The sequence below is a fragment of the Carex rostrata genome, chromosome 1, assembly GCF_964058835.1.
Source record: "Carex rostrata chromosome 1, lpCarRost1.2, whole genome shotgun sequence".
NCBI classification, from domain to species: Eukaryota; Viridiplantae; Streptophyta; class Magnoliopsida; order Poales; family Cyperaceae; genus Carex; species Carex rostrata.
In genome coordinates, this window is record NC_135918.1 from 8,975,564 (window position 1) to 9,038,400 (window position 62,837).

At 36.3% G+C, this 62,837-nt stretch overlaps 2 protein-coding genes and 2 long non-coding RNA genes across 6 annotated transcripts; 3 read left to right on the top strand and 1 right to left on the bottom strand.

Annotated features, from left to right (window-relative positions):
• The first annotated feature begins 34,364 nt into the window (after positions 1 to 34,364).
• LOC144556564 (uncharacterized) lies at positions 34,365 to 35,054 on the top strand. The gene is made up of 2 exons (XR_013512478.1): positions 34,365 to 34,706; positions 34,875 to 35,054. It is a non-coding gene; the product is annotated as an uncharacterized LOC144556564 (long non-coding RNA).
• A 95-nt stretch (positions 35,055 to 35,149) lies between these two features.
• Positions 35,150 to 40,820, bottom strand: SMU1 (transducin family protein / WD-40 repeat family protein). Its single transcript, XM_078304945.1, has 16 exons — positions 40,635 to 40,820; positions 40,140 to 40,350; positions 39,556 to 39,708; positions 39,191 to 39,239; positions 39,012 to 39,095; positions 38,810 to 38,913; positions 38,404 to 38,490; positions 38,232 to 38,285; positions 38,055 to 38,150; positions 37,415 to 37,542; positions 36,918 to 37,044; positions 36,718 to 36,777; positions 36,511 to 36,618; positions 36,332 to 36,432; positions 35,994 to 36,045; positions 35,150 to 35,439 (listed from the first exon to the last, which is right to left on the bottom strand). The coding sequence occupies exons 1-16, from the start codon at positions 40,661 to 40,663 to the stop codon at positions 35,341 to 35,343; spliced, it is 1,542 nt and encodes a 513-aa protein (XP_078161071.1). The 5' UTR covers positions 40,664 to 40,820; the 3' UTR covers positions 35,150 to 35,340.
• Positions 40,821 to 43,991: 3,171 nt separating this feature from the next.
• On the top strand, positions 43,992 to 44,393 carry LOC144547106 (uncharacterized). The gene is made up of 2 exons (XR_013509016.1): positions 43,992 to 44,047; positions 44,159 to 44,393. It is a non-coding gene; the product is annotated as an uncharacterized LOC144547106 (long non-coding RNA).
• Positions 44,394 to 46,805: 2,412 nt separating this feature from the next.
• Positions 46,806 to 60,525, top strand: LOC144565831 (uncharacterized). Of its 3 annotated transcripts, none has more exons than XM_078315680.1 (9): positions 46,806 to 46,964; positions 58,826 to 58,930; positions 59,304 to 59,402; positions 59,477 to 59,566; positions 59,659 to 59,760; positions 59,869 to 59,907; positions 60,005 to 60,049; positions 60,130 to 60,231; positions 60,343 to 60,525. In XM_078315680.1, the coding sequence occupies exons 1-9, from the start codon at positions 46,830 to 46,832 to the stop codon at positions 60,412 to 60,414; spliced, it is 789 nt and encodes a 262-aa protein (XP_078171806.1). In that variant the 5' UTR covers positions 46,806 to 46,829; the 3' UTR covers positions 60,415 to 60,525. The 3 variants fall into 3 exon arrangements, with proteins under 3 accessions (XP_078171806.1, XP_078171813.1, XP_078171820.1); XM_078315687.1 differs by having other exon boundaries at positions 60,340 to 60,490; XM_078315694.1 differs by lacking the exon at positions 60,130 to 60,231.
• The last annotated feature ends 2,312 nt before the right edge of the window (positions 60,526 to 62,837 follow it).

Here is a 62,837-nt window from a genome sequence, read left to right on the forward strand (position 1 = left end):
GGAGATTCGTGTATGAAGTAGAAGAGCCAGAACAATACTATAGATTCAACTAAGTAAAAGGAAGAGTCAGAAAAATATTGGAGATCTAAAGTAGTATGAAGTTGATTCATTGAGGAAGAAGGAGAGCCAGAACAAACAATGGACATCGAAAATAGTAAGAAGGAGAATAGTGAATGAAGAAGGAGAGCCAAAACAACACTAGAGATCCAATAGAGTAAAATGGAGAGTTAGAACAACATTGGAGATCCAATGGAATATGAGGGAGAGCCAGAACAACATTGGAGATCCAATGGAGTAAGAAGGAGATTCGTGGATAAAGAAGGAGAGCTAGAACAACACTAGAGTTCCATCAAAGTTAGAAGGAGATTCGTGGATTTATAAGGAGTGTTAGAACAACACTGTAGATCAAACGGAGTAAAAAAGAATTTGTGGATGGAGAATGAGAGCCACAACAACATATGTGATCCAATGTAGTAAGAAGGAATGTCAGAACAACACTGAAGATTCAACAGAGTAAGAAGGAAATTTGTGGATGAAGAAGGAGAGCCAGAACAACACTAAAGATACAATAAAGTAAGAGGAGATTCGTGGATGAAGAAGGACAGCCAAAACACAATGGAGATTAAACAGAGTAAAAAGGTGTTTCATGGATACAGAATGAGAGCCACAACAACATTGTAGTTTCAATGGAGTATGAGGGAAAGCCAAAACAACATTGGAGATCCAATGGATTATGAGGGAGAGCCAAAACAACACTAGAGATCCAATAGAGTAAACAAGAGATTTGTGGATGAAAAATAAGAGCCAAAACAACAATGGAGATCGAACGGAATAAGAAGGAGATACGTGGATGTAGAATGAGAGTGACGACAATAATGAAGATCCAACAGAGTAAGATGAAGATTTGTGCATGAAGAAGGAGAGCTAGAACAACACTGGAAATCCAACAGAGTTAGAAGGATAATTGTGGATAAAGAAGAAAAGCCAAAGCCACACTGAAGATCCAACGGAGTAAGAAAAAGATTCGTGGATGGAGAATGAGATCCACAACAACATTGGAGATCCAATAGAGTAAGAAAAAGGTTCATTGATAAAGAACAAGAGTTATAACAACATTAGAGATCGAACGGAGTGAAAATGACATCCGTGGATGGAGAATAAGAGCCACAACAACGTTGGAGATCCAATGGAGTATGAGGGAGAACCAGAACAATATTAGAGATCCAATGGAGTAAGAAGGAGATTCAGAACAATATTGTTGAACCAATAGAGTAAGAAGGAGATTCGTGTATAAAGTAGAAGAGCCAGAACAATACTATCGGTCCAACAAAGTAAAAGGAAGAGTTAGAAAAACATTGAATATCCAAAGCAGTAAGAAGTTGATTCATGGATGAAGAAGGGGAGTCATAACAACAATAGATATCCAAAAGAGTAAGAAAGAAATTGGTGGATGAAGTAGGAGAGCCAGAACAACAATAAAGTTCCAATAAATTAAAAGGGAGAGCCATGACAACATTGGAGATCCAATAAAGTTAGAAGGAGATTCATTGATGAATAAGGAGTGTTAGAACAACACTGTAGATCAAACATAATAAAAAAGAATACGTGAATGGAGAATAAGAGCCACAACAACATTTAAGATCCAATGTAGTAAGAGGGAGTGTCAGAACAACATTAGTGGTCCAATGGAGTAAGAGGGAGTGTCAGAACAACATTAGTGGTCCAATGGAGTAAAAAGGAGAGCCGGAACAACAATGTAGATCCAACAGAGTAAGAAGAATATTCATGAATGAAGAAGGAGAGCCAGAACAACACTTGAGATCCAACGGAGTAAGAGGGAGAGCCAAAACAACATTAGAGGTCTAATGAAATATGAAGGAGACTTGTGTATGAACAGGAAGAGATATAACATCACTTGAGATCCAATGGACGAAGAAGAAGATTCGTGTATGAAGAATGAGAGATAGAACAACACTGAAGATCCAATAGAGTAAGGAGATTCGTGGATGAAGAGGGAGAGCCAAAACTACATTGGAGATCGAACGGAGTAAGAAAGAATACATGGACAGAGAATGAGAGATAAGACAATAATGGAGGTCCAACAGAGCAAGAAGAAGATTTGTGTATGAAGAATGACAGCCATAACAACACTAAAGATCTAAAAGAGTAAGAAGTAGATTCGTGGATGAAGAATGAGAGCTAAAATAACAATGGAGATCCAACAAAGTAAGAAAAAGATTCGTGGATTAAGAACGAGAGTTAGAACAACATTAGATATCGAACATAGTCAATTCATGGATGGAGAATGAAAGCCACAACAAAATTGGAGATCCAATGGAGTATGAGGAAGAACCAAAACAACATTAGAGCTCTAATGGAGTAAGAAGGAGATTCATAGATGAAGAAAGTGAGCCAGAATAAAACTGTTGATCCAATAAAGTAAGAAGGAGATTCGTGTATGAAGTAGAAGAGCTAAAACAATACTATAGATCCAACTAAGTAAATGTGAGAGTCAGGAAAATATTGGAGATCCAAAGCAGTAAGAAGTTGATTCATGGACGAAGAAGGAGGTCCAGAACAACAGTTATCCTAAAGAGTGTAGGTATATTGGTGGATGAAGAAGGAGAACCAGAACAATACTAAAGATCCTATAGAGTAAAATGTTGGTTCCAAAGGCACCTTGAGGGGGGGGGGGGGTGAATAGGTCTTTTTATATTTTTGTCTAAGTAATAATATTCTAGCGTGTCTATAAGTTATTTTTGGTGGAAACTAGAATAAATTTGTCCTAAACTAAATGTAAAGTAAATAGTAGAGTTTAGAGACACTTGACATTGGAGTTGTTTACGGAGTTCGGCACTAATGCCTATGTCTCCGGGGCTCGCAACCTTCTAGATGGCGTGTCTTTCTTTACCTAATGAGAAAGGATTACAAGGTGGAACCGGTGAGCCCTTACAATCTTCTGGGAAGTCACACGACCCTAACAAGACAATCTAATTCGCGATGACTCAAGGATTGCTAAGTGAGCACAAGGCTTGAAGTAGTAAATGATTCGATCACGCAGAATCACTCTAGGAGTTGGTTGATTGATTGAATAAGCTTGAGATTGATTGTGTATATTGAAGTTTGAGTGCACAAGCAACAATGACTTTCTCTAAATCTGTAAATACAAAATATTAAAGTTGGAGGCGGCTAGAGTTGTTCTCCAAACCTTGGTATAGCTTTTATTTATAGAGAGCTGATAAAAAAGAAGTAAGTTGTGAGTATAATGATGGTTACTATTGATAACGGTCAATGACCGTGACAACGGTTCCCACAACAAAAATCCTCTGACTGGTTTAGCGTTACATGACCCTAAACCCTATTTTATGTGTTATGAGTTTTGCAGAGGATTTATTTATTCCGTTGTAACGGTCACTGGACCGTTACAGTAGTATGCCTCACTTAGGTCAATCTCAAGTTTATTTTACTAATCTTACATATACGTTATCCTTAATCTTGAGTTAATATTTTTATTATCCAGTGTCTTGTGCTTCATGACTACATCCTTGATATTGTATTGCAGTTCATTAATTCATCATTGATGTATAATTACTGATCCTTCACTTGTCATGAACCTACACAAATACTCAAGAAGGAAAACTGTAAAATGCAATTATATATGTTTTGCAAATCCAGTCAAACAGATAAGTCGAGGCTCCTAAGACCAACATAAAAGAGAGAGTTAGAACAACAATGGAGATTAAATAGAGTATGACGGAGAGCCATAACAACATTGAAGATCGAACAGAGTAAGAAATAGATACGTGGACGGAGAATGAGAGCCACAACAATATTAGAGATCCAACATAGTAAGAAGAAGGATAGCCAGAACAGCATTAGAGATCGAACATAGTAAGAAAGTGATACGTGGATGGAGAATGAGAGTCACAACAGCATTAGAGATCCAACATAATAAGAAGAAGATTTGTGCTTGAAGAATGAGAGCCACGACAGCAATGGAATCCAACATAGTAAGAAGAAGATTTGTGTATGAAGAATGAGAGCAATGACAATAATGGAGATCCAATGGAGTAAAAAAAAGAGTTGTGTATGAAGAATGAGAGCTAGAACAATACTGGAGATGCAACAGAGTAAGAAGGAGATTCGTAGAAAGGAGAGTCACAACAACACTGGAGATCCAATGGAGTATGAGGAAGAGCCAAAAGAACACTGGAGATCCAATGGAGTATGAGGGAGGGCCAAAACAACATTGGAGATCTAATGGAGTAGAAAGGAGATTCATGGATGAAGAATGAGAGCTAGAGCAACACTGGAGATCAAACAGAGTAAGAAGAAGATTCATGGATAAAGAAGGAGAGCCGGAATAAAACTTGAGATCCAACAGAGTAAGAGAGAGAGTTATAATAAAATTGGAGATCGAACGAAGTAAGAAAGAGAGACGGAATAACACTAAAGATACAACAGAGTAGGAAGGAGATTTGGGAATGAAGAATGACAGCCACAACAACTTTGGAGATCCAACAGAGTAAGAGGAAGATTTGTGGATGAAAAAGGACAGTAATAACAACACTAGAGGTCCAATGGAGTTAGAAGGAGATTCATGGATAAATAAGACGAGCCAAAACAACACTGTAGATCCAACATAGGAAGAAGGAGAGCCAAAACAACATTCGATATCAAACAGAGTAAGAAAGAGATACGTAGATGGAGAATGAGAGCCACAAAAATATTAGAGATCCAACAGTGTAAGAAGAAAATTCGTGGATGAAGAATGAGAGCAACGACAACAATGAAGATCCAATAGAGTAAGAAAAAGATTCATGTATGAAAAAGGAGAGACTGAACAACACTAGAGATACAACATAGTAAAAAAGAGATTTGTGGATGAAGAAGGAGAGCCAAAACAATAATGGGCATCGAACGAAGTGAGAAGGAGATTCGTGGATGCAGAATAAGATCCACAACAACATTGGAGATCCAATGGAGTATGAGGGAGAGCCAAAACAACATTGGAGATCCAATAGAGTATGAGGGAGAGCCATAACAACTTTGAAGATCCAATATATAAGGGGGCCCTATTACCACTGAAGATCCAATGAGTAAGAAGGAGATTCATAGATGAAGAATGAGAGCCAGAACAACACTGGTGATCCAACAAAGTAGGAATGAGATTTTGGAATGAAGAATGAGAGACACAAAAACTTTGGAGATCAACAGAGTAAGAGGACGATTCGTGGATGAAGAAGGACAGTCAAAACCACACTATAAATCCAACAGAGTAAAGGGAGAGCCACAGCAACAATAGAGATCCAAGAGAGTAAGAAGAAAATTCGTGGATGAAGAAGGAGAGTCGAAACAACACAGGACATCCAACAGAGTAAGAAAGACATTCATGGATTAAGAAGAAAAGCTAAAACAACTCTGGAGACCCAACGAAATTAGAAAGAGATTTGTGGATGGAGAATGAGAGCAACAACAATACTGTAGATCCAACATAGTAAGAAGAAGATTTGTGGATGAAGGAGAAGATCCAGAACAACACTTAAGATCCAACAGAGTAAGAGGGAAAGCCAGAACAACATTGGAGATCCAACGGAGTAAGAAGGAGATTCATGAATGAACAAGGAGAAACATAAAAACACATGAGATCAAACGAAGAAAGAAAGATATTCGTGGATGAAGAATGAGATCCACAACAACAATAGAGATCCAACAGAGTAAGAAGAAGATTCATGGTGTAAGAGTGGTGCCAGAACAACATTGGAGGTCTAATGGAGTAAGAAGGAGAGCTATAACAACATTGTAGTTCCAACAAAGTGAGAAGAATTTTCTTGGATGAAGAAGAAGAGTCAGGACAACACTTGAGATCCAACATGATAAGAGGAGCCAGAACAATATTGGGGATATAAATGAGTAAGAAAGAGACTTATGAATGAGGAAGGAGAGACATAAAAACACTGGAGATCTAACAAATGAAAAATAAGAGCCACGACAACAATGGAGATCCATCAAAGTAAGAAAGACATTTGTGGATTAAGAAGAAAAACTAAAACAATACTGGAGAGCCAACGGAGTAAGAAAAAGATTTGTAGATGGAGAATAAGAGTCACAACAACATTAGAGATCTAATAGTGTAAGAAGAACATTCGTGGATGAAGAAAGTGACCAAGATTAACATTGGAGATCGAACAGAGTAAGAAGGAGATTCATGGACGGAGAATGAGATCCACAACAACATTGGCATTTATTAAATAATTTATATCTATATTTTTATTATTAAAAAGTTAATATATTTTATAACAATATTGTTATAAAATTAGCAGTTTTAATTAGCCATTATCTTTATAGATATTAAAAAAAAATTTGAATTATAATATCTAAAACCTGTAAAATAAAACAAACTAAATCAACAACATCCTTTGGAGATATTTAATTAGTTGAAGAAAAGACACAATGTATATATATAATTAATATACACAATAGATTACATTTTTTTCGACAGTTCAGTAAATATTTATTAACAATAAGGAATATATTATTTTCGACGAAAATTTTAGGTTCATAAAGAAAAGGTGCAGTATACATTGTGGCTAATATTAAATATTCGACCAAATAGTTTAATATAATAATATCCGAGTTCACATAAAGAAAAGGTGCAGTATACAATGTTGCTAGGGGTGTTCATTGGTTTCGATTCGCAAATCAAAATTTAATTTGATTTCAAAAATAGAATCGAACTGAACTGATTTAGTATTGCAACTGAATCAAATTGAACCAAAATTTTATTTCGGTTTATCCGATTTATTCGGTTAAAGCAATTGATTTATAATAAACTGAAGTGTATTAAGAAATAAACCGTGATATTAAGAAATAAATTGAGATATTAAGAAATAAACCAAATATTTAAAGCAATTGATTAAGAAATAAACCAGGATAGTCCAGATCAAATCCATAATATTAAAAAGTTCAATCAGTTCGGTTATTTCAGTTTAAAAAAATTTCAGACCAAACCAAACCATTAAACTGAAAAAACTAAACCGTTCAATCCAAACTAATTCAATTCAGTTCAAAACCGATTAAACCTAACCCAATAAACATCTGTGCACTATGTTACCCAGATATCTCTGGGAGGGCTCTGTACCCGTATCTGACACGTATCCAACACCGACACGAATACGATACGTATCAGATACGCCACCGATACCTTACGCCAATACGGTTGGACGCGGTTGGACGCGGTTCGACGCGGTTGGACACGGCCCGGACACTTCTAATTTTTTTTTGTCTCCGCAGAATTTGCTGCTGGTCCAAGCTTTAGAATATTTAAGCTCCCGGACCTGGTCCAATACACCCTGTCCAAACATTCCTTGCAATAAATAGATTGTTTTTGCTCCCTGCGTGGTTCGAATCAAACCAAGACATCTTGGTAAGAGCCAGAACACTTACCCTCGTTTTTTTTTAAAATACCCACTAAAAAAAATATTTTATTAAAAATAACCAGGTTTCAGCAAAATTTTTAAAAATACCCAAACCGCGGATTTTTTCCGCGCTCCGGAATTTTTATTCCGGGCCGCGGAAAAAATTCACGCCCGGAAAAAAAAAATTAATTAATTTTTTTTTCCGAGTGCGGATATTTTCCGCGGCCCGGATTTTTTTTTTTTTTTTTTTTTAGAGTTTGGAGTTAGGAAAATAATGTTTTTTTGGGAATTTTTTGTCCAACTTTGCACCCCTGATTAACATATCAAAACGCCTTCAAAAAGCATGAAAATTTACCGACATGCATTCTTGACTTCATAGAATAAGACTGTGAAGTTTCATACAAAATATCAAAACAAATCGTGAGATATCAGCTCTCAAAAATTGCCCGAACTGCTGAAGGAGTGCTTCTGAGCCCAACTTTGCACCTCTGGTTAACATATCAAAGCACCTTCAAAATATATGAAAATTTACTGACTTGCATTTTTGACTTTATAGAACAAGACTGTGAAGTTTCATACAAAATATCAAAACAGATCGTGAGATATCGGCTCTCAAAAATTGCCCGAACTGCTGAAGGGGTGCTTCTGAGCCCAACTTTGCACCTCTGGTTAACATATCAAAACACCTTCAAAAATCATGAAAATTTACCGACATGTATTCTTGATTTCATAGAACAAGACTGTGAAGTTTCATACAAAATCTCAAAATAGACCATGAGATAATGAAATATATCAAAACTGAAAACTGAAACATAATAAAACATATACTAAGAAGATAATAAAACTGAACATAACAAATCAAAACTCAAACATAACAAAACTGAACTCTCTCTGAAGGAGTGCTTCTGAACCCAAATTTGCATCTCTGATTAACATATCAAAACACCTTCACTCATGAAGCACTCCTTCAACAATTCGGGCAATTTTTGAGAGCCGATATCTCACGGTCTGTTTTGAGATTTTGTATCAAACTTCACAATATTGTTCTATGAAATCAAGAATACATGTCGGTAAATTTTCATAATTTTTGAAGGTGTTTTGATATGTTAACCAGAGGTGCAAAGTTGGGCTCAGAAGCACTCCTTCAGCAGTTCGGGCAATTTTTGAGAGCCGATATGTCACGATCTGTTTTGATATTTTGTATGAAACTTCACAGTCTTGTTCTATGAAGTCAAAAATGCAAGTCAGTAAATTTTCATATATTTTGAAGGTGCTTTGATATGTTAACCAGAGGTGCAAAGTTGGGCTCAGAAGCACTCCTTTAGCAGTTCGGACAATTTTTGAGAGCCGATATCTCACGATCTGTTTTGAGATTTTGTATGAAACTTCACAGTCTTATTCTATGAAGTCAAAAATGCATGTCGGTAAATTTTCATGTTTTATTAAGGTGTTTTGATATGTTAATCAGGGGTGAAAAGTTGGACAAAAAATTCCCAAAAAAACATTATTTTCCTAACTCCAAACTCTCAAAAAAAAAAAAAATCCGGGCCGCGGAAAATATCCGCGCTCGGAAAAAAAAATTAAATTTTTTTTTTTTGGGGCGCGAATTTTTTCTGTGGCCCGGAATAAAAATTCCGGAGCGCGGAAAAAATCCGCGGTTTGGGTATTTTTAAAAATTTTGCTGAAACCTGATTATTTTTAATAAAATATTTTTTTTAGTGGGTATTTTTAAAAAAATCGGCAGTTACCCACTCGATAGACTATATTATATGATATATATTTATTTAATTTATATTTGAGTTAAGTCTTTGTACCAGTTTGATTTAAATTTAATATTAATCTAAATATCATAATTAAAATAGAAAAATAATATATATAATGGACGTATCGTATTCTAAATTTTTGAAAATCGCCGTATCACTGTATCCGTATTGTATCCGACACGATACCCGTACCCGTATCCATCCAACATAGCCCGTGCATGTTGCTTAGGGCAGCAACTCAACCAAAGACTTCTTTGGTCGGAGCAGCAGTACCAAATGTACCATGACAAACCAACGCCTAACCAATTAAAATAGTTAGTACTTAGTACAATGAATCTAAGCAGTAGTACTGTGCCACTAAGGTGCGTACTACCCAATTCAGGTTTTAAAACATCTTCAATTCGTTCCGGAATGGAGACCATTGTATTTTTTTCTTTAATTTTTTCGAAATGGACATGGGCACTTTTGAGCAGTAAAGGTAGGGAGCTGTCCAGTATTATACAACTGGAGCAAAATGAAGAAATGGATTACCCAGTCACCTAGGTCGTCAAGTCAAAAGAACTATTGTACTCCCTGGCTGTACTGACCTTAACGAAACAGAAAAGCAAGTAACAGAGGAGGCATGAAGTAGTACATAATCAAAAGAAATTATATGATTATAAAAGCGATTGCGATCGCAGTTCTCCTTCATCACAGGTCACAACACAAATGGTATGGAATTTACATCTGCTGAAATTCCAAATTTCAAGGACCCTGCAATCCCCAGTTGATGAGAGAGAAAGAAGAGAGAGGAGAGAGATAGGCAGAGAAGTGGATTGCAGGGTCGCAGCGGATCCGGACGCAATGGTATGAGTGTTTTAGAGAGAGAGAGAGAGAAGGGAGATAAGACAAGGCAGGGATGAGGTCGAGCATGGGATGTGACTATCAACAATTACATCCACGTGGCGGAGTACTATTGGCTGGGAGATGAGATGGTGGAAAATGCAAGGCGTACGTGTTGGTGCCCCGTTCCTTGCACTGCCTCTTCCCTGGCTTAATTTCCCTTTCGCTCTTGCTCTCTCTCCCTCTCTATCTCTCTCTCCGTGCGCGCGTAGAGAATATAACAAAAACATAAACAAAAACAAAAACAATTATATATATTCTTTTAATTCAAGGTTAACTACTATCTTCTTTCTTTTTTGTTTAATCTTCATTAATTCTATGTGCCTCAAGCTACATTTTGTTTTGTAGGCTCCAGGTTTAAGATGGAAACAGTATCGCATTACCAGTAATGGTAGGATTTAATCTCAATTTAAAAGTTGCTCTGCTGTTATTCCAAAAGAATAACACAACCTGTTATTCCGATCTCAATCGTTGATCTTCATTGATATTCGCGCAAGAAAAATTTGAACGGTTGAGAGGTATGAACCACGAGGCACAAGGATTCAGCAGCTGGCCGTATTCATTGTTTTTGAAGCGGGTAGCGGGTATCGGGTTCACCAGCAAAATAGAAAGCGACCCGAAGGAACGGAAACAGACATGTTATTGGGCTTTTTTTAAGTTTCATTTTTATTTTCTATGTTGGGTCAGTTTTGTTTGGGCCCAATTGATATGTAAGATCTAAGAGAGAAATATCCTATCCATGGATAAGTGATAACAATTTAACAACATTATTTGACAATATTTTCAATTATTTTTTAATCAATTCAAAGGGCTTTTATAATAGAAAATTTCTGTTGTGCTCTTATATGTTAAATTTGAAGCAAGGGGTTAAATTTAATTTATTGAAAAGTTCAAATCATGCAATTGATAAAGCACACAGCAAATTTCATCATTTTTTTTACTGATTTTTCTTGATAACAATTTAAATCTAAGCAATACATAAAAGAAATTTGACTTCACATATGCCGCCTCTTTTTTAGTGACAAAGTTGATCGAACTAATATTCTTGTCAGATTTGAATTAATAATCATGTTTTGCCACTTATGGTTTTAATGTAAAAAGGAGAAAAGATAATAATGATTTATTTTGTTTTGGCACAGCATTGAACCTAGAGGTGCAAACGGATCAGATATTATCCGCGTATTCGGATCCGTATCCAAAAATTAGATACGAATATCTGATATCCAAATATCCGTACGGATTCAGATATGGCTTTAAATTTTAATTATATGTATCCTAATACCATATATAGTTTAATATATATTATTAAAAAATATTGTTATTCACTGTTATAAAAAACGGATATCCGATCCGTATTTATATCCGAAAAATAAAAACAGATACCGATATAATTTTTACCATTATCCGATCCGTATTTGATCCGTAAATTGAACCGCAAGCAAACAAGATCTTCTTCTCTACGAAATAATAATAAAATTATTTGATAGCTGTGGTCTCCATGACTCCATGCAGCCTTCAAGTTGTCACTGTTGTACACTTGTACTGTACCTTTCCTTTAAGATTTAACACTATCAACAGTAGTCAAAACCTTATTAATCAGGCTTAGTTTGGAGACATTAAAATTTAAGCATGTCACCAAAATTAATTGCCTAATTGGTATTATGAATATATAATACACAAATAGTTGAATTATTTAATATCCTTGTTTGGTTATGCCTACTCTCTAGGGGTGAAAACGGAGCCGGATTATCCGGCGGATATCCGCTCCGTATCCGGATATAATCCGAATCCGGATAATCCGGATTCGGATAATTCCCGGATACGGATTCGGATAATTTTCGGAAATCCATAAAAGATCCGAATACGGATACTGATACAGATTCGGAGTCCTAAACGGAGCGGATATCCGGATTATCCGGATTCGGATAATTTGGCCAAACTCATATAAAAGAGGAATAAATATTTGCTATAGGTGGGATTTGAACCCATGTCCTCCCATCTCAATGCCTTAAGACCAAGCTTCAAACCACTATACCACAACATCTTTTGTTACCATACACTTATTTGATATATATATATTATATGAATAGATTATCTTTCATCTCTTATAAGTTCATTAATATTTATATTTAATGTTTTAATTAATATTTGTATTTTAGAAGTTCATATATCTTAATTATCCGACCATTATTCGTTTTATATCCGTATTCGAATCCGTATCCGTGGACTATCCGTTCCGTATCCGTATCCGTTTAAGGCGGATTTGGTTTTGAATTTTGATATCCGTTTACTATCCGTATCCGTATCCGTATCCGCTCATTATCCGACAGATGCGGATATGGTATTAGCATTATCCGCTCCGTATCCGCTCCGTTTTCACCCCTACTACTCTCTCAGTAGGATAATATATGATATTGAAGTAAAGTTGAAGCAACAGAGATTCTCACGTCATGGGGCGGCCATTTTTTTTTTTTTTTTCTCAATCTCTTTGAGTATGACAAAATATCTCATTCTGAACTTTTGACTTTAGTTAGATTTTTATTAGCACATCAACTTTCTTTTTTTAGTTATTAATCACTTCAAAAAAATAGCTTTGATTCAACAACAAAACTTGCCACCGGAACAATACATTTCAAAATTCTTAATTTTATGAACCTTAAAAATTATAATAACAAGTCTCTTAATGACTATTTCTTAATTACTCAAATTTCCTAATTTGTTGCTGTCATTCTCAAAAAAAATCAAAAAATGACCATAAATAAGAAATAACTTTTTTGCTTATCTTCTTAGCATCATCAATTACTCATATAATAATTCTCTGAGAAAAAATTGCTAAAATAGTCAACTATTTGATAAAATTTCTCTAAAAGTAAATTTTGAATTAATTCTCGTGGTATGTGCCCTTATAATTACAAGAGTGAATCTTCAATGCAATTTGCTTTCACGGAAATTACATCGATGAGAAACAATTTTTGCAATACCAACGTTTTTAGTTTAAAAGGAATAGAAGTGTTGTAAAAATAAAAATAAAAACACTCAAATTAGGAGCAAATCTGTTCAAAATATTTAAGAAATGTTGTGTTGGTAACAAAATTATGGTGTCAATATCACCACCTTACTTTGGATCGCAGAAATTACAAATCGTTTTATTTAAGGAAGAGATTAATTATAAGATAGTATTATATTTAAATTACCACTACAAAAAGATAGATTTCAAAATGTTATAATTGAATGAATATTAAATAACTAAACCATGCGTAACACTTGAAAATTCCTTGTTACCAACTTTTTATTTAACAAATAAATTAATAAATAAAATGTCTCCAAAACCTTTGAAAAAGAATAAGCAGTATTCTATTCTCTCCACGTCAGTGCAGGTGATTCTTTTACTTTATCATCTGTCATGGATTCTTAGTCTTGACTTCCTTTAAACAACATCTACTTGTTGGCTTGTTGCTCTCTTTTCTTTAATTCTTTTTCATCAATAGCCATACTTTTTCCTTCTTGTTTTTTTTTTTCCATGTAAGAGATCTATATCTCTGGTAATATGAAAGTTTATAATCTAATGTGATAATTTCTAATTCAGTTTTATAAATTATGCATGAAAGTTTATTATTAAAAAATTGTTTATAAACTCCATGCTGGTCAAATAATTGGTTCAAATTATTTCTCATTTTTAATTTATTACTGACGTGACTTAATAGAAACTCTAAAATTAATTTCAGAGATATAAGAGTTATAAACTTTAGAGACCTTAATTTTTAATAAATAGTTACCAGTTATTTAGAAATTCATTTGACTTGCTGGGATGTTGATGCTCTAAGTATCTTCAACTCATTAACTATAAGAAAGAACAACAATAAGTTTTTAACAAATAAAATAAATAATCTATACATGTTTTCTCAACAATGAATTGATGCAATTATAGGGGTGCATTAGCAATTATACTGTTACAACGTGACAACGGTTCCCACAACAAAAATCCTCTGACTGGTTTAGCGTTACATGACGCTAAACCCTATTTTATGCGTTATGAGTTTTGCAGAGGATTTATTTATTCCGTTGTAACAGTCACTGGACCGTTACAACAGTAGGCCTCACTTAGGTCAATCTCAAGTTTATTTTACTAATCTTACATATATGTTATCCTTAATCTTGAGTTAATATTTTTGTTATCCAGTGTCTTGTGCTTCATGACTACATCCTTGATATTGTATTGCAGTTCATTAATTCATCATTGATGTATAATTACTGATCCTTCACTTGTCATGAACCTACACAAATACTCAAGAAGGAAAACTGTAAAATGCAATTATGTATGTTTTGCAAATCCAGTCAAACAGATAAGTCGAGGCTCCTAAGGCCAACATAAAATAGAGATTTAGAACAACAATGGAGATTAAATAGAGTATGACGGAGAGCCATAACAATATTGAAGATCCAACAGAGTAAGAAATAGATACGTGGACGGAGAATGAGAGCCACAACAATATTAGAGATCCAACATAGTAAGAAGAAGGATAGCCAGAACAACATTAGAGATCGAACATAGTAAGAAAGTGATACGTGGATGGAGAATGAGAGTCACAATAGCATTAGAGATCCAACATAATAAGAAGAAGATTTGTGCTTCAAGAATGAGAGCCACGACAGCAATGGAATCCAACATAGTAAGAAGAAGATTTGTGTATGAAGAATGAGAGCAATGACAATAATGGAGATCCAATGGAGTAAAAAGAAGAGTTGTGTATGAAGAATGAGACCTAGAACAATACTAGAGATACAACAGAGTAAGAAGGAGATTCGTAGAAAGGAGAGCTGTTCGCACAGAATATATGCTACAAAGTTTCAGTATAGCAAGCTATACCTTTTAAACCTTTGTTATACTCTGTCAAATCAGATAGCAAGTGCACTATCCTATCGATGAGTATGCTCAGGTATCGATCCACAGGGACGGAAGAAAATGACCGGACTTATCCTAAAATTACTTGAGATTCTAGAAGTAGAGAAATTGATTTGGTTTAGTTCTAACAATTCTAATGATTTATGACAAGTTTAAAAAGCAATAAAAAGAATTAAAGTTGTTTTCAATTAATAAAAAGGCGTTTCCAGGGTTCAGATTTCATTTCTGTTCAGCCCCGAGGCATACGGCCCGTATGGCTTCCCATACGGCCCGTAGGGGACCCCGAGTTAATGCTGCAGCTACTGTTTTCTGTGTTGATACTAATGTTTAGGGTTTCTATCGACCAGATCTAGATACCTAACCTCAACTTTCGCATTTTGGCCTAATACCCGATTACCGGACTCAAATACTTCCCTCTTAGATGCGTTAAACCTCAACTTTCGCATTTTGGCCTAATTTATCTAAGTTACTTGTTGGTTTACTAAAAGTATCCAAGGACTTTCGCCTCAAGGAAAGTTTCACCTTTCGGGTACTCCTTGGTTTAACCCTACTTCATATACTTTATTCGGTTGGATTAAATGTCATAGACTTGGCTCCTAACACTTAGATGTGCGCATTCATCTAACGGGATGACTAATCAATTCAAGCAAGCACAAATAAAGCAATCAAAATACTACTCAACAAAGTAAAAACAAAGCATTCAACACAAAATCCAAGTAGCATGCAAACAAAACCAAACTAGAAACTACATCTTAGCCCTAGAAACAAAGTAAATTAGCTACTCATGTTCATAAGATAACACAAATAACAGAAAATAAAAGAGTTCATGACAAAACAGTGGAGAAATCCGAAGATCCGTTGCAAACTCGCGTTTTCCCCTTCTCTTCTTCTTCTCCTCCTCTTGTCTTTTGCTCCAAGAAAGGTTGTCCAAGTTCCAGTTGTCAATTCCCCTTTTTTTGGTGAGGAAATATCTCATTTAATGCCCTGGATCGCGTGTGCAGAGGCTTCCTTTTCGGCCTCCTTGATTTCAGCTGATTTCAGATCCTGCTGGATTTTTCCGATTTTGCACCCTACGGCCCGTAGGGGACCCCATACGGCCCGTAGGGCTGTGTTTTGTCTTGGAGACTATGTGCCTCTGTTGTGGAATCTTCTGTGTGGTTGGGCAGATCCTGTACGGCCCGTAGGGTATGTCATACAGGCCGTATGAAAAATTGTCAGATCCAGTTTTTCGCCCTTTTTCCTGCAAAATACCAAACAAAACATAGCAGTACCACATTTCTTCGAAATATAAGTAAAAAGTCCACATTTATAGGCTTTAAAACACAGGTTTAAGTATAAATTAGGGCTATAAATTAGACATAATATGGAGATATCAAATTCCCCCAAGCTTGAACTTTGCTTGTCCTCAAGCAAAAATTCTAACTTAGGTGTGATTCTGGTTGTTGGACTTACCTAAATGCAAGTTAATCTACTAAGAGGAAAATTTGCATGGTCTTGCGTTCGTTAGAAACCTATTAGAGTCATTTTGGATAGTGATTTGGTTTCCTTTGGTCCATTTTGATTCACCCCACAATTCAATCAATCAAAACCCCATATTCAAGAATGTATTGCTATTTGTAAGCACCAAGTAATCAAACGCATCAATAGTTCATTTTCTACCAAGTTTATGCCCTCATTTGTAGTGATTTGTTTTTCTTTGATACCCCCCCCAAGCTTGGAACAAGCTTAGGTCAGAAAGTCGCGGACTACATGTGTTGACATGTGCAAAGATTTTTTTATTTTATTTTTATTTTTGGGAGACGAGCTCAAAGGCGCCCTTAATGGACTTATTGCCAGTACTCTTATTTTCTCCATCTTTTTCTCTTTTTTTTTTATATATATATTTTAATTTGTTTGCACATATCATGAATACACATATCCAATGGTATTCTCTCATACCAATGGATATCCCAACCTTTCTATTGTTTTCAAATCTCATTTCTCTATTTTTACAAGGCACAGTTCGGTTTTAAATGCTTTCTTGGTACAATTCAATTCTCAGCTCTACAAAGTCCCAAAACAAACTATCATATACAGTTCTTTCAACCAAATGTGTGGTTACTTCCAATTTCACAAATTCAACCATCTCTCAATCAAAATTTCTCAATTTGGTCCCTAATTCACGCAATTCACACAAATTAATCCTCGAAACATGCAAACACAAAAACAAAAAGAACAAAACTACATGCAACTAAACAAATCAACTAATCACCCCCCCAAGCTTAGTCTGAGCATTGTCCTCAATGCTTCAAGACATGCAAGCAAGTAAACTAAGATAAAAAGATAAAAGCTGGGGTAGTGAAAACAAACCTGATCAGTAGTCATAGGAGGGGTCGAAGCGCCAGTCACGAAACTGGTCCTCAATGTCACCAAGGCGCTGAGCATAATCAAACATGTGGCCACTGATCTCATCCAAGCGCTCGCCGTGAATGTCTGTCTGCTGCTGGATAGCTGTGATGTGACGGCCCTGCTCCAGCTGAGTATCCCTGATGTCCCTCATGATGGAGTAGATATCCCTAAGAGTAGGGTCAGCCAGGTGTGGGGGTGCAGACTGTGATGGTGGTGGCTGGGTAGAAGAGCTGGGTGCATCAGAGGGCGGTGGTGGAGGAGCTGTGATCAACCAGGTGGATGGGTCATGTGGTGAGATGGAGGGGCCAAATGGTAACCTGCGTGAGGCACCATTCTCAAAGCGCCAATCATAGAGGTCCTGGTGACCCGCTGGGCCACGGGAGATAGAGAGGAATAGGCCCTGGCGGTAGCTGTCAGCATCCATAATGGTGGGACCGGTGCATGGCTCTCTACTCGGTATTGCTCCCAATCCAAGCTTTCGCTTGATGAGTTCTACATAGGCCCCCATCTTAATCTTGCCACCGCTCTTCTTGTTGTCTCGCTGCTGGATCCAGTGCTGGACCATGAAAAGGGCCAAGTCCGGATACTCGGGGTCTGGACGGAGCATAGTGTCCATAAGCATGAGATCACATGTGTTGGCGCGGTTCAGAGTCTCTCCTCGCGCAAAGATGGTAGAAGCGAGGGCGCGCTGGATGATACGGAGAACGGGGTGGGGGATGAAGCGGGCTCGGTATTCTGAACTGGCTGATCTAGGGCAGCCGGTGATCATGCCCCAGAAGGTATCCCTATCCCACCCCTCACGGAAACTGAGAATGTCAGTAGTGGGCTCTCTAACGAAACTGAACCACTCGCGAAGAGTAGGAAAATAGACTCGGTGAGTTCTATTGCACGGCCGGAATTTGATGAAGGGGACATCTTGATTGTCCCTCTTAAGCTCGAGAGAAGAGAGAAATTCCTTTGTGTCCATTGCGTAGGCTGGGAGGCGGAGGTTCCAAAAATCCATGCCAAATCCAATCCCAGCAGTTAGGAGGACGAAATCATCCTCCACTCCAAAACTGTGGAGTGTGTCCAGGTTTACCATTGCTGTGTTCTCAAACTTCTTCTTTTGGAGATTGATGAAGTTTTCGTACATCCAACGAGTGGGCATCTCAAAATACCGTTCCGCGAAGCGGTTGGATCGGTCGGTGTATTCCCCAGAGTATGTTTGATCAGAGCCAGAGTCATATGGCTCAGGGACTGGATGGGGTGGTGGTGGTGGTGTGCGGTCTTGGCGGCTCTTTCTGCGGTGTTCGCTAGACATAGCTGTCAGGTACCTCTGGTACGGCCTGTAAGGTTGTGGGTACGGCCTGTAAGGTTATGGTAGACTTGGTTGGTCTCGGCAGGGATTGTCTACGGGCTGTAAGGGTTGGTGTACAGGCCGTAGGGTCTTGGTGGTTTTTGTTGGGGTTTGGGTTTCGACTGGTGGATTGACAGTGGTGGCCGAGAGATCGGAGGAGAAGGTGGAAAAACAAAGAAAAATGGTAGAAAATGAGTAAAAATAGAAAAGGAGAAAGGTAAGGGTGCTTACCTTGGAGAAGAAGGAGGGGAGGCGGCCGGCGGGTGAGTGTGGTGGAAAAAATGGCGAGAGAGAGACGGCGGCGGTCGGGTCAGCGTGGAGAACGGTGCGGGTCCTTTCTGCAGTGGCGAGATCGGGCGGCTAGTGGCGGAGGCGAGCGGAGGAGAAGGTGGCGGCGGCTAGGGTTTAGGGGTACGGCTTCTCGTGCGGCCCGTAGGAGGAAGACGACAAGGTGGGGTTTGGTGGGTCAGGGTTTGTCGGGTACTGTCAGGAGGGGGGGTATAAAAAGGTAGACGGGTGAGTTGAAGGGACGCGAAGAGAGAGAGTCGCGACTCTTGGGTGTCCGCGCCGAATGGATGCCCTACAGCCTGTAAGGAAACTGGTACGGGCCGTATGAACGCCCAGAATTGTATTTTTCTCCTATCTGATCTGGTTTGAAAGATAACTAAAAATCGAAGAATCAGAATTAAACTAATACGAAATTAAACATGCAAAAACTGAAACTAAAATAAAGAAATGACTAAACAAAATAAAAATAAATTAAAAAGTGCTTGGGTTGCCTCCCAAGAAGCACTTGTTTTAGGTCCTTAGCTAGACCACCTTGCAAATTAAGTTTCAATCGGAGCGGGGTCAGAAAGAAACTGAACGCTCCGCTCATTCATCAGGTGGTCAGCAACGTAATGCTTGAGGCGCTGACCATTCACCTTGAAGGTACCACTTTCCGTGCTCCAGATATCGACTGCTCCAAAAGGATACACTTTCTTCACTTGAAATGGGCCGGACCACCTTTACTTGAGTTTACCTGGAAAAATTCTCAATCTAGAATTAAACAAAAGTACAAGATCTCCCTCTTTGAATTGGCGAGGCAAAATGCGTTGGTCATGCAATCACTTCGTCTTTTCCTTGTAAAACCTAGCATTCTCATACGCATGCAGCCTCATTTCCTCCAACTCATGTAAGTCGAGGACACGTTTTTCTCCAGCTGCAAGTAGGTCCATGTTGATTGCTCTTGTGGCCCAGAATGCCTTGTGCTCAATTTCAACAGGGAGGTGGCACGACTTTCCATACACCAGCTTGTAAGGACTCATGCCAATTGGTGTCTTGAATGCAGTGCGGTAGGCCCAAAGTGCATCATGCAGCTTGAAAGCCCAATCCTTCCTTGTCCTTGCCACCGTTTTCTCTAAAATCGACTTGATTTCCCTGTTAGAAATCTCAGCTTGGCCATTAGTTTGAGGATGGTAAGAAGTGGATACCTTATGAGTCACCCCATGTCGGCTCAAGAGATTGTTGAATTGTCGATTGACGAAGTGCTTGCCTCCGTCACTGATAACAGCTCGAGGTACCCCGAAACGAGGGAAAATGATCTCATTGAAAAGCCTTTTCACAGAATTCGAGTCAGCCTTGCGGCATGCCATTGCCTCTACCCACTTCGACACATAGTCTACTGCCACCAAAATATACTCATTCCCTCGAGAGGAAGGGAATGGACCCATGAAATCAATGCCCCAAACATCAAAAATCTCTACCTCTAGGATAAAGTTGAGAGGCATTTCACTTCGTCTCGTTATGTTTCCGGTTCTTTGGCACCTGTCACAAGCTAGAACAAAAGATCTTGCATCTTTGAAAAGAGAGGGCCAAAAGAAACCAGATTGTAATACCTTGGCAGTAGTCTTGGAGTATGAAGAGTGTCCTCCATAAGCGGATGAGTGGCAATGTGCAAGAATAGAACTTGTTTCCTCGTGTGGAACACAGCGTCGGTATATGCCATCAATTCCAATCTTGAAGAGGTAGGGCTCATCCCAAAAGTAGTACTTGGCATCAGACTTGAGTTTCTTCTTCTGCTGGTGGGACATTGTGCCAGGCAAATCTCCAGAGACCAGGTAATTCGCGATGTCGGCATACCAGGGAGCTTGCTGTTTGCTCTGGTTGGTCTGCGTACGGCCTGTAAGGAAGTGCGTACGGGCCGTATGCTGAATCATACAGACCGTATGAACTTCTGTACGGCCTGTATGGATGTCCTCCAGGTCAGAACTGAATGCGAGGAGCTGTTCATCGGGAAATGAGTCATTGATCGGGAGTTCGATTGTGGTGTCCTCTTCCCAACGAAGCCGGGACAGATGATCCGCCACAGAGTTCTCGACTCCTTTCTTATCTCTTACCTCAAGATCAAACTCCTGCAAAAGAAGAATCCATCTTATTAGCCTTGGTTTTGCATCTTTTTTAGTCAAAAGGTACCTTAGTGCAGCATGATCGGTGTAGACCACTATCTTCGAGCCCACCAAATATGATCTGAATTTGTCAAGGGCGAAAACAATGGCGAGAAGCTCCTTCTCGGTTGTGGTGTAGTTCATTTGGGCCGGATCTAACACCTTGCTAGCATAATAGATAGCACAGGGCTTCTTGTCCTTCCGCTGCCCCAGAACTGCCCCAAATGCATAGTCACTTGCATCGCACATCAATTCAAACGGTAGTGACCAATCGGGTGGCTGTAAGATAGGTGCAGAAATAAGGGCTTCCTTTAAACTGCAAAAAGACTTGACACAATCATTAGTAAAAACAAAATCAGAATCTTTAATAAGTAGATTGGTCAATGGTTTCACAATTTTTGAGAAATCCTTTATGAAACGGCGATAAAAACCTGCATGTCCGAGAAAACTTCGAACCCCCTTGACATTTGTTGGGATTTCGAGTTTCTCAATTACCTCAATTTTTGCTTTGTCAACCTCAATCCCCCTTGAGGTGACAACATGTCCCAAGACTACTCCTTCTTGGACCATGAAATGGCATTTTTCCCAGTTGAGGATTAAATTCACTTCTTCACATCTCTGCAAAATCTTACACAAATTAGCCAAACAAGAATCAAAACAAGTACCATATACAGAAAAATCATCCATAAAAATTTCAACATCTTTTTCAATAAAATTAGAAAAAATAGCCATCATGGCTCTCTGAAAAGTCGCAGGTGCATTGCAAAGACCAAAGGGCATTCTACGGTATGCATAGGTACCGTATGGGCATGTGAATGTGGTCTTCTCTTGGTCCTGCGGATGAATGGGAATCTGAAAGAAACCTGAATAACCATCAAGATAACAGAAATATGAGTGATTAGCAAGCCTTTCTAGGAGTTGATCAACAAATGGCAAGGGAAAGTGATCCTTGCGTGTAGCCGCGTTGAGCTTCCGGTAGTCAATGCACATCCTCCAACCGGTTGCAACGCGTGTTTGGATCATCTCATCTTTTTCATTCTTCACCACTGTTGCTCCTCCTTTCTTGGGAACCACATGGACGGGGCTCACCCATTTGCTGTCAGAAATCGGGTAGATAATACCTGCTTCATAAAGTTTTAAAATCTCTTTCTTTACTACCTCTTTCAGATTTGGGTTGAGCCGTCTTTGTTGTTCGACTGAAGGCTTGTGGTCATCCTCTAGCAAGATCCTGTGTGTGCAAATGGTTGGATCGATCCCTTTCAAGTCCTTGATAGAATATCCAATCGCGCCTTTGTGGGTTCTCAACTTCTCCGTGAGCTTGGCGGTTTGGTCAGGGGTCAATCCTGCATTTACAATAACAGGACATTTCTTTTCTGAATCAAGGAATTCATACCTGAGAGAGGCTGGGAGGGGTTTTAATTCGGGAGTGATCTGCTCTGTCTGGCTGGTCGTACGGTCCGTATGATCTGGGTACGGGCCGTATGCTTCAGCTTCAGGCTGAGCCTTCGTTTCCTTCTCAATCTCCAGCTTCTCTGTTTGAAATTCCTCTGGTCTACGGCCCGTATGATCTGGGTACGGCCCGTATGGATATCCTTCCAGACAGACAGGTGCTGCGTCTGCCGTGTAAATCGTCTCAAACTCGCTTGTTTTATCCTGCAAATCAGATAAAAAATTGAAATGATACCTTAGCGAGTTGTCGACTTGCTCCAGAAAATTCTCTTCAACCAATTCATCAACCACATCGATCATATAACACGATTCGGGTTGAGCGGGGTACTTCATTGCTCGGTCGATTTGAAAGTGAACTTTCTCATCTCCGATGTTCAAGGTTAAAGTCCCATTTTTCACATCAATTAGCGCTCCCGCGGTCCTCAAAAATGGTCGTCCCAAAATGATAGGGACCTCCTTGTCTTCCTCCATTTCCATCACAACAAAATCACCGGGCACATAGAACTTACCGACTTGCACCGGTACGTCTTCCACTATGCCAAGTGGTAGTCTAACCGAAGAATCCGCAAGTTGTAAGGTCATTCGTGTGGGTCTAAGCTCGCCCACACCCAGTCGTTCGAAGATAGTTCGCGGCATGAGACTCACACTAGCCCCCAAATCACACAAAGCTCGTCGGATGGTGGCCTTGCCAATCGTGCATGAAATAGAGAACTTACCCGGATCTTCCAATTTCGGTGGAAGTTCACTCCTCAGTATAGCACTGCACTATTCAGTCAATTTCACCGTCTCACGCCCCCCCAAGCTTCGTTTATTGGATAGGATGTCCTTGAGAAACTTAGCGTAGGTGGGCATTTGGGTCAATGCCTCGGTGAATGGAATTGTAATGTGCAATTGCTTCATAACTTCAATAAACTTGAAGAACTGTTCATTGAGTCGGGTTTCTGCTAATCTCTGTGGGAATGGAACTGGTGGCCGGTAGGGCGGTGGCTTCTCGGTCACCTTCTTTTTCTGCTTGTCAGCTTCATCTGGTACGGGCCGTACGGGTCTGGTACGGGCCGTATGGTCTGTCTCTTCATTCACAATTTCAATCGGATCAGATACTGGCTGCTCAGAAATCTCAGGGGTTGTCTCTACGGGCCGTACTGGATTCATACGGGTCGTAGGTTCGGCTTCTGGCTCGACAGGCATGGTTGGTCCTTGGTACTGTGTCCCACTTCGCAATGTCACTGCCTTAGCCTCTTCCCTGGGGTTAATCTCTGGTTGGCCTGGTAGCATTCCAGGTTGTGGTGGTGCGGTTTGGCTCCCATTTTGAGGTTTGTTTTGGGCGGCCAAACTAGCCAACTGAGCGTTGATTGCTTGCATCTGTTCGAAAAGCATTTAATTCATCTTCCCTTGCTCATGCATAAAGTTCTCCACAGCAGGGGTAACATAGGGTTTAGATGGTCCTGAGTATGGTGCACGGTTGTTCGAGTTATTGAATGCAGCATTGTTGTAGAAGTTGCGGTTGTTATTGTTGCTGCCAGAAGGGTTGTTATTGAAGTGTGGGGGGTTGTTTTGCTTCCACCTCCAGTTCTGTTGTTCAATCGGGTCCTTGGAATAGGTTCGGGTGAAAGGAGGTTTTGGGAAGTAAGATGGCTCATTGTTGAGAGAATTCACTTGCTCGGGTTCTTCATCTCTTTGCGCAAGCGGACAATTCTCATACTCGTGTCTATCATCCCCACACATAACACAAGGTTGTGGTTGCTGATTACCAAGCGCTTTGACACTCATCTTGTCAAAAGCCTTCTGCATGGCATCCATCTTGGCGGTGAGAGCGGTGATCTGATCGACCTCAATTCGGCCTCCTCCAGTTCCTCGAGTGCTCCCTCGACCGGACCATTGTTGGTTAGTTGCCATATTGTCAATTAAATTCATTGCCTCGGTAGCCTCTCGATCCATGAGAGCTCCACCTGCAACTGCATCAACAGAAGTACGAGTGGTATCAGTTAAACCAGAATAAAAAGACTGAACAAGTAACCATTCGGGAATACCGTGATGTGGACAAGAGTATTGTAATTCCCTAAACCTTTCCCAGGCCTCATTCAGTGGTTCATCAAACCTTTGTCTGAAACTGGTCAGTTGGGTCCTAATCTCGGCAGTTCTTTTATGGGGGAAAAATCTGGTCAAAAACAGTTTGGACAGTTCCCTCCAAGTTGTAATTAAATCCCTTGGTAGTGACCCTAACCATTTCTTGGCTTTATCCCTAAGAGTGAAAGGAAATAAAGCAAGCCTAATGTAATCAGCTGTTGCGCCATTAATTTTAATGGTGGCACAACACTCAAGAAAAGTTTGAACATGGGCATGTGGATCCTCATGATCCATGCCATGGAATGTGTTTTGCTGGACGATGTTGACAACGCCCGGATTGAAGTTGGGCTGGTTGCCAGCAATCCTTGGCAATCGGATTGCTCCTCTAACATCTTCAGCTCTCGGGACATTAAACTCTCGCAATGTCCTGGGCGCATAGTCTGCTCCTTCATCATCAGAGAATTGGTCCTGGACGGGAGGGTCCTGGATGGGTGGATCCTGAACGGGTGGATCAGTGATGGGTGGATTAACTCCGCCGTTATTCATTGTGTCCTGTTCTAGGTCTGTCTGGCCTCTGTTGTCGGCTGGTACGGGCCGTATGAATCTCCTACGGGCCGTACGGAGAGGTGACAGATGTGGTGGTGCTGGAACGAATGAGTTGGAAGTCTGCCCTTTGCTTCTGAGTTGATAGTGGTTCTTGGGCAGTGACCCTTCCAGTATGTTCCTGCAAAGATAGAAAAAAGAAAAATTAAAATTAAAATCTAGAATCAAGCAAAAATAAGAAAAAGTCTAGAATTTTCTTTGCCGTTCCCCGGCAACGGCGCCAAAAACTTGTTCGCACAGAATATATGCTACAAAGTTTCAGTATAGCAAGCTATACCTTTTAAACCTTTGTTATACTCTGTCAAATCAGATAGCAAGTGCACTATCATATCGATGAGTATGCTCAGGTATCGATCCACAGGGACGGAAGAAAATGACCGGACTTATCCTAAAATTACTTGAGATTCTAGAAGTAGAGAAATTGATTTGGTTTAGTTCTAACAATTCTAATGATTTATGACAAGTTTAAAAAGCAATAAAAAGAATTAAAGTTGTTTTCAATTAATAAAAAGGCGTTTCCAGGGTTCAGATTTCATTTCTGTTCAGCCCCGAGGCATACGGCTCGTATGGCTTCCCATACGGCCCGTAGGGGACCCCGAGTTAATGCTGCAGCTACTGTTTTCTGTGTTGATACTAATGTTTAGGGTTTCTATCGACCAGATCTAGATACCTAACCTCAACTTTCGCATTTTGGCCTAATACCCGATTACCGGACTCAAATACTTCCCTCTTAGATGCGTTAAACCTCAACTTTCGCATTTTGGCCTAATTTATCTAAGTTACTTGTTGGTTTACTAAAAGTATCCAAGGACTTTCGCCTCAAGGAAAGTTTCACCTTTCGGGTACTCCTTGGTTTAACCCTACTTCATATACTTTATTCGGTTGGATTAAATGTCATAGACTTGGCTCCTAACACTTAGATGTGCGCATTCATCTAACGGGATGACTAATCAATTCAAGCAAGCACAAATAAAGCAATCAAAATACTACTCAACAAAGTAAAAACAAAGCATTCAACACAAAATCCAAGTAGCATGCAAACAAAACCAAACTAGAAACTACATCTTAGCCCTAGAAACAAAGTAAATTAGCTACTCATGTTCATAAGATAACACAAATAACAGAAAATAAAAGAGTTCATGACAAAACAGTGGAGAAATCCGAAGATCCGTTGCAAACTCGCGTTTTCCCCTTCTCTTCTTCTTCTCCTCCTCTTGTCTTTTGCTCCAAGAAAGGTTGTCCAAGTTCCAGTTGTCAATTCCCCTTTTTTTGGTGAGGAAATATCTCATTTAATGCCCTGGATCGCGTGTGCAGAGGCTTCCTTTTCGGCCTCCTTGATTTCAGCTGATTTCAGATCCTGCTGGATTTTTCTGATTTAGCACCCTACGGCCCGTAGGGGACCCCATACGGCCCGTAGGGCTGTGTTTTGTCTTGGAGACTATGTGCCTCTGTTGTGGAATCTTCTGTGTGGTTGGGCAGATCCTGTACGGCCCGTAGGGTATGTCATACAGGCCGTATGAAAAATTGTCAGATCCAGTTTTTCGCCCTTTTTCCTGCAAAATACCAAACAAAACATAGCAGTACCACATTTCTTCGAAATATAAGTAAAAAGTCCACATTTATAGGCTTTAAAACACAGGTTTAAGTATAAATTAGGGCTATAAATTAGACATAATATGGAGATATCAAGAGCCACAACAACATTGGAGATCCAATGGAGTATGAGGAAGAGCCAAAAGAACACTGGAGATCCAATGGAGTATGAGGGAGGGCCAGAATAACATTGGAGAGCTAATGGAGTAGAAAGGAGATTCATGGATGAAGAATGAGAGCTAGAGCAACACTAGAGATCAAACAGAGTAAGAAGAAGATTCATGGATGAAGAAGGAGAGTCGGAATAAAACTTGAGATCCAACAGAGTAAGAGAGAGAGCTATAATAAAATTGGAGATCGAACGAAGTAAGAAAGAGAGATGGAATAACACTAAAGATACAACATAGTAGGAAGGAGATTTGGGAATGAAGAATGACAGCCACAACAACTTTGGAGATCCAACAGAGTAAGAGGAAGATTTGTGGATGAAAAAGGACAGTAATAACAACACTGGAAGTCCAATGGAGTTAGAAGGAGATTCATGGATAAATAAGACAAGCCAAAACAACACTGTAGATCCAACATAGGAAGAAGGAGAGCCAAAACAACATTCGATATCAAACAGAGTAAGAAAGAGATACGTACATGGAGAATGAGAGCCATAAAAATATTAGAGATCCAACAGTGTAAGAAGAAGATTCGTGGATGAAGAATGAGAGCCATGACAACAATGAAGATCCAATAGAGTAAGAAAAAGATTCATGTATGAAGAATGAGAGCCTGAACAACACTAGAGATACAACATAGTAAGAAGGAGATTTGTGGATGAAGAAGGAGAGCCAAAACAACAATGGGCATCGAACGAAGTGAGAAGGAGATTCGTGGATACAGAATAAGATCCACAACAACATTGGAGATCCAATGGAGTATGAGGGAGAGCCAAAACAACATTGGAGATCCAATGGAGTATGAGGGAGAGTCATAACAACGTTGAAGATCCAATGTATGAGGGGGCCAGATTACTATTGAAGATCCAATGAGTAAGAAGGAGATTCATAGATGAAGAAGAAGAGCCAGAACAACACTGGTGATCCAACAAAGTAGGAAGGAGATTTTGGAATGAAGAATAAGAGACACAAAAACTTTGGAGATCCAACAGAGTAAGAGGACGATTCGTGGATGAAGAAGGACAGTCAAAACCACACTATAAATCCAACAGAGTAAAAGGGAGTGCCACGACAACAATAGAGATCCAACAGAGTAAGAAGAATATTCGTGGATGAAGAAGGAGAGTCGAAACAACACAAGAGATCCAACAGAGTAAGAAAGACATTCATGGATTAAGAAGAAAAGCCAAAATAACTCTGGAGACCCAACGAAATTAGAAAGAGATTTGTGGATAGAGAATGAGAGCCACAACAACACTGTAGATCCAACATAGTAAGAAGAAGATTTGTGGATGAAGAAGAAGATCCAGAACAACACTTAAGATCTAACAGAGTAAGAAGGAGAGCCAGAACAACATTGGAGATCCAACGGAGTAAAAAGGAGATTCATAAATGAACAAGGAGAAACATAAAAACACATGAGATCAAATGAAGGAAGAAAGAAGATTTGTAGATGGAGAATAAGAGTCACAACAACATTAGAGATCTAATAGTGTAAGAAGAAGATTCGTGGATGAAGAAAGTGACCAAGATCAACATTGGAGATCGAACGGAGTAAGAAGGAGATTCATGGACGGAGAATGAGATCCACAACAACATTAGCATTTATTAAATAATTTATATCTATATTTTTATTATTAAAAAGTTAATATATTTTATAACAATATTGTTAAAAAATTAGCAGTCTTAATTAGCCATTATCTTTATAGATATTAAAAAATATATATAATTATAATATCTAAAACCTGTAAAATAAAACAAACTAAATCAACAACATCCTCTGGAGATATTTAATTAGTTGAAGAAAAGACACAATGTATATATATAATTAATATACACAATAGATTACATTTTTTTCGACAGTTCAGTAAATATTTATTAACAATAAGGAATATATTATTTTCGACGAAAATTTTAAGTTCATAAAGAAAAGGTGCAATATACATTGTGGCTAATATTAAATATTCGGCCAAATAGTTTAATATAATAATATCCGAGTTCATAAAGAAAAGGTACTGCAGTATACAATGTTGCTAGGGTTGTTCATCGGTTCGGTTCGCAAATCAAAATTTAATTTGATTTCAAAAATAGAATCGAATTGAACCAAAATTTTATTTCGGTTTGTCTGATTTGTTCGATTATAGCTATTGATTTATAATAAACCGAAGTGTATTAAGAAATAAACCGTGATATTAAGAAATAAATTGAGATATTAAGAAATAAACCAAATATTTAAAGCAATTGATCAATTAAGAAATAAACCAGGATGGTCCGGATCAAATCCATAATATTAAAAAGTTCAGCTAGTTCGGTTATTTCAGTTTTAAAAAATTTCAGACCAAACCAAACCATTAAACTGAAAAAACTAAACCGTTTAATCCAAACTAATTCAATTCAGTTCAAAACCGACTAAACCTAACCCAACAAACATCTGTGCACTATGTTACCCTGATACCTCTGGGAGGGCTTTGTACCTGTATCTGATACGTACGCCACCGATACCTTGCGCCGATACGGTTGGACGCGGCCGGGACACTTCTAATTTTTTTTTTGTCTCCTCAGAATTTGCTGCTGGTCCAAGCTTTCAGAATATTTAAGCTCCTGGACCTGGTCCAATACACCCTGTCCAAACATTCCTTGCAATAAATAGACTGTTTTTGCTCCTTGCGTGGTTCGAAACAAACCAAGCCATCTTGGTAAGAGCCAGAACACTTACCCACTGTGATAGACTATATTATATGATATATATATTTATTTATTTAATTTATATTTGAGTTAAGTCTTTGTACCAGTTTGATTTAAATTTAATATTAATCTAAATATCATAATTAAAATAGAAAAATAATATATATAATGGACGTATCGTATTCTAAATTTTTGAAAATCGCCGTATCACTGTATCCGTATTGTATCCGACACGATACCTGTATCCGTATCCATCCAACATAGCCCGTGCATGTTGCTTAGGGCAGCAACTCAACCAAAGACTTCTTTGGTCGGAGCAGCAGTACCAAATGTACCATGACAAACCAACGCCAAACCAATTAAAATAGTTAGTACTTAGTACAATGAATCTAAGCAGTAGTACTGTGCTACTAAGGTGCGTACTACCCAATTCAGGTTTTAAAACATCTTCAATTCGTTCCGAAATGGAGACCATTGTATTTTTTTTCTTTTATTTTTTCGAAATGGACATGGGCACTTTTGTTTCTTGTCCTGATCTTACACATTGAGTTTAATGATTTAATCCAATTATGCACATACAATGATATGAATCAGGATCATAAATAGATTAAAAAAAAACAAGATCTTATTTTATTGAGCACAGTAAGGGTAGGGAGCTGTCCAGTATAATACAACTGGAGCGAAATGAAGAAATGGATTACCCAGTCACCTAGGTCGTCAAGTCAAAAGAACTATTGTACTCCCTAGGCTGTACTGACCTTAACGAAACAGAAAAACAAGTAACAGAGGAGGCATGAAGTAGTACATAATCAAAAGAAATTATATGATTATAAAAGCGATTGCGATCGCAGTTCTCCTTCATCACAGGTCACAACACAAATGGTATGGAATTCACATCTGCTGAAATTCCAAATTTCAAGGACCCTGCAATCCCCAGTTGATAAGAGAGAAAGAAGAGAGAGGAGAGAGATAGACAGAGAAGGGGATTGCAGGGTCGCAGCGGATCCGGACGCAATGGTATGAGCGTTTTAGAGAGAGAGAGAGAAGGGAGATAAGACAAGGCAGGGATGAGGTCGAGCATGGGATGTGACTATCAACAATTACATCCACGTGGCGGAGTACTATTGGCTGGGAGATGAGATGGTGGAAAATGCAAGGCGTACGTGTTGGTGCCCCGTTCCATGCACTGCCTCTTCCCTGGCTTAATTTCCCTTTCGCTCTTGCTCTCTCTCCCTCTCTATCTCTCTCCGTGCGCGCGTAGCCAGAGAATATAACAAAAACATAAACAAAAACAAAAACAAAAACAATTATATATATTCTTTTAATTCAAGGCTAACTACTATCTTCTTTCTTTTTTGTTTAATCTTCATTAATTCTATGTGCCTCAAGCTACATTTTGTTTTGTAGGCTCCAGGTTTAAGATGGAAACAGTATCGCATTACCAGTAATGGTAGGATTTAATCTCAATTTAAAAGTTGCTCTGCTGTTATTCCAAAAGAATAACACAACCTGTTATTCCGATCTCAATCGTTGATCTTCATTGATATTCGCGCAAGAAAAATTTGAACGGTTGAGAGGTATGAACCACGAGGCACAAGGATTCAGCAGCTGGCCGTATTCATTGTTTTTGAAGCGGGTAGCGGGTATCGGGTTCACCAGCAAAATAGAAAGCGACCCGAAGGAACGGAAACAGACATGTTATTGGGCTTTTTTTAAGTTTCATTTTTATTTTCTATGTTGGGTCAGTTTTGTTTGGGCCCAATTGATATGTAAGATCTAAGAGAGAAATATCCTATCCATGGATAAGTGATAACAATTTAACAACATTATTTGACAATATTTTCAATTATTTTTTAATCAATTCAAAGGGCTTTTATAATAGAAAATTTCTGTTGTGCTCTTATATGTTAAATTTGAAGCAAGGGGTTAAATTTAATTTATTGAAAAGTTCAAATCATGCAATTGATAAAGCACACAGCAAATTTCATCATTTTTTTTACTGATTTTTCTTGATAACAATTTAAATCTAAGCAATACATAAAAGAAATTTGACTTCACATATGCCGCCTCTTTTTTAGTGACAAAGTTGATCGAACTAATATTCTTGTCAGATTTGAATTAATAATCATGTTTTGCCACTTATGGTTTTAATGTAAAAAGGGAGAAAAGATAATAATGATTTATTTTGTTTTGGCACAGCATTGAACCTAGAGGTGCAAACGGATCGGATATTATCCAACGTATTCGGATCCGTATCCAAAAATTAGATACGGATATATGATATCCGAATATCCATACGGATACAGATATGGTTTTAAATTTTAATTATATGTATCCTAATAGCAGATATAGTTTAATATATATTATTAAAAAATATTGTTATTCACTGTTATAAAAAACGGATATCCGATCCGTATCCGTTTAATATCCAATCCGTATTTATATCCGAAAAATAAAAACAGATACCGATATAGTTTTTACCATTATCCGATCCATATTTGATCCGTAAATTAAACCGCAAGCAAACAAGATCTTCTTCTCTACGAAATAATAATAAAATTATTTGATAGCTGTGGTCTCCATGACTCCATGCAGCCTTCAAGTTGTCACTGTTGTACACTTGTACTGTACCTTTCCTTTAAGATTTAACACTATCAACAGTAGTCAAAACCTTATTAATCAGGCTTAGTTTGGAGACATTAAAATTTAAGCATGTCACCAAAATTAATTGCCTATATAATTGGTATTATGAATATATAATACACAAATAGTTGAATTATTTAATATCCTTGTTTGGTTATGCCTACTCTCTCAGTAGGATAATATATGATATTGAAGTAAAGTTGAAGCAACAGAGATTCTCACGTCATGGGGCGGCCATTTTTTATTTTTTTTTCTCAATCTCTTTTGAGTATGACAAAATATCTCATTCTGAACTTTTGACTTTAGTTAGATTTTTATTAGCACATCAACTTTCTTTTTTTAGTTATTAATCACTTCAAAAAAATAGCTTTGATTCAACAACAAAACTTGTTACCGGAACAATACATTTCAAAATTCTTAATTTTATGAACCTTAAAAATTATAATAACAAGTCTCTTAATGACTATTTCTTAATTACTCATTCCTAATTTGTTGCTGTCATTCTCAAAAAAAAAAAAATTTGACCATAAATAACAAATAACATTTTTTTGCTTATCTTCTTAGCATCATCAATTACTCATATAATAATTCTCTGAGAAAAAATTGCTAAAATAGTCAACTATTTGATAAAATTTCTCTAAAAGTAAATTTTGAATTAATTCTTCAATGCAATTTGCTTTCACGGAAATTACATCGATGAGAAACAATTTTTGCAATACAAACGTTTTTAGTTTAAAAGGAATAGAAGTGTTGTAAAAAAAAAAAACACTCAAATTAGGAGCAAATCTGTTCAAAATATTTAAGAAATGTTGTGTTGGTAACAAAATTATGGTGTCAATATCACCACCTTACTTTGGATCGCAGAAATTACAAATCGTTTTATTTAAGGAAGAGATTAATTATAAGATAGTATTATATTTAAATTATCACTACAAAAAGATAGATTTCAAAATGTTATAATTGAATGAATATTAAATAACTAAACCATGCGTAACACTTGAAAATTCCTTGTTACCAACTTTTTATTTAACAAATAAATTAATAAATAAAATGTCTCCAAAACCTTTGGAAAAGAATAAGCAGTATTCTATTCTCTCCACGTCAGTGCAGGTGATTCTTTTACTTTATCATCTGTCAAGATTGGATTCTTAGTCTTGACTTCCTTTAAACAACATCTACTTGTTGGCTTGTTGCTCTCTTTTCTTTAATTCTTTTTCATCAATAGCCATACTTTTTCCTTCTTGTTTTTTTTTTTCATGTAAGAGATCTACATCTCTGATATTATGAAAGTTTATAATCTGATGTGATGATTTCTAATTCAGTTTTAGAAACAATGCATGAAAGTTTACTATTAAAAAACTGTTTATAAACTCCATGCTGGTCAAATAATTGGTTCAAATTATTTCTCTTTTTTTAATTTATTGCTGACGTAACTTAATAGAAACTCTAAAATTAATTTCAGAGATATAAGAGTTATAAACTTTAGAGACCTTAATTTTTAATAAATAGATACCAGTTATTTAGAAATTCATTTGACTTGCTGAGATGTTGATGCTCTAAGTATCTTCAACTCATTAACTATAAGAAAGAACAACAATAAGTTTTTAACAAATAAAATAAATAATCTATACATGTTTTCTCAACAATGAATTGATGCAATTATAGGGGTGCATTAGCAAAACACTTGAGAAATATTGTATCTTTACTACTTAAAAAATAATATCCTTCTATCTCAAATAGATATGATTGTTTAATATGGGATGATGTACTGAGTAGTTGCAATTGCAAGCAATATCCTGAATTCCTGATGTTTGTCCTTTTATTTCTTATACATACCTATCAGCTTATCTGTATCCACATCTGTCCCCTTTGATCTTTCCTCTTTTGATCAAACACCTTCACATTATTACATATATATGACACAAGAATGTATATATATATATTGGTGATATGTGGTGTAATAGAAAATAATAACATAATCAATAAAAGAGTCTCTCGTACTCTCCAAGTATAAGTACTTAGGTGTCCCTCTAGAAGCATTCTCAAAACACTACCTCCTAAAAAGGGACAAAAGAAAAAAAAAACAGAGATAGGGAATGAGGGATTGTGAGAAAGATTGTTCAAATTATAACTCAAAATGGAGCCAAGAAGAGAACAAATTATTTGAAGTTGCTTTGGCAATCATAGATGAAAAATGCCCCAAGAGATGGGAATGGGTTGCTTTCATGATTGGAAATAAGAAGACTGCAGAAGAGGTGGAAAAACACTTTGAAATTCTATTAGAAGATTTGAATTTCATTGAATCTTGTTCCTTATTTGATCACAAGCTTGGTCTGGAGATTTCAGATGCAAGTTCCTGTCATCGGCAGGATCAAGAGCAGAGGTATATTTTACACACTACTTTTCTTTAAGTTCGTCTTAATTATTAAATTCTGACCATGTTATTTTAAAAAATTACAAAAAGGTTGCAATCAGTTGCAAAAATCCAATTCAGTGCTATCAAAAGAGCATACATCAATTTTTATTTATTTGTTTATTCATTCATTTATAGTAGGATGCTTGGAGAAATAAGCTTATCTTGATGCTGGTAGATGACAGGAGTTGCTGATATTCTCAGATATCATGTATAAGAGAAGCTAATGAATGCTATCTGTAGATGTATCATATGTGAAAATGTAACTTGTTTCTTAATGCTTAGATTTTGAGATGAATTTCATGGTTACTTCTTTATTATTGTAACTGAATTGATGTTGTAGGATCGCTAATTGATATAACATAGATTTAAAATTGCACAGAGCGGATTAGCTCTGTCACTTAGCACATGAATTTTACGATAATGAACAAGGATAAACATATTCTTTCCTAGAAAAATAGTTTTAAGTAACATTTTCTGTCAATACTACAAATCCTTTTTCGCTTTTCATACATAGCTAGCTAATATGCAAAAGGAAATTACATCATCAGCAAAAGAGAAGAACATTGCAAGAAAAATAGTTTTAGTACATAAAAGAATTATTCTAAGGCTTCCAAATCTTCATAATGCAATCCTCGCCATAGGTTACCACCAGATTCCTATGTGGGTGGTGAGTTAACCCAATTGCATCTTTCTCGTGCACCTAAAAATTTGATTATGCCAAAAAAAGACTAAGCCGACATAAAATAACAAATTAAAGAAATATTTGTCGGTGTCCCTGCAGAACCTCAAATTAATGGACATCTGCAACATAACATCTCAAAGCCCCTAGAGAAACATTTGGAATGTTGCATATACCCAGTTCAACATTATTTTCCAAAAAATGAAAAAAATAATTTCCCTTTTTCATCCTCATTTGTTTATCGGCTTGGTATATTTGGTTCTTTTCCAAATGGTTCAGATGATATATATCTATATATATATATATATATATATATATATAAATGAAAAATGAAAGATGGTATATGCAGTTCAGTCCTATCAAAACAAGACATAAGACTTGTGGCCACCCTGAAAACACCCCCAAAACTTCATTCACAACAACACTTTACAAGAACATTCTTTACAACAATAGAACTTGTTCATATTGAAATAAAAATGGGGGTAAACCGGTATTTTAGATTTTCGGGGGTACTAAATAAAAAGCTGCAATTACAAAAAAAAAAAGGAAAAGGAAAGAGAAAATAATGAACAAACCTTCATCAAATGCTCCAGCTTGCCTGATTGATGACTAAAACAATATATATTCCTGAATATTTTTTAAAGAAGTACGTAAATAAAATTACATCTAACAATAATTTTTTTAAAATAAAAGAGAGCTTTTACGTAAGTATCAGCTGTCTACGAGAACATTAATTATTGGGTAATAACTTTTTTTATTATTTTCCAAATTGTTGTATTGGATAAAACCAAGCTTACTTGCGACAAAGAAAAAAACAAAGTTGGGGAAATGGGTAAAGGGACGACGAGTACCAGTAAATATTTTGCAAGTTGCAATTTGTAACAAGAATAGAATATCTAAAGAAAATTCATACATGTCTTCACCAATACAGTATATCCAATCGCCTTTAGGCGAAACAGATGCAGCCACGAAATCTCCTCCTTCCCTTTTACCGGATGAAAAGCTCTTCACCACCTGTAAAAGCATTTACCAATGATTAATATTTTTTTTAATCGACAAAAGATGAATCTTATTTTCTCAAGACAATTTTACCTGGCCTTGGAGAGTCATGATATAAATTGAAGAAGTTTTATTGCATACAACAATATGTTCAGGATTCTTTGGGAATATATGCACCGAGTTTATGGAAGCATCTCCTCCCTGAGAGTTGGCAAAAAAAAAATGAAAACAACAATAAAAGGATGTAACTAAAGATATAGACAAACCAAAATAATAAAAATCTGTAGTACAAAGAAGTACCCTCAATGGAGGTGGAGGCTTGAAAGTTTGAATGCAATCTGTAGTTTTCATGTCCCACACCTTTACATAGGCAGCAAAAAATAACACAATTTACTTCATAAAATTAAAACTAATTAGAAAGAAAAGAACACTTGCAATTGAAAAAATTATAAAAAAATAATAAAAGGATAAAAACAAATTTTGAAAAGATAAGAGGAGACCTTGACAGTACAATCACTTGAGGCAGTGATGACACGGCCACCATCATTTGTGAATATGGCATAGTTTACATATGAAGTGTGTCCTCTAAATTCTTTCAACATCTTTCCGGATTTCAAACCATGAATTCTACAACCAATAACATCAAATATAATGTCAAAACACAAATCCACCTTTACTGAGGCAACAATATGAACAAACTAAATTGCCTTAGTTGATCTAATTTTTTGGCACAGCTCGAAATTGGGAGGATAATCGAGGACAATTGGGCTAGAAATGAGGCTTCAACGCAAAACTTGGCTTAAATGAGCTAACTTGGAGAAGTTCGACCAACAACTTAGTGTAAATACACACAAAACCCAGTTTCTCTCAAAAAACTTGTAGCTAAACCCAACAAATCTCACACTCACAAATAAGACGAGCAGTGGGTATTGCATGCATGCGATGTACTGCTGTAACCAATCAATAGCAATAATTAACCTCTGTAAAGAAAAAGCACCTAGCAGTAGTATCGAAGGAGGTGCTAAGAATTTGGGTGCCATCCCGAGAGAAGGTAACGCTGGTGACCCCTTTCGCGTGAGCACGCTCTAGCCTCCGCAAGCACTGCCCAGTTCTTATTCTCCATACCTATTATTAAATTAAACCAGAAATCATCAAAAGGCTGATATAACTGAAGTAAGTTTAAGCTCGTCATATTACTTTGTACAGTATGATCAATCCCAAAAGTTAAGCCCATGAGAACTCTAGAATATAGCCTTGATTGATCTTTTGGAATAGTACCTAACAACTAAGAGAGAATAGGAGAAATGTATTTCATTTATGTAATTTGCTTTCATATACATCTTCTATTTATAAGAGAGCTATCACATAGAGTTGTTACAATCCAACTAATCCTAATCTGTTGTAACAACTTCCTAACAATATTATTAACACTAAGTAACTTCCTAACTACCTCTATTAGTACCAGAACCTTACTGATGTTTACTTTTACTTTTTTACTACCTGAAGATATTTGGCCATATCATCGATGCTTAAACAGTAACTAAACTCATTACTTACCTTCATAATTTGCTCAAAAATACCAGACAGCATGTGTTAGAATATGGAAGAAACAAAATTAGGCCGAACAGATATATAACCTTGATCTTTCCGTCTTGTGAGCCAGAAACAAGCATCTCAGAATCTCTACTGAAGTCAACACACAATACCGCCTCATCATGTACCATGAAATTCTCCTGTAATAGTACATTTTAATTATACAAATATGATTACAAAAGAAAACTAGGGATTAATTTGAAAATATAAAGGGTACCCACATCAGCTTGGTACTGAAGATCCTTTTTGAGCTTTCCGCTTATGTAATCCCAAACCTATTGAGGATGAAACCAAGATAGAAGCAATTAATGGAGAAAATTGTTATTTTACTGGAAAGTTGCTCTTTTTAAGGTGCGAAAATACTGTACAAAACAACAAAAAACAAGAAATTACCTCAATAATGCCATCCACGGAGGATGAAACAAGGTACTGTCCATCTGGTGAAAACCGAGCACATTCAGGGTTGCTTTTCTTTCCAAACTGTATAAACAATGTTGGAGAATTAAATTTAAAATTATGCACAATACACTTAGAATTATTAATAAAATAAAAACTGGTAAAATTCACTCAGCAAGCTAATTAAAAATAAAAGGACATGATATCTGGTAGTAAGATGGCACAGGTAGACTGGTATCATATTGTAGTTATAAATTAGTCATCTTTCTGGACTCGAAGGAGATCAACAAAAAAAAAGCTTATTGCATAGCATTTTAAAAAAAGTAGGCATTTCAACACAAAATAAATGAAAACTAAAAGTGAAAAACAAATAAGCAGCAGCAGTAACAAAATAGTCTCATACCCTGATTTGGTGAGATAACGTATTAGGATAAGTTTCTTCCTCATCTTGTTTCATTGCTGCTGTACCTCTAAATAAATCAAACTGTGTGCCAGGCGGCAATAATCCTAAAAAGACAAAGAGACGATAACATAATGTGGCTTCAATTAAAAATATAATAATCAATTGTAAAAATAAAAGGAAGATAGGAGAAGAAAAGAGAAACCTTGGTGCTGCTGCCATTTTAAGGCCTGACCGATTAATGCCATTAACCGAGACGGTGGTACTACTGACACCTCCGCAGCTATTGCTGTTTATTATATTTAAAAAAAAAAGAGAGAGAGAGAGATAAGGAAATAGATTATTTTAATTTAAATTAATAGTAATAAAAGATTAAAATAAAACCTTGAGCAATTTGAGCTCGTCTCTTTTCCTTTGTAGAATCTTGGTATGCCTGAAAATTCCAATAGGAAGAACATTGTTTCGGACTTAAGGTTAGATTATTAAAATGACCAGGAACTCAAAAAGAACAAAAAAAAAAAATAACCTACTTGATACATTCAAAACAAACACACATTACTGGATCTCAACACTGCAACTAACCATATTTGCAAATTTATTCCACTCCTTTCGCTTTTTCTTTGGCTATGTTGTCATTTAGTTATCAGGTTTACTGAGTTCTTTAATACAATGGCAATTAACACAGAAGTACAATTCATATTGCTTAACAGACACACCCATGGAGCTTAGACCAATAAAAAAGGACATACCTCATTAGGGTCAAAGTAAGTCCGGACTAATAGATGCTCAAGCCTTAAGTACCTCTCTGGTTGCTCCTGTTTCATAACTCCCATAACCTGTGTTTGTCTTAAAATAGCACGAGCTGTGTCCATTTCACGGAGCTCTATCATTTCCAATACTATCTGACCAAATTCACATAAATGTACACAAAATAAGTAGTTGAATGTTGAATCATGTCTTCCATGCATGGCAACAGGTTAAAGATACTTGCAATGTGGTATACTGGTATTATCAGCGCCAGTTGGTACCAAAACATTTATTAAGGGAAAAAATGAACAAGATTTAGCACTTGTCTTTACTACACAAAATTTCATTGCGACTGCTCAAATCAAATTGCTTGGGAAAACTTTTTGATTAGTGGTACTGGGAAACTGGTTCCATAATTCCTGACTTAAGGAATGACATTTACCAGATTTCAGTCCTATCTCTGTGCAATGCTGAACTTAAATTTTGTTGCTTAATTAAGGCTTTATGGGACTTATTTTGGAAGCGAATTCATAGTGGAACGTCATTTTTGCGCAAACTTACAAACAAAGGGGGAAAAAAATGCAACCTGTTCATAAAGATCCTCCAACTTCTTTCGGGGCAACTTCAATTGAGCAACTTGGGGGAGAATGGCATCCCATCTGCCACTATTTATGTCAGCTATAAACGTCTCGATGCTGTCGACTGTGTTGAGAGAGACCTGACACTCGCTTTGTAGGGTTTGAAAGGTTTGGTGCAAGGAGTTCTCTTTGCAGAACTGAAGAACTATCTTTATCACACTACAATAGAGGATTAATAAATGTCCTTAGTATCTATCACCACTGGCAAAACATAGAGAAATTCATGCACAGGAACAAACAAGCTAAAATGGATTTCTAATTCGCCAAATTATTGCATTCAACTCCTAATATCTCAAATTCACAGATGTACTGCAGCATAAAAGAGTTCATTTCTAGACAGAGAGAGAGAGAGAGAGAGAGAGAGAGAGAGAGAGAGAGAGAGAGAGAGAGAGAGAGAGAGCGAGAGAGAGAGAGAGCGGGGGGAGGGGGCGCAGTGGGCTTACTCGCGAGCTTCGATTTCTAGAGTGGACATGGTAACGGCTTGGTTACGTGTTGTCTTCTCCGACGAGTTTTGCGAAGACGAGCGGGATAAATACCAGAGGGAGATTCAGTTCGCGGTCTAGGGTTTTGGGTTAAGAGGTTAGGGCTCAGGGCCCGGGTCGGTAAAGCCGTTCAGCAATTCCGAAAATTAACACGAAAGAAATAACTGAAAAGAAATTAATAATGATGTCCATATTTTCTGAAAAGAAATTAATAAAAATGTCCAAACCGGGCATCTAGTGGCCGTACAGTTAAAAAAACGGGTCGTGTTAACGTGCCGTAATTTTGATCTCGTATCGTGCTGTAATAAAGTTAATTTTTTATATGCCGTATCGTGTTATGACTAGAATATTAAGGAGTGGTCACGTCACGTGAGTCACGCCGTGTCTAAACGTGCCGTGACTAAAGATGCCTCGTGTGACTTTCGTGATCATTTAATCATAATTTAAGTTAATTTATTCAAGATTTACCATTTAATCAATATCTAATGGTCCTAATTACACGTGACTATATGTCGTGCCTGCCGTGTCAAAGTTTCAAAAGATTGTCACGGCACACATATGACACGCGTGTCGTGCCATTCCGTGACAGAGCCGGCTTTGTCGCGCTATTTTTCCCACTCTAAGTGGCCAGTTTCAACAAAAAAAATAATAAACAAATAATAATTAAATTTTCAAATCAGCCATCTAGTGGCTGGTTTAGAAATTTAAACTTTTTTAAGACAATGTGAAATTCGAACTTTTTTTAAATATTTGTTAGATTATTTTTTTTGATGTATAATTAGAATTATAATCCTTGGAACAGGTTCTAATCCAAATTTCTCTGCACTTTAATTACGGGGACCCGTGCTGCTGCACAATTGTTGATACCAACACAAGCTTCTACTCGCAAATTTAATTTGTATGTACCTTTCCTCTGGCATCATTTCCCAAACCTAAAGGAGGTGAGTTTTTGACTTTTTTTTGTATCTGCTTTTGAACTTGCTGAAATGTACTGGACTCTTTGAAAATTTTCCTTAGGCTGTAAGCCCCGTCAACTAACCCTGGTGCAATTAAGCCTTATTATGATCTAAATTTAGTTGACACAATTTTTTACATGTTATACCTTTCCTCTGGCATCATTTCCCAAACCTAAAGGAGGTGGGTTTTTTCTGTATATGCTTTTGAACTTGCTGAAATGTACTGGACTCGAGAAAGTTTCCTTTAGACTGTAAGCCCCGTCAACTGATCCTGGTGCAATTAAGCCTTATTATGATCTAAATTCAGTAGACACAATTTTTACATGTTATACCTCAGTTATGGCTCAATATGAATAAATCTTTTGGGGAGGTTGAATCTCCTTAAATTTGATATCACTAGTGGAAAAACATGAATCAGGATCGGCCTATCTGGATCGGTTATATGAAACAACCGATACTAATACCTATCTGGATCGGTTTTCTGAACAAAACCGATCCTAAAAACTAGTTAGATCGGGTTTTTTAGTCAACCGATCCTAATTTGTGAACTATCCGGATCGGTTTTTTATAAAACCGATCCTGATACTATCAGGATCGGTTGTTCTAAAAAACCGATCCTAATAGTTAAACTATTAGGATCGGTTGTTCTAAAAAACCGATCCTGATAGTATCAGGATCCGTTGTTCTAAAAAACCGATCCTAATAGTTAAACTATTAGGATCGGTTGTTTAGAACAACTGATCCTGATACAATTTTTTTTTTCAAAATTGGTTCTGCAAAAAAAAAAAAAAAAAAAAAATCAGGGTCGGTTTTTTATAAAGAACCGATCCTGATACTATTAGGATCGGTTTTTTATAAAAAACCGACCCTGATTTTTTTTTTTTTTTTACAGAACCAATTTTGAAAAAAAAAAATTGTATCAGGATCGGTTTTATTGCTAAAAACCGATCCTGATAGTATCTGGATCGGTTTTTAGCAATAAAACCGATCCTGATAGTTTTTTTCTTTTATTTGGAAAATCTTTTCATATGGTTATGTTTAAATAAATATAAAAAATTACATATTAGAAATATAAGTTAATTATTTAATAGAAATTTTATTTAATTTTCAAATTCTACTTAAATAATATTAAGATCCAACGTAAACTATTTACGGCCGTGCGATGTTGCTATATTGTTTTGCTTTGATGAACTAGTAAATGAATCCCGAATTGTATCAAATTTTATAATGGTGAAATTAATATGACATTATTTCATTTTAACGGTTCCGATCGACCAAATGCTAATGTTCGTATTCGTTCCTTCACAACCCCACACAACAAGGGTTCAAGTCCTATGTATATTATTATATGGCACAAGTCATTGATGCATCATGCATGATTGTATAAAAAAATTCAATAGTCAAAATGACTTCAAAATGAAATATCAATGTCAAATAATTAATTATATTATCACATAAATTTTAATAATATAAATTACATTAATTTTCATCAAAATTACATTAATGAAATGTCAATGTCAAATAGTACCTATCTCCTGTTTAATATTATTTAAGTAGAATTTGAAAATTAAATAAAATTTCTATTAAATAATTAACTTATATTTCTAATATGTAATTTTTTATATTTATTTAAACATAACCATATGAAAAGAGTTTCCAAATAAAAGAAAAAAACTATCTGGATCGGTTTTATTGCTAAAAACCGATCCAGATACTATCAGGATCGGTTTTTAGCAATAAAACCGATCCTGATACAATTTTTTTTTTCAAAATTGATTCTGTAAAAAAAAAAAAAAAAAAAAATCAGGGTCGGTTTTTTATAAAAAACCGATCCTGATACTATTAGGATCGGTTTTTTATAAAAAACCGACCCTGATTTTTTTTTTTTTTTTTTTTTTTTTACAGAATCAATTTTGAAAAAAAAATTTGTATCAAGATCGGTTTTTTATAATAAAAAACCGATCCTGATACTATTTTTATACAAAAAAATTAGTATCAGGATCGGTTTTTTTATTATAAAACCGATCCTGATACTATTAGGATCGGTTCTTTATAAACAACCGATCCTAATGATAATTCCTATATAACCAGCTTAGCTAGGGTTCTTCTTATTTTCATTTCGCGCCTCTCATTTTCAATTTAGCATCTCTGTCTCTGTCTCCGTATCTTCCTCTCAAATCCTCAGTACTCTGTCTCTCTCTCTCTGTCTCCGTCTCTCCCTCTCCTCCGTGTCTCTCTCTCTCTTTCTCTTCGTCTCTTCCTCTCAAATCCGAGCCTCTCGCACCTCCGACTCAATTGTGCCAGTTTTTAATTTGTTTTATTGTTTCAAAAATTAATTAATGGTGTTTGTATATTGTTTTACAGTTTTGAGGACATCTCTCTCAAGTTACTTAATCATCCGGCCGATCAACTATCATGGTATTAGCTTTATCTAATTTTCTCATTATTATACTTTTAAAACACATTTTTTTGTATTTTTTATTGGAAAATGTTTTTCCATCTAATTGTTACCTTTGTTTTTGTTTTTAGGGTCTTTTTTAATCTCAAGTGATGTGATTGCAAAAGAGGTAATTATTGATTTTTTTTATTGTTGTGCTTTACATTAATTGCATAAATGTGTATATTGTATAAATGTGTGTTAATTGAAGAAATAGCCCAATTAGTCAATTGTATGTTTGTTAATTAATTTTTTTTTGGATTTAAATTTCTTGTTATAACATGTAATGCTTCACAAAACTTTTTATGAAGTACATGAATTTTTTGTAATAGTTTAAGATGTGTATGATAATTAATTTAGAATGTGTATATGATATTTAATTGATTATTGCTTCTTACTGTGCAACAAAAAAAAATTTAGGATGCTGACCAGCAAAATATATATGGAAGCTGGTCAAATAAATAAAAATATTTTTTTTAGCTTCAATAAAACATCAGGATCGGTTATTTTAAACAACCGATCCAGATTACTACTATTAGGATCGGTTGTTTAAAATAACCGATCCTAATTCTAAAAAAAAAAAAAAAAAACTTTTAGGATCGGTTTTTAAATAAAAACCGATCCTAAAAGTTTTTTTTTTTTTTTTAATTATGATCTGAAATACAATCAAGATCGGTTTTAATATAAAACCGATCTTGATAGTACGTATCAGGATCGGTTGTTATGTAATTTAAAAAAAAATTCGAAAATACTATCAAGATAGGTTCTTATATAAAAACCGATCTTGATAGTATGTATCGGGATCAGTTCTTAGTCAAAAACCGATCTAGATAACAACTATTAAGATCGGTTTTATTAAAAAACCGATCCTAATAGTTTCTATTTGGATCGGTTCTTGAAAAATATAAAACCGATCCTGATAGTATCAGTATCGCCTTCATCAGGATCGGTTGGATTCCGATACTGATATGTGTATATAACCGATCCTGATTCCTGTTTTTCCACTAGTGTATAAAGCTGAATTTCAATCCTTTTGAGTCACAATTTATCATAAGTTGTGCATTTCAGCCTACTTACCCCATTTACAGTAACATTAAATAATTTTATTTGTGTTAGTTAGCCCTCAGCCCAATTTAACTTGAGTTATTCACTTGTTGAATCAAAACACGCCAATATAAAGGTGGGCTGATCGCCACAATCTAGTTATTGTTATCCAGTTAAAAAGAAGTATCTGGACTATATTATGAAAAGATGAATCCCTTGCAGTGAATTAGTATTAATGTGGATTTCATATTGGGATTACAATAACTAGAATATGGTTTGGAATTATAATAAAAAGTTGAGAGAAAAAGAAATTTAAATTATGTGTATTTATTACCATTTCTCCCTATTCATATTTGGCAGGTTTTTTGTACAAGGGGGCTTGGCATGCATGCATTGTATCCATGAGATGATGTGCCATTTGCCGGGCCACATTGGTGTCATAACAGACAATTTGGGGCCCTCTTATCCTGGGTATGCCAGTGTTCTTGGAAACTTGCTTGAGGCTGCCTCTCCTCTTATATCTGCTTCAAACTCTCATGAAATGGTATCCTCCTGCCTTTTTTTTGTTATTTTGGTAGCATGCAATTCCGGTAATAGCTAGATAATCCTTAGCATTCATCAAATCACACACTGATGCTTGATTGTATCAGACTAAAAGAACACTAGTTAGTATCTGTTGCAACCAATTAGCATACCGTGAAAGTTGTCATTTACTATTTATTAGGTATAGTTGATGTTATGATTTTGGAGTTCAGTATATGTTTTGTCAATATTTATACCACTGCAATCTGTACACTTTTGGTAGTTGTAAATTTATATGCTACTTTTCTCCCTTATCAGGCATTGGATATGGTGAATCTCCTGACACTATTGCTTGACATGTTGCCTTCACTTTGCCTTTCATCCCAACCAATTAGTAAGTCTATGTTACTGTTTATTACTTATTTGATTTTTGTATATTTTTACATTATTTTAACCTAGAAGATCTATTACATGAGTCCCACGTACGATGGGCTTCCTGGCCTGTCAATAAACTTTGTTTGTATGTAGGCCTACCATGACAACAACTATGAAAGATCAATCGTACGTGGGACTCATGTAATGCATCAATCGTATGAGGAATATGAAAGATCAATCTGGTAACTGTTGAGGTACCTGAGGTACAAGCTGTGAATCTGGACCATTCATTTCACTTGGCACAAATCTCAAAGCAGACCCCCCAAAACCTCAACAGCTACCAGATTGAGTTAGGCTTGAATAAAATTAATCTGGGCCGTCCATTTTTATTAATTGCACCTCAGGTACCCCGGGGGACACGGACTCGGACCCGATCGCCCTCGCTCAGCAGTTGGAGAGGATTTAATGGCGACGACCCCTAAGCTTCCGATTAAGAGGGCGTGTGAGGAGATTGGCTCGTACTCGGGCTTGGAGGCGTCGAAGAAAGCAAAAGCGGACACTCAAAGTCCTGAGTACTCGTCTTTTCGTATGTTCGACGCATTCTTCGATCGTTATTGTGATAGCTTGGAAGATCCCTGGACAGCATGGACGGAAAGCCTGGAAAAATTGAACGAGGAATGCAAAATCGAAGAATTAAGCTTTATCTTGTGAGTCACTTCCCCTTTCTCTCTTCCTTATCAATTCTCAGTCAGCCACCAGATAGATAAATATTTTGCTTTATTGATTTTTTAGATTTCTGAAGGGCGAGAGGATGCTGCAAAAATGATTCAATCTTTCGAAGATGATCTTGCCTGTAGTATAGAATCTAGCCCTGAGTTCAGAAACAAGGGATGGATCCTGCGCACAACTCCGGGTCCTTATGACAACTACCAGCGCCTATATGTTGGAGATGTTTTTGTAATTTCTCAACTCCTTTGGTTCATGTGGTTACTGTTGCACTTAGGGGCACCTTTAATTGCTCAAAAACTGAAATTAAATTGCAATTGAAAGTAAAGAGATGAGTTTAGAGAAATTTGACACGCGGGGTGATAACGGAGTTCGGCAAAACAAAGGCCTACGTCTCCGGGGCTTCGCAACCTTGTGAGGTGCGCCTTCCTATTACCCAATACGAAAGGATTACAACTTGTGAACCGTTGAGCCCTTACACACCAAGCGGGAAATCAAACGGCCAACTCAAGAGATGAGAACAAGGTCTCGATTGTCTAGGAACACAAGAGAAACACTCAATAGATCACTCTAACCTAATCTATATCAAGATTAGTGAAGTAGATTTGAGGTTGCTTGAGGGATTTTGAAGTTTTAGGCTCTCACAACAATGGAGTATGCTAAGCTCTCAGAAAATCACTTTTGAATTAATTAGGGTCGGCTCAGATAAGTGAGAAGAAAACCTCACTCATCTATTTATAGTGTCAGCTCAAAAATGAGCTGTTTGAACCAAAACGTTACAACGTTTTATAAAACGTTATAACGTTTTAGTTCAAATTGCGATTTAGGGTTTAGATTTCTGACAGCTCAGCAAAAAGGTTCAAAAACGTTACAACGTTTTATAAACGTTACATAACGTTTTGTGCTGTAAAATCTTGATCAAAAACAGGAATTGTTTGAAGCTTAGATTTAATTAAAACGTTGTAACGTTTTATGAAAACGTTACAACGTTTTATATTTGAAATACTGACAATCCTAAAACGTTATAACGTTTAATAAAAAACGTTACAACGTTTTATTTGTTTTGTACACCAGTGCTTCTGCCGTTTTTAGTAATTCTAAAACGTTACAACGTTTTGTAAAAAACGTTATAACGTTTTAAGTTATTTCTGTGTTTTTAATCAATCTTTTACTTAAGTATTTTTGGCAGAATTAAAACGTTACAACGTTTTATAAACGTTACCAACGTTTTACTTCTGCAAAAACATCCTCAAACTTATTTTACCACCTTTGATTTTACAATTTGTCTTCTTGATAAAAGTCTTCATGATTTCTTCAGTCCAAGCGTATCATTATGTAATTCCAACTCTTCTTAGACCTACATAATCTTAAAATAGAAGAAATCGTAAAATTCAATAATTGTATGTTTTTACAAATTAGTCAAATAGACGAAAATGATTATTGTACGAACAACAATCTCCCCCTTTTGACGATTTGCAAAAACATACAATGCGAGTAAGTGCATAAATCGAAAATTGTCCAGTTTGGTTCACTCAATTTTGATTTTGTGTATCTAGCAATTGTTACCAATTTCTCCCCCTTTTGAAAATCGACGAAAGGGAATAGAAATTAGCACTAATTTTAAGTGCTCCCCCTCAAAATATGCACTCCCCCTCAATTTAGCAATGTAACAACGATAATTCACAAATAAACTATGATTGAGGGTATAACTCTAATCATGCAAGAAATTTCAATTTCAATTTATCACATCAAATTATGCACATCAATTATGCATAAACCATGTATATAAACCATTTCAATTCATGCAATCCAAAACAATTCAATACAATTTATTAAGGCTTCAAGATATCCAATTTTGCACTTTATGCAATATAGCCCCTAACAAGTTATCAATTCATATACCACATTTAAAATATCTACATCTCATACATATTAACACCAAATAGCAAATATCTAATATGTCAATTCAATCAATTCATGCAATTCAACAAAATTAAACATTGCAAGCATAGTATAACATGAGATTTGAAGAAAAAGGCCTAAAAATCACAATTTTTGCAATTTGAACCCTAGATTTGAGCAATTTAAATCATAGCTAGCTAATAATTGTAGCAGTTCAACAAATTTAAAACACGAATTAAACCTCATTATAGTTCATAATTAAAACATGCAACAATAACACTAATAGTTCATGCAAAGAGATCAAATTGTCAATTTTGAAAATGCAATTAAGATAATTTTAAAGGTAGATCTACTGTGCGGGTGGGTCTTGAGTGGATTCATCTGCTTCTTCATCCATTTCCTCATCTTCTTCATCAATACCATCAAGGTTTGGTTCTTCTTCAGGTTCTTCTCCACGAGAAGCAACTGAGCCACACGACACGCCAAATTGATTGATGAATTTCTTTGAGAGGTTTTGTTGGCGTTCATCAAGATTCTTAAGGGCTTTGGTATGATTCTTCAATGTCCCTTCCATTCTAACCATCCCTGCTTGCATTGTCACCAAGGACATGTGTTGTTCTTGCATTCTTTGGCATAACCACATCATTTGATCATTTGGGTTTCGAGGAATTTGAGGAAATGGTAACGGTTGATCCATTTGAGGCAATTGTTGAGGGCCAAATTGGGGTTGGTTTTCCTGAGGGTTTTCAACCGGTGGTTCTTGAATCATCTCATCCGGATCCCAATACTGGTTTGGCAGGGCATTTTGATAGAATATCCATGAGTTGACATCCCGCGTATCGGGAGAGTACATCAGCTGTCCTAAAGGAGAGTACATCTTCATCCACCCAATTTTTGTCAGAAGAGTTGTCAGGTTCTTAGGGGAACGATAGGGTAGGTCCGTTGGTAGAATAATGCCACTCAACCTGATAATTTTGTGGATGACATGGGCATATGGCAAATTTGCCACGGTGCTTCTATGTGCACTTTGCATATGACAGAGAATGATGTAAGGAATGTTGATTGACACTTCATCCAATTGAATGAGATGGCGAAGATAATACATGGCACCGTATTCAATGTTGGTTTTGATTTGAGACTTAGGGGTTAGGATATTGTTGACAAAGAGAAATAACAATCTGTGTAAGGATGGAAGAGGGGTTGCATAAATGGATGCACCGGCCACATTGTTCCTGTCGAACCATTTCTTGTAAGAGTCAGCGGTTTCAGTGGCACCCCTTGGCCAATTTCTCAACAGATAGCTCTCTTCTCCTTCATTTTGGAGATCCAACCATTGGGCAACATTGGTAAGGTCCATGCGGATTTCTCTTCCGCCTATCCATTAGGTCATTACAAATGGGCTCTCGGTATAGATCAAATTTGCATAAAAGGTACGGGTAGTGAGTTCCGCAAATGGTTCATCAAGTTTCACTAGGGGTTCCCAACTCCAATGGTTCAGATATTCAAGTATTTTGTTATCCTCTGGTAGGCTAAAAGTAACAGTTGCTTTGTCAAAATAGTAGGATTTGCACAGTTTTCGGGTTTGAAAATGACCGATATAGTTGTCATATGCCTCTATATCCCGAAAGAGATACCGGTTATCTTGGTCTATTTCAAAATTTGGTTCTGCGTTACTTCCTCCAGAACCATCCCCAATACGGGCTCTCTTCTTGCCCCTTTCACCCGTTTGCTTTCTTGGACCCATTAATTTTAGAAAGGTTTGAGATATTACCGATTGAAGAAGCAAGTAGCAAATTGAGAAGAGTGAAGTAAGAGAAGTGCAGAGATGAACTCGGATCGTCAATCCAACGGTCGGATCGCCGGATTTGAAAGTAGGGTTTCGTCTAGGGTTTTGGAGACCGGGTGAGAGAGAGAGAGAATGGAGATTATGATTGAAGAATTGGATAGAGAGAAGAGAGGAGAGGAGAAATCGAGACAAGTTTCTTGATTTCGTAGATTTTGTTGGCAAGAATAGGTGAAGAGAGAGAAAATGGCGGAGAGAGGAAGAGAAGGAGAGGAGGCGGCTTGGAGAAGAAGGGGATGAAAGAAATCGGGTCGGATCTGCACTTAAAACGCCTTTTCGGCCTAAATCGTTACAACGGTTTCTAAAACGTTACAACGTTTTGTGAATGTACTGCGTTATTGTCTAAAACGTTACAACGATTCAAAAACGTTATGTAACGTTTTCTGCTGTCTCAGAATGACCAATTTTGCAACTTTTGAATTTGAAACTTTTATTTAAATCGTTACAACGTTTTGTGAAAACGTTGTAACGTTTTAAACAGGAAAACTGTTCTTCAAATGGCTAAGTATCAGAAATAAATCGTTGCAATGTTTTCTAAAAACGTTACAACGTTTTAGGTAGTGAATTGCCCTGAAAATTGGTCAAGTATCGAAAGTAAAACGGCACAACGTTTTCTAAAAACGTTATAACATTTTAGGTAGGGAAATTTCCTTGAAAATTGGCTAAGTAGCAGATGAGAAACGTTACAACGTTTATAAAACGTTACATAACGTTTTGTACTGTCAAGTTTAACACAAATTGAACTGTTTTGACTCATATGAATTATTTTAAAACAAAGTTTTGATATGCATTAATCTCTCAGTTCAAGCATGCCTAATTTAAACCTTAATTCATTGTGTTGTTGAGTATTCAAGGGTTTTGTGAATATATCGGCAATTTGTTCTTTGGTGTCAATATGTATAAGTTCTATTTCACCTTTTTCAATGTGATCCCTAATAAAATGATGCCTTATTTCTATGTGCTTGGTTCTAGAATGAAGGACCGGATTTTTGGATATCATAATGGCACTAGTATTGTCACACATAATTGGTACATTGCGGAAGCGAATTTCATAATCAGTTAGGGATTGGATCATCCAAAGAATTTGTGTGCAACAACTACCGGCCGCTACATACTCGGCTTCCGTTGTGGAAAGGGCAACCGAGGTTTGTTTGCGACTCGACCAAGATACAAGTGAACCACCAAGAAATTGGCATGTGCCACTTGTGCTTTTTCTATCCATACGATCCCCGGCAAAATCGGCATCGGCATATCCTATCAAGTCTAAATCCGATTGTTTGCCATACCATAATCCCAAATTTAAACTACCCTTGATATATTTGAGAATTCTTTTAACGGCTTTCAAGTGCAATTCTTTGGGATTTGCTTGATACCTAGCACATAGACATACCGCAAACATTATATCGGGTCTACTAGCGGTTAAATAGAGTAGGCTACCTATCATAGCTCGGTATTGAGTGATGTCCACCGATGTGCCATTTGGATCCGAGTCAAGGTTTGCATTCGTAGCCATTAGAGTCTTGCTCGTATTGCTTTCGGTCATCCCAAACTTCTTGATCAACTCCTTCGCATACTTGGTTTGACTCACAAAGGTGCCATCCATGAGTTGCTTGATTTGGAGTCCCAAGAAGAAATTCAATTCACCCATCATACTCATCTCGAATTCACTACTCATAAGAGAAGAAAATTCCTCGGCAAGTGCCGCATTAGGTGAACCAAAGATTATGTCATCTACATAAATTTGCACCACCAATAGTGCTCCATTCCTTTTCTTGGTGAAAAGAGTTGTATTATTTTTGCCTCTAATAAATTCATTGTCAATTAGAAAGGAACTTAATCTACCATACCATGCCCTAGGGGCTTGTTTGAGTCCATAGAGTGCTTTGGTGAGTCTATACACATGATTAGGAAATGTTGAATCAACAAAGCCTTGAGGTTGATTAACATACACTTCCTCATCTATGAATCCATTCAAAAATGCACTTTTAACATCCATTTGAAATAATTTGAAATTTTTGTTTGAGGCGTATGCTAAAAGCATTCTAATGGATTCAAGACGAGCTACGGGTGCAAAGGTTTCTTCAAAGTCAATACCCTCTTGTTGTTTGTACCCTTGAGCTACCAACCTAGCTTTGTTGCGAATTACATTTCCATCTTCATCCTTTTTATTTCTAAAAACCCATTTGGTTCCAATAATCATTCTATCATTTGGCTTAGGTACAAGTTCCCAAACTTTGTTCCTTTCAAATTGAGCAAGTTCATCTTGCATGGCACAAATCCAATTAGGGTCTACATTTGCATCTTTGAAATTTTTAGGTTCAATATGAGATACAAATGCACAATGACCAATCATTTGATTTAATTTGGATCTTGTTTTAACTCTTTCCCTAGGATCACCAATTACATTAGAAAGAGGATGAGATGGTACTTCCCTTAGGTCTTGGGGGATTTGGTACTCAATTCGTGGAGGTTGTATTTCTTCGGTTTGCATTCCTTCAACTATTGGATCCATCTCATTATTGGTTGCATCTTCAATTATTTGATCCGTCTCAATATTGTTGGTTGTATCTATTTCGGGTTGAGTTTGTTCGGGTTGATTCTCAATTGTGTCGGTTCTTGTTTCAACTTCATCTTGATCAACAATTGGCACTTCAACACCTACAATCTCAATACCTTTCTCGACCTTTTGATTAGCATTTTCATCAAATTTAATATGCACGGATTCAATTACGATTCTTTGAGATGGAATGTAAATTCTATAGGCTTTACTTGAATTTGAGTATCCTACAAACATTCCCTCAATTGATTTAGAATCAAATTTGGTTACTTTGGGAGATTCATCAAGAACAAAACATTTTGAACCAAATACTCTAAAATGAGATATCTTAGGCTTGTACCATTTCCATAGCTCATATGGTGTTTTATTCAACATGGTCCTTATGCTTACGCGATTTACCACGTAGCATGACGTATTTACCGCCTCGGCCCACAAGTGTTTGGGTAAGGAGTATTCATTTAGCATGGTTCGGGCAAGCTCAACTAAGGTTCGGTTCTTCCTCTCAACTACCCCATTTTGTTGAGGTGTGCGAGGAGCCGAATACTCATGTTTATATCCCCTTTTAGAGCAAAGTTGATCAAATTTTGCATTTTCAAATTCCCCCCCATGATCGCTTCTAATCCTAATGATTTTTGACCCCTTTTCATTTTCAACACGTTTGCAAAATTCAATGAAGTTGCTAATTGCTTCATCCTTGTGTTGTAGGAACAAAACCCAAGTAAAGCGACTATAATCATCTACAATTACATATGCATATTTCTTCTTTGCTAAACTTGGTACACTTATTGGTCCAAATAAGTCCATATGTAATAATTGCAAAGGTTGATCGGTTGAAACCATATCCTTGGATTTAAAGCTACTTTTGGTTTGTTTACCTTGAACACATGCCTCACATAATCCTTCAAGTTCTAGTTTATGTGTTGGTAAACCACGCACAAGATCTAATTTCACTAATTTCCTAATGGTATCAATTGAAACATGACCTAATCTACGATGCCATAACCATGATCCATTGGATATGACACTTAGACATGTTTCACCGGAATCAAAGTGAGTAAAATACAAGTAATAAACATTTTTCTTTCGTTTACCCGAATAAATTAGAGCATCGTCCGAGGACCTAACTATGTGACAAGCATTAGCATCAAATTTGGTATAATATCCCGAATCACATAGCTTACTTACACTAAGTAAGTTGTAATCTAATCCATCAACAAGATATACATTAGATATGGTCAAGTGTTGGTTACCAATTGAGCCTATACCAATAATAGAGCTCTTTCTTTGATTATTGCCAAAGGTAACCGTACCTCCATCATATGGTTCTAAGAATTTAAAATTAGATTTGTCACCGGTCATATGGTGTGAGCATCCACTATCAATGATCCAAGCACTTTCATTTTGAGATGAAATCAAACACACCTACAAAGTATATATTAGTTATTATTGAGTTAGTAACTAACATATACCTTGTCTTTAATCTCCCCCTTTATGTTTGGCAATTATAGTACTTTAGGGGAGATTAAGTGTGAACCTAAGCTAGTATAGCTTTAGGAACCCAAGCAACATTATGTTTGTTGTTTACATTCCTAAAGCTACATTCTAAGGAAGTGTGGCCAAGTTTGCAACAATAGTTGCATATTGTAGTTGATTGCTTTTGAGTAGTAGAGCCTTGTTTGAGAATGGGTTGGTACTTCACTTCATGCAAACTACTCTTATGACTACCATGTGACATATTTGCAACTTTAGATGCAATGCTCTTGGTTTTGTTAGAATCAAATTTATTGTGATGTTGGGGAACATCTCTAGCTAAACCATTTCTTTGAGTTTGATTTTGTAAAGCAATTTTATTTTTGAATTCATAAAACCATCCATCGGGTCCTTTAAAATATGTTTTGTTTGACCCTTTTGGATTAAGAGTGTTCCTATCACTATCTTTAGAAGCATTTTTGTTCTTAGAAATTCTTTTATTGTACTTATACCTAAATGCATAATTTGGTGACTTTTGATCTTGTTTAGCATTTGAAACATGAGAAGACTTCAATTTTGATGACTCCTTGTTCAAGGGAGTTAAACCATTTTTAGTAAAAAATTGATAAGTTGAATATTGTTCACAATTAAACTTTAGTTTGGCATTTGGAGTACTTGAAGTTTGAGAATGTTCCCCTTTTCCTTTAGGGCCTTGCATGTGATTAGATTTAAGTGAGGATTTACCCTTCTCAAATCCAAGACCAACTCTATCATTTTTATAATAGGATTGATCATGTATCAACTTGCTTACATAATAGGGATCTAGACTAGTGACTTTTGATAATTCACTAGGAGATCTCAATGCCCGAATTTCGGTTTCTAAGGTTTGAACTTTAACCTTTAAAATGCCTATTTCACCTAAGTGTGATGCTTTTAACTTATTATTTTCAAGTTCTAACATGTCATTTTTAGCAATTAATTTTTGAATAATACCTTCCTTCTCAACCAAGGTTCTATTGGACTCATCAAGGAGTGATTTCAACCTAGATTCATGATCATTGTCCATTAGAATTTCATTTTTGAAAGTGCTTGCATCATTGGTGTCTAACCTATTGGTACACAAGTCATTGTTGGTCTCATTTGTGATTATGCAATTTTCAAGATCAATTTCACCACTATATTCTTCACCACCTTCATTTATACATTCAAGTTCGGTCTCATAACCATCAAGACTAAGTGTTGAGTGTACCTCACTAGCGAAGTTTGTTGAGGTGTTGACTCCATCATCTCCCTCCTTGGCATTCCTTGATTTAACAAGCTCCATGAGAAAGTTGATGGTTGTTTCATCGGTGATGTTTTTGCTAGCTATAATTGAGTCTATGTCAATTTTCGAGGGACCTTCATCTACACTTGCCATCAATGCAAGGTTGATCTCCTCTTCATTCTCCGATTCCGTATCGGATTGTTCTGTCTCACTATCCGAGAACAAAGCTTGCATAGCTTTGGCTTTCTTCTTCTTGTACCCATCATACTTTTGTCTTGGTTTTCGATCTTGTTGTGCTTCCCCATCCGTGTTCTTCAATTGTGGAAATAGCTTGAAGCATGTTTGAATGGAATGCCCCTCTCTATGGCAAGCGAAACACATTAGCCTTTTGTTCTTCTCTTCTCGTTCTTTGTTGTATTTTCTTTCAAAGTCAAGCATTCCTTGAAACATTTTGGATAAGAGAAGGGCATCCTTGGATGTTTCATGATCAATTTTGTTGATAAATTGATCATTTGAAAGACGGGTGTTTGAGGAGCTTGGAAAGTTTCGGTTTTGTGCCGGAAAAGCTACGGTTTTGGACTTTGAGCTTTGCTTCAGATCACCGGATTGTCGAAGTTTTTCTTCAAAACTCCTAAAATGAGCATAGAGGTCATCCGGTGTGAATGTGTCGTGCGTGCCTTGGATTGCCTCTAGAGCACTTACCAACCCGGACCATTTATCCCTCATGAGCATCACCCTCAATAGCTTTCCTACAAGTTTATTGTTAGAAAGTGGTTCTCCCAATTCGGTAAACTCATTTTGGATATGCATAAGTCTATTATACATATCCTCAATGCTTTCACCATCTTCAACCTTAAAGGTTTCAAATTTTGCTTCTAAACCGGTTATTTTGGTTCGTTTGATTTGGGTATTGCCTTCATACCGGTTTACAAGAGCATCCCACATTTCCTTCGCACTTGATGCACTACCAAAGAGTGAGGCTACCGATTCACTAACCAAATTGAATATGGCATTGGTTGCTAGGTCATTGTCTTTCTTGGTTTGTTTGGAATCGACGGTCTCAATTTTGGCATCGGTTGAACTATCGGTAGCTACACTTGAGTATGTTGGTGTATACCCTTTTTCAACCACATACCATACCTCAAGGATATTCAAGTAATTAATCATGGTTTTCTTCCAATGCATAAAATTTTTGGTAGTAGTACCAAAAATTAGGGGTTCTTTCACGGATCTATAAGGTGCCATTTGTCAAGTTGATCTAATCTCCAATTAAGTGTGTCTTAATTCGAGTAACCTGGCTCTGATACCACTTTGTTGCACTTAGGGGCACCTTTAATTGCTCAAAAACTGAAATTAAATTGCAATTGAAAGTAAAGAGATGAGTTTAGAGAAATTTGACACGCGGGGTGATAACGGAGTTCGGCAAAACAAAGGCCTACGTCTCCGGGGCTTCGCAACCTTGTGAGGTGCGCCTTCCTATTACCCAATACGAAAGGATTACAACTTGTGAACCGTTGAGCCCTTACACACCAAGCGGGAAATCAAATGGCCAACTCAAGAGATGAGAACAAGGTCTCGATTGTCTAGGAACACAAGAGAAACACTCAATAGATCACTCTAACCTAATCTATATCAAGATTAGTGAAGTAGATTTGAGGTTGCTTGAGGGATTTTGAAGTTTTAGGCTCTCACAACAATGGAGTATGCTAAGCTCTCAGAAAATCACTTTTGAATTAATTAGGGTCGGCTCAGATAAGTGAGAAGAAAACCTCACTCATCTATTTATAGTGTCAGCTCAAAAATGAGCTGTTTGAACCAAAACGTTACAACGTTTTATAAAACGTTATAACGTTTTAGTTCAAATTGCGATTTAGGGTTTAGATTTCTGACAGCTCAGCAAAAAGGTTCAAAAACGTTACAACGTTTTATAAACGTTACAACGTTTTATAAACGTTACATAACGTTTTGTGCTGTAAAATCTTGATCAAAAACAGGAATTGTTTGAAGCTTAGATTTAATTAAAACGTTGTAACGTTTTATGAAAACGTTACAACGTTTTATATTTGAAATACTGACAATCCTAAAACGTTATAACGTTTAATAAAAAACGTTACAACGTTTTATTTGTTTTGTACACCAGTGCTTCTGCCGTTTTTAGTAATCCTAAAACGTTACAACGTTTTGTAAAAAACGTTATAACGTTTTAAGTTATTTCTGTGTTTTTAATCAATCTTTTACTTAAGTGTTTTTGGCAGAATTAAAACGTTACAACGTTTTATAAACGTTACCAACGTTTTACTTCTGCAAAAACATCCTCAAACTTATTTTACCACCTTTGATTTTACAATTTGTCTTCTTGATAAAAGTCTTCATGATTTCTTCAGTCCAAGCGTATCATTCTGTAATTCCAACTCTTCTTGGACCTACATAATCTTAAAATAGAAGAAATCGTAAAATTCAATAATTGTATGTTTTTACAAATTAGTCAAATAGACGAAAATGATTATTGTACGAACAACAGTTACCGCATTTAGTGGCCTATTTTGTTTGTCTTAGTATAGTGGGTTCAAAATTCATCCATTACTCCCTAGAATTGATTGGTATTGGTAGGCCCTTTGTGAACGAACCAACCATGACCTACGAATTCCAAACATTTCAATGGTCATCATACGTAATCCAAACTTTAATTCTCCCATTGAGTATATGTGTGTGTGTGTGTGTGTCTTAAACAACTAGGAGTCTTGCTTGTTGTGCCGATCCTAATACTCTTCTTTTAAGGTCCTTACTTGCTTTAGAATATAGTATAGAAGATCTTATTCAAACGTTGCTTTATGTTTTAACCAAACGTCTCTCCATCAAAACTTACTCTTCCCTTAAAAAGTACAGAACAAAACTGAAATGGAATAGAAAACTCCATTTTGATCGAAACAGAATTTTGAAAATCGCGCTATAATATAACAAGTAAAGTAATTGTAAGAGAACAAAAAATAGCTCCATATGTATAAGGGATATATATTAGCAATAATTCCCGTCCTTTCCTGTTCACCTTTTTTCAGTATGGCAATGACGACATCACAGGTTATTATTCCATTTTTTACCCGACATATAGTACCGACCTTGCTTTCCAGGATCTTTTCAAGGAGCTACAATCCTCAATTAAGGTAAATGCTTCTACTTTAGCAAATCTTTTGAAAAATTGTTGGGAAAAAGAAGGAAACACAAATCAATCATGAATTGCGTGCAAATCTACAAACTCTGCTTTTCGAGTTTATATTATGTACCATGTCAATTTTTTTTTGGGTGTTGATTTTACCAATAAATTTATTTGTGCAAATCAAATGTTGAATCAATCTAAATTTGCTACGAGTTGTTCTTCCAAACGGGGAAAAGAAACAAACTCTCACCTCTTTCTGATTGCTCGTTTGCATAAAAGGTTGGTTTTGACTTGCTATGTTTTTTGTTTTTTTTTTGCCCTGATTTCATTTGCTCTAGCATGCAAGTTTCTCACAAATTGAATTGGTTTTCATGATTCAGTGGGATATAAGTGCGCCAGAGTTAAAGAGAACACACGATGATGCTTCAATGAGATACAACGACATCCTTTCACCTATATTTGTGGAGATTATCATTGGGGTTGATCTCTTTTCTTGTTAATATTTCTTGGCATCCTATACTTTGTGGAAATAATGTTCATTTGTCTGTCTCAGGAAATACATTGTGTGAAGAAAGCAGAACAAAACGTGAAAGAGTGGGTATCATTATGTACTAAGTTCTTGCATGAAGTAGCACGATCGGAGGTTCTGTTTTCAATCCCCTGGATCTTTTTTTTTTGTTTTATGCTTTTCTAGGGCTTGATTTAAGCTAATCAAATGAATGTACTTTCGTTTAGAGGGATTATATGGAAGTGTTGATTGATATTAAAAAGAAAGATGTAGCCTCCTTTCCCTCTCCCTACATAAAAAATGGAGACAACAACCGTATATTACATACTGTAAGCTTTTTTGGGTTTCTTTATTTATATTTAAACCTTAATTGTAAACTTTTTAAGTCTCATAATCTAACATGGGAGGCTGACTCTTTGTTGCATGATCTTTTCAAGCTTAAAAACGTCATGAAATACATCAATTCTGCTACCAAGGTATATTGTTGTTACCTGTATTTTTCTTATCCTTTTCATATGAACAAATTGTTCTGCTTGTAATTCTATTTTCTTTTTATTTTTTGTTCCTATGCAGGGGGAATATTCGGAAGAGGAGCTTATAGTCAGATATTTCAGTCGGGTGATTTAAAAAATCTTATGTAGTTTTTTAATATTTTTGTTATGAGAAATCTTCGATGAATGACACTGATTTTTCATTAGGATGGACCATTATTTGTCTCGCTCATACCGGATACATATGCTGACTACCTTAAAGAGAAGATAAAAATCGCTAAGAATTTGGGCCTCATTAATGAGAGATCGGTATTGATAAAAAAACAGTTTTTGGATTAAATTTTTGATGGAAGTTTTTGTTTATTTATGGTCTTATGGTTTGTCTTTTCCTGATTTGATCTTCATTTTATTGTGCAGTAGGCAACAACAGCTGTCCGGGATTTCAGAATCATGCTAAGACTGCCTTTAGAAAAATCTCTTTGTTTGAACTGAATTCATTATGGATCTTGTTTCAATGACTTAAATAGATACACTCTTATTATCATTTCACTTTGTAAGCATATGTTATTATCTTCGGATGTTGTATTATCTGTGAAATGTGGACCTTCTGTTTACCTTAGTTTCTAAACTGATGGGATCCCAAGTAATGATAGAAGATGTGCCCATTTAATAGCTTAGGTGCATTTTTTTTAATTATTATTTTAGGTTGCAAAATCTGTTCTAACTTGCTATGGTATTTTATATAAAGTAAAAACAGTCGTGCTGTAGAATAAATATATTTGCATCTAGACTTGGAAGGTGAACATGCACAACAGGCAGTTAATTTTCTGATTTTTATATTCTTTTAGGGTAATGTTATAATAATGCCTGTACTTTTCTTTTTTGGCATAATAGCATGTATTCAAAGAAGTGAAATTTTTTAACAACCGTCCATATTTTTTATTTCTGGTTTTTTTTGGAAAAAAGATACAACGCTGAATATGCACAGAGCTAAACAAAGCCGGGTACGCTATTGCCACTTGACAACATGATAATTGCTTGTATAACAACAAAAAGAGAATGCATTGTGCAAGCGGGTTAGGTTATCAGTATGACCGTGAATTAGCATTTAAGTAGAAATGACACAATCTACAAGTAGAAACACTACAAAATTAGATCCTAGAGGCATTTCCATAATTTTATGAAAAGCTAAATTTTTAGTTCGCAATTTATTGAAAACAAAATCTAAAAACTCCATCCTGATTTTAATCATTGCAATTTGTCAGCACAGTACTACATGAAAATTTTCCTTTACGATATCAAATGTTTTGATCATGCTGTCACATCATAAAATAACTCAAATCTACAAAACTAAAAGTAACAAAGTAACAAAACTAAAAGTACAGTATAACTTCCTCTAATTACTTTTAGGGAGTACCTAGCTATCCCCCCAAAACAATCCCCCATTTCATCCCCCAGTCATTAACTACTTCAATAACTACTAACTACCTAGGGGGACCACTTACTATTTGAGGACCACCAAATATTCGAAAGATTTTACAACTGGCGCACGTAAGTATTCATCTATAATGCATCAAGTATTCATATATAACATATCAAGTATTCATTCTAAGATATCAAGTATTTTAAAAAAAAATCTAGACACGTTTTTAGAGGTGGTTTTTTTTTTGCCGTTCAATCTAATCAATATTTCTGACGATCGGTGAGGAATTTTGCAAATATAAAACCACAAATGTTTTCTACATAATTTTATCTTTCAAATGAGATCCATGATGACATACTTTCGAGTTATCCGTTGCACAAGTATTCATACCTTATTGAGAAAGTATTCATTCTCGTCATACAAGTACAAAGATAAAAACTGGACACATCACTCATCCATCTTTTACACGTTCTTAGAGGTAGCTGTTTTTTTCTCCGTTCAATCTAACCAATATTTCTGACAATCTGTGAGGAATTTTGAAAATCTAAAATCACGAATATTTTCTACACAATTTTATCTTTCAAATGAAATCCATGATGACATACTTTCGAGTTGTCCGTTACACAAATATTCATCCCTCGCAACGTAAGTATTCATTACTCATCGAAAAAGTATTCATCCTCGTCGTGCAAGTGTAAATACAAAAACTGGACACATCACTCATCCATCTTTTACACGTTTTTAGAGATGATTTGTTTTCTTCGTTTAATCTAGCCAATATTTCTGATGATTTGTAAGAAATTTTGCAAATCTAAAATCATGAATGTTTTTTACACAATTTTATCTTTCAAATGAGATCCATGATGACATACTTTAAAGTTGTCAATTGCACAAGTATTCATATCTCATGACGCAAGTATTCATCCTCGTCGTGCAAGTGTAAATAGTTCATGTATCAAGAGTATTACAAGCATATATGCATACCTCGATTAATTTTACAAGAGCAGCAAAATATTATTGAACATTGTTTTATTACTCTTTAGTTTAATTTTATTTTTTGAAAATAAAAAATAGTTGCCACATGTTTCACTGTCGAAACAAGAATAATTTATCAAATTTTAGAGATCATGTAATGAAAATGTTACCAATAGAAAAAAAAAACAATATTTAAAAGAAACAAAACATATTTCATTGAAGTATTCATACATATAGGTTGAAGTATTCATACATAAGATATCAAGTATTCATTCATACATGTTAAAATATTCATACCTAAGACATCAAGTATTCATTCGTATACCTCTATTTTTTATACGTTAAAATCTTCATACCTAAGATATCAAGTACTCATTCATACACGTTGAAGTATTCATACCTAAAATATCAACTATTTATTCATACAAATTAAAGTATTCATACAAAAGAAAGCGGTCAAGAAAACATAGATAAAAGTATCCCAATATTAGTAAAATTGAACTAAAAAAATATAAAT

What these genes read in the sequence shown, in the direction of transcription:
- SMU1 (XM_078304945.1), bottom strand. Translation starts at nt 40,663, where the DNA reads ATGTCCACTCTAGAAATCGAAGCTCGCGA. An exon ending in AAAATGGCAGCAGCACCAAG is followed by an intron (nt 38,914 to 39,011) that starts GTTTCTCTTTTC and finishes TTGTCTTTTTAG; the next exon opens with GATTATTGCCGCCTGGCACA. An exon ending in CCGTGGATGGCATTATTGAG is followed by an intron (nt 38,286 to 38,403) that starts GTAATTTCTTGT and finishes CATCCTCAATAG; the next exon opens with GTTTGGGATTACATAAGCGG.
- LOC144565831 (XM_078315680.1), top strand. Translation starts at nt 46,830, where the DNA reads ATGATTCAATCTTTCGAAGATGATCTTGCCTGTAGTATAGAATCTAGC. An exon ending in AGCTACAATCCTCAATTAAG is followed by an intron (nt 58,931 to 59,303) that starts GTAAATGCTTCT and finishes TTCATGATTCAG; the next exon opens with TGGGATATAAGTGCGCCAGA. An exon ending in ACATCAATTCTGCTACCAAG is followed by an intron (nt 59,908 to 60,004) that starts GTATATTGTTGT and finishes GTTCCTATGCAG; the next exon opens with GGGGAATATTCGGAAGAGGA.